General features: G+C 42.6%; 4 protein-coding genes across 7 annotated transcripts in view; all 4 read right to left on the bottom strand.

Annotated features, from left to right (window-relative positions):
* Window positions 1-4,835, bottom strand: part of LOC131333849 (protein MOR1-like) — a 9,820-nt gene extending 4,985 nt beyond the window's left edge. For 2 of the 4 annotated variants that reach the window (XM_058368626.1, XM_058368625.1), the window contains exons 1-9: window positions 4,519-4,808; window positions 4,265-4,367; window positions 4,035-4,164; window positions 3,034-3,113; window positions 2,760-2,937; window positions 2,607-2,671; window positions 1,527-1,588; window positions 826-911; window positions 505-610 (exon numbers count right to left, since the gene is read on the bottom strand). In XM_058368626.1, coding sequence (XP_058224609.1) covers window positions 505-610; window positions 826-911; window positions 1,527-1,588; window positions 2,607-2,671; window positions 2,760-2,937; window positions 3,034-3,113; window positions 4,035-4,164; window positions 4,265-4,367; window positions 4,519-4,684 — 976 coding nt within the window. In that variant the 5' untranslated portion in view covers window positions 4,685-4,808. Of the gene's footprint in view, window positions 1-504; window positions 611-825; window positions 912-1,526; window positions 1,589-2,606; window positions 2,672-2,759; window positions 2,938-3,033; window positions 3,114-4,034; window positions 4,165-4,264; window positions 4,368-4,518 lie in introns of all 4 variants that reach the window. The other 2 variants (XM_058368623.1, XM_058368624.1) reach the window with 2 other exon arrangements.
* Window positions 4,836-19,260: 14,425 nt separating this feature from the next.
* On the bottom strand, window positions 19,261-20,013 carry LOC131332749 (uncharacterized). Its single transcript, XM_058367045.1, has one exon. The coding sequence runs from the start codon at window positions 20,011-20,013 to the stop codon at window positions 19,261-19,263; it is 753 nt and encodes a 250-aa protein (XP_058223028.1).
* Window positions 20,014-50,758: 30,745 nt separating this feature from the next.
* On the bottom strand, window positions 50,759-51,703 carry LOC131332748 (uncharacterized). Its single transcript, XM_058367044.1, has 2 exons — window positions 51,005-51,703; window positions 50,759-50,917 (listed from the first exon to the last, which is right to left on the bottom strand). Exons 1-2 carry the CDS (start codon window positions 51,701-51,703, stop codon window positions 50,759-50,761), a joined length of 858 nt encoding a protein of 285 aa, XP_058223027.1.
* Window positions 51,704-53,753: 2,050 nt separating this feature from the next.
* On the bottom strand, window positions 53,754-55,139 carry LOC131332746 (uncharacterized). Its single transcript, XM_058367042.1, has one exon. It carries the CDS (start codon window positions 55,137-55,139, stop codon window positions 53,754-53,756), a length of 1,386 nt encoding a protein of 461 aa, XP_058223025.1.
* Window positions 55,140-72,089: the final 16,950 nt, after the last annotated feature.

Below are 72,089 nucleotides of genomic sequence, written 5' to 3'. Positions count from 1 at the left end.
CATCAAGGTACTATCAATTGCTAGAATAGAAGAACTTGACTTGTGTCACATGCCAAAGATACAACATAAAACCAGAAATGCTAGAATAGTCTGAATCACAACATAAAAAAGGCACATAACAACACAACCACTTTCAACCACAAGAGAAACTATAAATGATCAGCAACTGGTTTAACTCCATGCATTTATCCCCATTACTCGTGATAATAATCAAACAAGTCAGTATATATTGAAAGAATCACCCTGCACCAGGGATATGATCCTAAGACCATTTCAAATCTATTCGGGTATATACCCTCAGGTCAACAAAACTTCTAGGACAACGACAAGCACATTGAATGACCATGTCCCTCTGTAAATGGAAAGAGACTAAACCAGCAAGTCAAACAATACCAGCATTTTTTTCTTTCACTTAAGACTTAGTAGTTTCACCGAAATTAATTGTAGAATGTCAAGAGAAATCATAAACATTGATTTTCCACAATGATCACAGAGAGAAAATACCTTTAAACCTCTCTGTCCAGACAGCGCTCTTCAATCGGTCAACAATATGAGGTTGTATGAGAGAACCTACTCTGCGTTCAATCTCTTCAAGACTCATATCACCTGGCTGCAAATATTCAGAACCCCAAGTAGTGCAACTTTCAGGTCACGTCATTGAGAATAATGCATAAGCAATAAATATTAGTACAACAAAATGTTGAAGAAGACTAGAAAAAAATTGCCTTCCATGATCTTAAACAATAGCACAAATACAAAGGAAGTACAGGAAATGAAAAATCTGATGTTTCTTAATAACATAGAAACAAGATAGGGAGCACTAACCAGTCCATCCTGAAACCCTGCCGTCTCCAAAGGAGTCAATATATCAACAGCGTCAACAAGTTGATGCTCATCTATTTCCTGGGCTGCTGGCAAACAAATATTTAAGGTCCAATCATTCAATGCCGCAACTCGTTTCATGCAGAACCACATCAAATTAACCCACTAATGCTACATACCCAGGAAAAAATGCAAAAACGTGCCCAAATTTTGATATATTTTGACCAGATTCATTCATGGTATAGCTCACCGCCCATGTCACAATAAAGTTGTGCATCATCCTCTACCTTACAGGGTACTTTTTCAGGGTAAATAGCATCTCACAAATTAAAAACTCCAAGTCTTAAATGCCAAATTCAATCACAAACACGACTATAAGCTATACTCAACCTCATTCATCAACAAATTAAAGAACATAACTCGCTTATGCCTTGTTCGGTTGCATATTTGGAAAAAAAAAAAAATTCAACTCAAAAAACACTCATTACCCCTACTTCCAATCATTACTCTCATTTTTCTCTCCACTCATTACCTCTATCTCCAATCATTACTCTCATTTCTCTCTCTATCTCTCTCCACTCATTACCCCTATCTCTAATTATTACCCTAATTTCTCTCTCTACTCATTACCCTGGAAACCAAACAAAAAAGCTTCCCAAAAGGGAATCGAACAAGGCATTAGTTTTACACAATCAATCACTTACCATCAGCAACAGATTCTTCACGACCAGAACCTACAATTTCAGACACAGGTTCTTGCTCGGATCTGAGGCCAAAAAAATAAAAATTAATCAGATGATTGAATAAACTAGAACTTTAATCAACAAATTAACTTCAACTTTAATAGATAATAGCGTTGTGGATATGTCTTTCAACTGCCTAAGTACAAATACTAATGCACCTAGTGTAGTATTACAAACATAAATAATCTCAGCTGCAAGAAAATCAGCTAGAGATGAGCTCAACTCAGATGCCAACTGAAAATGGGTATGGAATTGGAATCTATAGATAAGAAAAAAGAATAAGATAATCATCAGCACAGGGTACGCATCAGGCAAACTTGCCTAAGGATACAATCCCATGAGGCGTATCAAACTAACAGAGAGAAGCACCAGTTTCTTGATTGCTAGAAACTTGCTAATTCCACACCTTGTTTCCTCTTTCGAGAAAAACATTAAATTAATACTCCCCCTACTTCTTCATAAGGAACAAAATGAATAAAGCTACACGTGCCACATTAAAAAAAAGGTCAAATACTGAACTCCAAGGATTAAAGGAGAAACTCTCAGAGTCAAAAAGTCAGCCACATGAAAAATGGTCAAATCCAGTTCTCCAAAAATTAAAGGACAAATTCTCAAAGCCATTATGTTGCGTAAACGGAGCATATCCTAAGTCAACTCTCAAACAAATAATTGTACACTACCCTAGGCAGCAAAACGAACTAAAAAGCACGATGCGCCCTAATGGATGAAGCTTAACTCATGTTATGTGGAAAGAGGAAGAAACGGATCAATGACAACAGATAAGAAAAGAGGCTACACAGGAAAATAAAAATCATAGAAACAAGGTAACTAAATGGTATTTTCCCAGAAAAAAAAAGGCCTAAAGGCATTTCCCTGATCCCCCAAACCAGCATGAGGTCTTAAACACAAACGACTTTTTATACAATTGCAAAAAAGTTAGCTAGTACCCAAGTAAATTGACAAATCGATCACGTCCAGTAATTCTTTCGAGGTAAATTCTGTGTTTCAATAGAAGAGAACACCAAATCACTAAAGAAGTACCTTGTTTTGCGAGATGGTCTAGCTATCCCAGAGACACTGACAAGCTCAGCCTCCAATTCTTTTTTCTTTAATAAAGGAACAGAAAAAGAAAATTAAACCAGGGTACAAAACTAAGAAGTAAAAGGCACCACAACCAGAAAATAGCTAACATACCATCGCATTTGGCATTTTCTCAAACAATACTGATTTCACAGTTTCTTTTCCAATCCAACGACAAAGCTCAAGCGTTAATCCTCTGGATGAAGCACGAACATTTTGATCTCGGTGGTCAAAGAGTTCAGGCAACAGCTTTAATATTCTTTTAGGGGGCACTATCTTCACCCCAAATTCTCTAAAATATGCCAAAACATACAGGAGTCCCCAAATCAGCAAGAGATGTAAAGAGCAGTCAAAAGAAGATTCCATCGTACCAAACACACGTGCTCACCTTAAAGCTTGCAAAATGATATCAATTGCTGGAACAACTGCTTTAGCAACCTTTTTAATAATAGCTTTCTCCATAGCATCCTGCAAATGGTCATAACTATTTGACAGTACTCAAACAATAATATGAACATTGAAGAAAAAGACAAACAAGAACAATGATCCAGTAAAAGGATGCACTTCAGTGACGGAGGCAAGTGGGAGGGTTCTTTGCAGGGACTCCTTTCTCTGTCACATTCTGTTCCCTAAAAGTGCTCCGCCCACCATATGCATAATTTCACACATACAGAAAATGCTGACAGAAATAACAGCCCCTTATTTCAAATTCTCCTACCAAAACTCCATTCTCCAGAATTTTTCTTCATTGCATTGAATTGTTTTCCCCTAAAAAGTTAAGAAAATTTTGGATCCGTTTGTATTCATAAATTCCTTTCTGGAATGAAGTACATTCTTAGGAACATGCAATCCAAGACGTAAACATTGGAGTATTAGCAATGCAAACAGAAACACTGTTTACTCACATAAACATGGGACTACTTATTGAAAATGTATAGGTAAAATACATGTGGTACCGTACCACTTAACCCTTCATCTTCTTAATGAAAAAGAGATTGGAAGAAAGCAGGAGTTTACAAAATTCTTCCAAGGGCTATCACCTATAAGTACAAAGTCATAACATATACTTTGCAATGTTGCCCTTATATGAGTAGGAATTCTTGTGCAACTATGAATTAAAGGGTAAATAATGTCTTCTAAGTCTATTGACTTCCTAATTTGTCCAACAATTACTTTATGGAAACAAAATGTTAAGCCACATCATCGAACCAGATACGTAACCAATAAATAAAGTTGAGAAAGTATTAACCATTGATCTTCGATTCCACTAATATTCCATGTTTCATAATGTCACTTGCTACTAACTACCTTTAAAACTTGTAACATCAAATGCAAATATGCACTGCTACAAAGCATAGATATTCAGAATGTTGTCCAAAATCCACATACCAAGACAACGTCAACAGATTCCAACTCTATCAGAAGCATGAACACCATCTGAGACTTCTTGACTGTCTTGGGTCTACCAGTTAGGCATTTTGCTGCAATTACATCACACACTTCTTTCGCATATCCTTCCCTACGAAAATTGAAATTGCAAATCTGACCAGAAATCAAATGCGAAAAGGAATACCAAAAAAACAAAAATGAGACAAGAAAACCAAAAAACAACGAAGTACGCAGAATCTGCATTGACAACTTTCAAGTACGCAATCAGCGCGTCGAGAGCCCTCTCCTGCACGTACGGGTTTGAATCCGCAACGGTGTTCTTAAAGAACGGCCCTGACCAACAATTGAGTACCAATTAACCAAACGAAACCCTAACTAACCGAAAACCAGAAAGTCCATGTCTAACGAACGTAAACGAAACCATAACTAACCGAAAAACCAAAAAAGTCCATAACTAAGGAACGAAAACGAAACCCCAACTAACCGAATTCGCGTAGGCGGGGATCCTCGGGATCCGTGATGGAATTGCAAAGGGCGGCGAGGTTGATGTTAGCCTCGTTCCTCACCTTCCAGTTCTTATGCAACAGTCGAACCTCCCACGGCAGTTCCTCAGCCTCCTTCAACAACTTCTCATCCTCCGTCTCCGACATTGTGCTACCGAATCTACTACAGAAGCGCTGTTAGAGAGAGAGACTCAGAGCCGAAAGGAATAGCCTCGGCCGTCGAGAGATGGGGCGAGAGAGACCAAAGTGGGAAAAGCCTCGGCCAAAACTGTAATGACCATTCGGAAAAGAAAGAAAGAAATCTTCTTATATATTCCAATAAAAAGAGAATGAAGAGAATTTGCAGATAGAAAAATGACATACATCCCTCCTATGCAGCTGCCCTTTTACAGCTGTGTGCTGTGGCAGCTTAGCCCCCCTTCTATCCAACAAACTAATTGATTTTTCCGTGTAAAACAAGATAGGAAAATGCACATAAAATATAGTTGGAAAATAAAAATTCAACTCAATTATTACATGAATTATTATAATATTTCTAATTCATAACATTCACTGCCCCTTAAGAATAGACTTGACCTCAAGGTCGGAAAGTAGAGAACTTGGAATGAGCTCATCATAGTCAATCCAAGTAGCATCTTTGGAAAAAGATCTAAACCGTTACGCCAACCATTGAATGATAGCTCGATTGTTACGCTTCACCATTCTCCTTTCTAACACAACTACGGGCTCTATTTGCAAAGTTCCATCATCGCTAACTGGTGGAAGAGTAGGAGTAGCCACCACATTTTCACCCAACTTCTTTTTAAGCAATGACACATGGAATATAGGGTGTATTTGAGCTGAATCTGGTAATGACAGCTTGTAAGCCACTTTGCCCACTCGTGAAAGTACTTGAAAAGGTCCATAGAATCTAATGGCCAACTTCATGTTCCTTTGTAAGGCTAGGGAAGATTGTATGTAAGGTTGCAACTAAGGTAAACCAAGTCACTCACCTCAAACTCCCTTTCTGACCTGAGTTTATCTACATAGTGCTTCATCCTTATGCTGAGCTTGATGGAGGTTTTCCCTTAGCATCCTTAAGATGGTAGCTCCTTCCATGGCCCAATTATCGACAGCTGCCACATAAGAAGTCTTCAAATTCATGAAAGTTGTGGCCTGGTGGATCTTGCCCATACATAGCATAAAAGGGAGTAGTCTTGGTCGAGGAATGGAAAGAGGTATTATTGTAACGCCCCTAATTTTGGAAATGTTAAATAGACAATTTTTATTGAAAATCCAAATAGAGTCTGACTCATTATTACATTATAACTCTCATAAGAGTACTTTCATTACACAAAGGAAGGAAACTAGGGTTCCTAACTACAGCTCCGCCTGCTCCTCCATCCGAGCCAGCTCTTCAGTTCCAAAGACCTTCAAGGTGTAGAGTTCACCCTGATCATCTACAAGGTTTGACACATTATACCGGCGTCGCCACCAATATAATATGTCAGGGTCACCAAAGGTAACATCATGAGCTACAAGAGCTCAATAGAATAATCCATATCCACTAACCCTTAACTTACAAACAATAGATCATATAATTAACGATTTCCACATAGTACATGCATATTTAACAAAACAGTTAACAATGACACATCCACATTCACTATTCAAACTAACGTTGGTGTCTATGATTTTCTGAGTTTCTCCTACGCGACTCATCATAGAAAGTGTCATCATTTTCACTTTTCCTTTACCAAATCAAAATTTCCAAAATCGTTTTTGTTACCCAAATTATGCAACCTAGAGGGGGGGGTGAATAGGATTGCTAGTAATAATCACCGATAAAAATTTATCTCTAATAATATATGCAAACAATAAGTATGCAATCAAAATAGAGAGATAGAGAGATAGAACCCGTTTATAGTGGTTCGGTCCGGATTTGTCCACGGTCCGGCCCTACTCCACTTCTCCTCAAGCAATTACTTGAAGGTTCCACTAATCTTTAAAAGATTACAACTTGTAAGTCTTGCGGGTGCTTACAAAAACCGAACGCCTCTAGCTTTCCCAAGGAGCTAGCACAACCGCAAGAATTTTCTCCGAAAACTTCTCAAAAACAATAACACCCAAATTCCAACCCGAATTTGGTCTTCTAAGCTTTCAAGTGTTTGACTCAAACACTCGCTTAGGAAATACAAGTATGTGAAGAAGGTATGAAAATTATCGCTCACGACTTGTACAAATTTTCTCTTCAAGAAAAATATGAAAGTGGAAGAACAATGAGAATTTTTGGCTTTGATCTTTTGAGAAATTGCTCTTGCAATAATATGGAATGTTGTAGCTTGTATCTCTACTCATTCTTGATGCCTTATATAGCCATCCATATGCTTCCTAGCCGTTGGAACTAGCCGTTGGAAACTAGCCGTTGGAACTAGCCGTTGGAAACTAGCCGTTGGAAACTAGCCGTTGGCAGAGTGGTCATCCGGGTGGTCGTCCGGTGGTTTCCGGTTGTCACGGCCGGTTGGTCAACCTGTGGCTCACAATTTCATCTAAATAAATCCGTTAAAGCATGTATTGAGCTCAATAAAGTCTTTGTAAATATAAATCATGAATCCAAGAGACTTTATGCTATATTTCAAGGTCACGAAAATATTTAGTTCGGGAATCGATTTTTCGATAATTTTGTATTTGCCGAATAAAAATATCATTGAATTAATCATCAAAATAATTAATAGAGATGCATATAAATTTTCACAAATTATAATGCATACATTTTTCAACAATCTCCCCCTTTTTGATGATGACACAAAATGATAGTTTTTATGCAAGTAGGAGTTATGCCAATCTCCCCCTTAATACATGCACCAAAGCAGTTATCTATGATCAACGAGTAATAGCAATAATCAACAGATCATAGCAAGCAATTTTTATTAAATTAGCCCACAACGGTTAAAAATATTAAAAATGGCAAGATAGATCAATTAAAACTTGGCTTTTTCTCCCTCTGTGACATCATCAAAAAAAAACTAAAAAGAGAAAAACAATAGGGCCATGGTTCCAGCACCATGTCGCTCTTGCCCTGTAGCACTCTATCTTCGTTCATATAAAGCTTGGCGTCTTTGATTTTCGTATTCTTGAATAATGGCTGCTACAGCGGCAGCTACAATGCCAATCCAATACCACAGAGTATCCACATTTACATTCCACCCGAACCATGGTGGTATTCTTATTGTAAGTAACGCACACAGCAGAATGAAGATAAAGAGTTGCATCCAAATGGTTTGGATAAACAACCTGAACTCTGCTCGTTCGGCATCTCTTTCGTAAAACTCAAACGGTAACCCTTGCGGTAAGTTTGCCATTGCTCGATTTGGAAGGATAGAGATTTGGAGAGATTTAGGCCGAGAGAGAAGGAGAGATAGATAGATGAGGAGATAGAGAGAGTGTTGTTGAATTTATAGAGTATGAGAGAAGTGTTTGGGGATGTGATAGAGATGCGGCGCCGAATAGGGATAGGATAGGGGCGGCGCCGAATAGAGATAGGATAGGGGCGGCACCGAATAGAGATAGGATAGGGGCGGCGCCGAATAGAGATAGGATAGGGGATGCGGCGCCGAATAGGACAAGAGTAGGGGAAGAAAATTGTGTTCGGGTGTTTATTGTTGTGTCCCCTTAATACATGCTCCCCCTAAAAGAGAGCTTTTTAAAGAATGCGAGGGGTATTACCGAGAATGATTATCCCTGCAAGCTTAGAAACAAGAAATTCATATCGGCGAAGTATATAAGAGACAATTTAAGCACTAAGCCATGAAGTTCATACAAACTAAGTGTAACAGACTTAATAAATCAGAGTTAGCAACGCAAAAGCTTGAATAAGTCTCAACCTCACGGTCGTCCGGTTGGACATCCGCTTGGACATCCGGCTGACAAATGCAGGTTAAGTCCAGAAAACGTTTAAGAGGAGTAGCATTAAAGACCATAAAACTGATTTTCTGCATACCAAACACAGGAAAATGAAACATATGATAAAATGTTTGGAGGGTGATTTCTTTATCAAGATCATTTGTACTCTCCATCAAGTATGATATTTACGAATTCAATCAACTCAACATTGAATCCAAAAAAAAACTTTTGACATCAAGAACACAAAACTTTTTCATAAATGATTAGACATGCCGAGTTCTCGTCGAATGAAACAAAATTGTTCTTCACCAAGGGGTTTTGTGAAAATGTCCGCCAATTGCTTGTCGGTACTAATAAAGTTAAGTTCAATATCCCCTTTTTGAACATGATCTCTTATAAAATGATGTCTAATCTCAATATGTTTTGTTCGAGAATGTTGAATCGGATTCTTGGTTAAGCTAATTGCACTAGTATTATCACATTTAATAGGAATATGATCATATTGCAAATTGAAATCCTCCATTTGTTGTTTGATCCACAATATTTGGGCACAACAACTTCCGGCCGCTACATATTCCGCCTCGGCGGTAGATAGAGCTACGGAATTTTGTTTCTTGCTATGCCAAGACACTAGAGAGTGCCCTAGAAATTGGCAAGTCCCACTTGTACTTTTACGATCAACTTTGAAACCTCCAAAATCCGCATCCGAATAACCAATTAAATCAAATGCAACTCCACGTGGATAAAACAATCCTAAGTCATGAGAACCGGCAACATATTTAAAAATACGTTTAATAGCTTTTAAATGCGATTCTTTAGGACATGATTGAAATCTAGCACACATGCAGACACTAAACATTATATCCGGTCTACTTGCCGTGAGATAAAGTAATGAGCCGATCATACCTCGATACATCTTTTCATTGACGGCCTTACCATTCTCATCTTTGTCTAGCTTAGTTGATATGCTCATTGGTGTGCTCATTGGCTTTGATCCTTCCATGCCAAACTTCTTAATAAGTTCTTTCGCATACTTGGCTTGGTTGATTATGATCCCCTCATTAGTTTGCTTGATTTGAAGTCCGAGGAAGAAGTTAAGCTCCCCCATCATACTCATTTCAAACTCACCTTGCATACACTTAGCAAACTCTTTGCACATATTATCATTAGTGGCACCAAAGACAATATCATCAACATATATTTGAATAATGAGCATATCTTTACCTTTGGCTTTAATGAAAAGAGTAGTATCAATTTTTCCACGAGTAAAGCCATTGTCAAGCAAGAATGAGCTAAGTCTATCATACCATGCACGTGGTGCTTGCTTCAAACCATATAGAGCTTTTGAGAGTTTAAAAACATGATCGGGGTATACATGATCTTCAAAGCCGGGAGGTTGTTTGACATAAACTTCCTCATTCATGAACCCATTCAAAAATGCACTTTTCACATCCATTTGATAAAGCTTGAAATTTTTGAAAGATGCAAAGGCAAGCAATATGCGAATAGCCTCTAATCTAGCTACCGGTGCAAAAGTTTCTTCAAAATCAATACCTTCTTCTTGATTATAACCTTGAGCAACAAGTCTAGCTTTATTCCTAACAATATTTCCGGATTCTTCTAGCTTGTTACGAAAAACCCATTTAGTACCTATAATAGAGTGATCAAGAGGCTTAGGTACTAATGCCCAAACTTTATTCCTTTCAAATTGATTTAACTCATCTTGCATGGCCAAAATCCAATTTTCATCATCTTGAGCTTCCGGAAAGTTTTTAGGCTCAATTTGAGAAACAAAAGCTTGATTTTCACAAAAATTTCTATGAGACGAGCGAGTGGTTACCCCTTTCGAAACTTCTCCAAGAATCAAGTCCTTTGGATGGTTTTGCACGAATCTCCAATCCTTGGAAAGATCTTGGTTGTCTCCCATGGCATCTTGAGGTTGATTAATAACTTCATCTTCTTTGATTTGAGAGCTTTCTACTTGAGTATCACCATCAACTTTTTCTTGAATTGTCAAGTCATGAATCTCATGTGTAATTTCTAAGTCATCATTATCAACAACATCCTTAGTAGCACAAGGATTAGATTCATCAAAGGAAACGTGAATAGATTCTTCAACAAGATTAGTGCGCTTATTATAAATTCTATATGCTTTGCTAGTAAGAGAGTAACCAATAAAGATGCCTTCATCCGATTTTGAATCAAATTTACCCAAGTCATCTTTTCCATTGTTTAATACATAACATTTACAACCGAAGGCATGAAAGTAATTAATGTTGGGTATTCTACCATTCCAAAGCTCATAAGGAGTTTTCTTGAGGATAGGCCTAATTAAAACTCGATTCAAAATATAGCATGAGGTATTAACGGCTTCCGCCCAAAAATATTTTGGCAAAGAGTTTTCACAAAGCATAGTGCGGGCCATTTCTTCCAAAGTACGATTCTTTCTCTCAACTACTCCATTTTGTTGAGGAGTACGAGGTACAGAAAAGTTATGACCAATACCATGTTCATCACAAAACTTTTCATATAAAGAATTGTCAAGTTCTTTTCCATGATCCGTACGAATGTTAGAAATAACAAATCCTTTTTCATTTTGAACTCTTCTACAAAGTTTAGTGAAATTAGGATAAGCCTCATTCTTATGAGCTAGGAACATCACCCATGTATATCTAGAGAAATCATCAACAACAACAAGACAATAATAGTTTCCACAAAGACTTGGAGAGCGAGTTGGTCCAAACAAATCCATATGAAGTAATTGCAAAGGTCTAGTAGTTGAAACCACATTTTTGGACTTAAAAGAAGCCTTGGTTTGTTTTCCTTGTTGGCAAGGACCACAAAGTCTATCTTTTTCAAATTTGATTTTAGGAAGACCTTTTACCAAATTTTTTCTAGAGAGTTTTGAAATAGCATCCATACTTGCATGTCCTAGGCGCCTATGCCAAAGCCAACTATTTTCACTCAAAGCGGAAAAACATTTTATATCACAATTACTTAAATCATTGAGATTAAAAACATATACATTTTCAAGTCTTTGTCCAACGAAGAGTGTCTTGTTGCTTTTGACATTTTCAATGATACATTTGGATTTTTCAAAGATAACACGATTTCCTCTATCACATAATTGACTTATGCTAAGAAGATTGTGTTTTAAACCACTAACAAGTAAAACATCTTCAATAATAGGAGAATTACCTATATCACCGATTCCTATGATTTTGCCTTTGTTGTTGTCTCCAAATGTGACATGTCCACCATCTTTAGGCGAAAGAGAATTGAAAGCCCTCTTGTCACCGGTCATGTGTCTTGAACATCCACTATCAAGGTACCAACTTCCTTCCTTGAGAGAACTTTTGAAGCATACCTACAATAGCACATCAATTCTTGACTTTTGGTACCCAAATCATCTTGGGTCCTTGAAGGTTAGCATTGATACGGTTCTTAGGAACCCAGACCTTTTTTGCATTAGAAGATGAGTATCCTTTCATAGGACAAGTAGGAGAAATATGACCAATTTTACCACAATAATGACATGTCAATTTAGAATGGCTAGAAGGAGGAACATCTTTTCCAAAAAGATTTTTGTGTTGAGTGGGATTATAACCAATTCCGGCCTTGTGAAAAGAAACCATTTGTTTTCCAAGAAGAATGTCTAAACTTTCTTTTCCATTAGTGAGTTTTGAAAGAGAATTAGTTAAATCATCAATTTGTTTTTCTAAAGATTCGTTTTTGGAAGTATCCTTCAAATACTCTTTTTCTTTTGCCAAAGAGGTTCTTAAACTTTCATTTTCTTCCTCCAAAATATCTTTCTCTTCAATTACATCATCCATTTCTAGTGAGAGATCTTTAGCAACCTTTTTAAGAAATTTGTTTTTAGAAACAACCTTTTCAAATTCTACTTTCAACTCTTTATAGGCAATAAACAATTCATCAAAGGAATAGGATGAGTCGAGATCTACCTCGTTTTCTTCGATGGCCATGAAACACAAGTTAGCGACCTCTTGTTGCTCATCGTCCTCATCGGAGCTACTATCGTCACTATTGTCCCATGCGGCCATCATAGCTCTCTTTTTGTCCTTCTTTGAATATTTTTTGGCATATGGACATTCACTTTTGATGTGGCCGGGCTTCTTGCACTCGTAGCAAATGATTGGATCCTTTTTGCTACTTTCTTCTTTGCCTCCATCTTTTCTTGAAAATCCTCTGCCTTTGCGAGATGCTCTATTTTTGAGGAGTTTCTTGAACGTTTTTGTGATGAGCGTCATTTCATCATCCTCACTTTCGTTGCTTGAATCCTCCTTGCTTTTTGATTTGCTTGTTGTACTTTTGAAGGCAAGATCCTTAACTTTCTTCTCTTTTTCACCTTTGAGGTTGTGATGCATTTCCTCCGTCATGAGAGATTCCATGAGCTTGTCCATCGTGTATGTTGAGAAATCTTTGGATTGTAGGATGATGGAGGTGGTAGTGTCCCAATTGGTTGGCATGGAACGGAGCACCTTCCTTGTCATTTCGGATTGACTGTAATTCTTTCCAAGAGCTTTTAAACCGTTAGTAATACTAGCAAATCTAGCAAACATTTGAGATATAGATTCATCCGGTTTCATTTTGAAGAGCTCATAGCTATGCACAAGAATATCAATTTTGGACTCCTTAACTTGACTATCTCCTTCATGTGACATTTCTAACTTATCCCATATTTCTTTAGCCGATTCACATGCGGAAACACAATCATATTCGTTGGGAGTAATAGCACAAAAAAGAAGGTTCATAGCTCTATAGTTCTTTTCTATTGAAGCCTTTTCCAAATGACTCCACTCATTATCTGATTTAGGCATAGTCTCTTCCCCAACTTTCTTAGTAGGAATAATGGGACCATTTTTGATAATTTTCCATAGATCATAATCCGTGGATTGAATAAAGATCATCATTCTATTTTTCCAATGAGAGTAATTTTCTCCGGTGAACAAGGGAGGTCTATTTGACGATTGACCTTCGATACAAGAAACATTACTAGTGGTTGCCATGGATCTTAACTCTTAGATGGTTAAATCTACAAACAAGAGCCGAGGCTCTGATACCAATTGTTACCCAAATTATGCAACCTAGAGGGGGGGTGAATAGGATTGCTAGTAATAATCACCGATAAAAATTTATCTCTAACAATATATGCAAACAATAAGTATGCAATCAAAATAGAGAGATAGAGAGATAGAACCCGTTTATAGTGGTTCGGTCCGGATTTGTCCACGGTCCGGCCCTACTCCACTTCTCCTCAAGCAATTACTTGAAGGTTCCACTAATCTTTAAAAGATTACAACTTGTAAGTCTTGCGGGTGCTTACAAAAACCGAACGCCTCTAGCTTTCCCAAGGAGCTAGCACAACCGCAAGAATTTTCTCCGAAAACTTCTCAAAAATAATAACACCCAAATTCCAACCCGAATTTGGTCTTCTAAGCTTTCAAGTGTTTGACTCAAACACTCGCTTAGGAAATACAAGTATGTGAAGAAGGTATGAAAATTATCGCTCACGACTTGTACAAATTTTCTCTTCAAGAAAAATATGAAAGTGGAAGAACAATGAGAATTTTTGGCTTTGATCTTTTGAGAAATTGCTCTTGCAATAATATGGAATGTTGTAGCTTGTATCTCTACTCATTCTTGATGCCTTATATAGCCATCCATATGCTTCCTAGCCGTTGGAACTAGCCGTTGGAAACTAGCCGTTGGAACTAGCCGTTGGAAACTAGCCGTTGGAAACTAGCCGTTGGCAGAGTGGTCATCCGGGTGGTCGTCCGGTGGTTTCCGGTTGTCACGGCCGGTTGGTCAACCTGTGGCTCACAATTTCATCTAAATAAATCCGTTAAAGCATGTATTGAGCTCAATAAAGTCTTTGTAAATATAAATCATGAATCCAAGAGACTTTATGCTATATTTCAAGGTCACGAAAATATTTAGTTCGGGAATCGATTTTTCGATAATTTTGTATTTGCCGAATAAAAATATCATTGAATTAATCATCAAAATAATTAATAGAGATGCATATAAATTTTCACAAACTATAATGCATACATTTTTCAACAGTTTTTACACACCAAACCTCTGTTCCGCCGTTCCGGTCTTCCGAGTATCCTCACAATGGTTCCGCCGCACCGGGTTCCCATTGGCACACAAAAATATTGAATTTGGCATTGGCTCCTCTTTACGGATAACAAATCCACAATTCAAAACCCTCGGTTCCGCCGCTCCGGGTTCCCGAGTATCCTCACAATGGTTCCGCCGCTTCGGGTTCCTATGTGGGTTTTCGAAAATCATTAAACCAATTATGATGGCTCCTCTCCGCAGATAACCAAACCACAATTCATCCCTTGGTTCCGCCGCTCCGGGTTCCCATTGGTTTTTCGAAAATACTTTACACACGCACTCCTCACAATGGGCTACCAAGTCCGGCCACATTGCAATTTTCAAAACATTTCTCTTTTGCAAATCACATCATTCCATTAACCACACCCTAGGTGTCATGTTTCTAACTTTTCCAATTTCTGTGTCTTATTCTCATGCATAGACTCTGCGGTAAGACTTTTTCATGTAAGCAAATGTAAATCATTCATTATAATCTTGAAACTAAACTAGCAAGATCATCCAACTCTATATTACTTCATCATGCTCAATTTACCACTTAAAGCATAACGCCACATGTACGGACGCCTTTGGAGTAGAGACCACTTATGCTTTATCACACAACCACAAGTAATGCAAGTAATCATGTATACGTTCTCATAACCATTCTAAAGATCAAAATACGAATACTTACAATCAAGCGTTAAGTTACCATCTTTCAAAACTCGTTCTTTCTTTCTTTTTGGGAATTTCAAAACAACATATGTTTTTCCGGAAAATACAGTCGATTTGTTCAACATACTCTCCTTCCTTTTCATCTTTTAAGAAAAAGTATTTTTCAAGTTCTCATGCATTTCTAACATACAACATCATACAATAAACGTAGATTTTAACGGATAAGGAATTCTTTACGTATACTTAGAATAAGTAAGTAGAGGAAGTGGTTAGAAGTATTCTACCGTTCTTCTTGGCGGTAGGGCGGCTACGAAAAGTAAGTCGGCTATCGGACGGAGTGACTTCCTACGGTAAGCTTTCGGTAGCTTCGAAAGAGAAAGGTTTCTCTCGAAACTAGTTCTTGACTAACTATTTAAACTTTTTGGATCGAAAGGGTGATCGAGTGGTGGTTTAGTGGCGGCTTTGGATGAGTTTCTTGAAGAACTCAAGAAGAAACTCAAGAACACCAAAAACAAGAAAGAACAAAGTAAAAACTCAAGTATTCTAGAGAGAGAAGTTGAAAGGTTGGAAGGTGTGAGTTGAATGCATGGGCAATGGTCCTATTTATAGGAAAAATCTTGACTTCCATTGGCAAGACTAACTTCTATTATCCAATAGATAAATTTTTCCCTAGCAATTATTGTCCAATGGGTAAAGGGGCAATTATGATAGGTATGGCCTTGAAGTGACAAATCATGAAGGTTTTTGGTCTTGTCTTGTCCTAGGATGGCTTGCTTGCAAGAAAGAACAAAATAAAGTGTAGAATTGGGTTGCAAGGATGTAAGAAGATCATGTCAAGGTACTCTCCAAATCTCTCCCATATCTCTCCATCTCTCACTAGTACAAGGTACCTATATATATATATATCTTGAGTTGGTAGGAGAAAATCTAAGATGGCTTGTCCTTCATGGTACAATAATATTTCTCTCTCTTTCTCTAGTACTATGTGTGTGTGTGTGTATATACACACACACACACACATTTATGCATATATAAGTATATATAAGTACTATGTAGTCTAGTCTAGGAAAAAAAATAAAATATGGGTGATAGGCTTGCAAGTGTCAACAAAAAAAATATGGTCAAAATTTGCCTAGAATGCTTATATGTCCTTTAGACATGTTTATAATAGACCATGTGGTACATATCTCTATATTTTAAGCACATAAGTATATAGGAAATCTAAGAAAGTGATTTAGGTTTAGGGCTATAATTCTAGGCTTGCATGTATTGACTAGGCTATATTAGCTTCTTTTGTAAGCAAAAAGATGGGATTTGGTTTGACTTATTTCTATTACTCAAGGGATAAAATTTTCCCTAGTAATTATTAACCGATGGGTAAAATGATTACCTTTTTTAGGTCCAAAATGTTCAACATGGTTGAAGGGGTTCATAAGGCTCAAAGATGGTCAAAAAGGTCCATCTAGGGTTAGGGGATCGTAACTAGGTGAATTGGTAGTTCGGTTCCTTCAACTAACCAGTTGAAAATTAACTCAACTTGCCATGTAGGATTTCCAACCAAGAAATATAATTTTAAAGATTTTATTTCACTCACTAGGAAAATATACAAGTGCTTCTACAAGCATACTTGCCTTTAGAAAATAACTAGATTGTCTGGTGCGAAAAGATATAATTTTATAAGTCTCAAATCCAATTATGACGGATTTTTAGAAATTAAAAAGGATTTTCAGAAGCAAAATCAAGTAATTAAAAATAAAATTTAAATATTTAACAAAATTTTAATTTACTGAAAATCAGAGTCGTTACAAACTATCCCCCTTAAAATAATTTCGTCCTCAAAGTTGGTGCGTGACTACGGATTAAACATGGTTGCCATGCTGGTCTTTGAATCATCGTCTATTCCCCTTAAAATAGAAGCAGGTCACCATCAATTACTAGCGTGATGTTTAAGGAACAAAAGAAATGCCCTTGCAGGTCAAAAATGACTCTATTGGGCATTATTGGCATGGTTTAAGCCGATCGGCGATCTAAACAAGATCGTAATACTCTAGCAACCTACAAAACGGTTTGGCATTACACAGCCACTGTTTAAAGGCTCCGGTAGCATTTCAGGCATCTCTCACAATCCTCTACATGTTTGTTAATCGAATTAAGCCTCATCACTTACTTAACAAGACGGGGTTGAAGTTGCTTCAGCCGTCAAACAACTTGCCTCGTTGTAGGCCTTTGATAGAGTTTCCACCATAAGCACCAACGTAAAATGCAAAACTTCTATCAAATCATAATGCAGACTCGTATTTCACAACATTTTCTTAGCACATTCCTGTCAAATTAGCATGCTTCCCCACCTAACGATATTAAACCCATTTCTAAAACTAGGAAAAATGGATCAACTCGAGCAGAATCACTTCATAAGCGTAAAGCATTGAAATAAGCACTCCATCGTCTTTCAGGGGGAGATCAAACATCAGCAAGCAAACCCTATGATACTCTACAAACACGGATATTATTAGCAAAGGCACTGAAAGAACCTATGCAGTCACGGGAAAATAAGCCTTTGGTAGCGTCGACCTTCTGGCAGTAATTTCAGATGTACGGCTGCTTCCAATTCAGTATTGCTTCGACCCTACTTTCGTTCACTTCGATTCCGTCCTTGGATACCATGTGCCCCAAGAACTTAACCACTTCTAGTTAGAACTCGCATATTCTTGCATTGGCATAAAATTGGCTATCTCGGAGTACTTGTAGTACCATTCAAGGGTGTCCTTCGTGCTCCTCCTTACTGGCGGAGTATATTAAGATGTCATCAATAAACACCACTACAAATTTGTCTAAGTAGGGCTGAAAGATCTTGTTCATGAGACACATGAATACTACCAGAGCATTGGTCAGCCCGAACGACATTACTATAAACTTGTAGTGTCTGTATCTGGTGCGAAAGGCTATCTTGGCGATATTCCTCGTCCTGGATCCTTAGCTGATGATAGCCCGATTGGAGATCGGTTTTAGAGAAGCAGGTTACTCCTTTTAATTGATCAAATAGGTCATCAATCCTTGGCAATGGATACCGGTTCTTGATGGTGACTTGATTTAGCTCCCTGTGGTCGATGCATAGTCGAAGCGTCCCTTCTTTCTTCTTTGCGAATAGTGCAGGTGCTCCCCATGGTGACATACTCGACCTGATAAGCTCCTTTGTCCAACAGCTCTTGCAATTGGGTCTTGAGCTCCTTTAGCTCAGCAGGGGCCATTTGGTATTGCGCTAGAGATTGGTGTGGTTCTAGGTTGGAGTTCTATAGAGAGATCTATCTCTCTTTGGGGTGGTAAGCCAGGAAGTTCTTCAGGGAAAACGTCGGCGTACTTGCAAACGATGTGTGGTAATCCCACTTCCATTCTATCGGCTTTTTCCCATTGGAGGCTAGCTAGCCATCCAAATAGTTGATTTTGCCACCTTGATTTTTTTTCGTCGCTGAACTCACCGTCTGTCTATCCCCCTTAAAAGGAAATGAGTCCCTTCTAGGGTATGAGCTGTCACTATCTTCTGATGACAGTCTATGACCACTCGATGTGCTGATCGCTAGTCCATCCCCAGGATTACGTTAAAATCCACCATGTCGATCACTCTAAGATCGCAGTTTAGGCGCAGGTTGGCTACTCCTAGTTCGCACCGTCTATACACTAGACTAACAGCTATACTCTCCCCAAACGGTGATGTTACTTTCATACTCGTACTTAGGGGTTCTGTTTCTAGTGCTATTGCAGTTACGCAGGCAGTAGAGATAAATGAATGCGATGCCCCAGAATCAAACAAAGCTTGTACGCAGATACTATAATAGTAGCGTACCTTGGTTCATAGAGGGATCCTGCTCTTGTTCTTCAGTCTGTAGTGCAAAGATACGCCCTCCAGTACCTTGTTGGATCCCCATGGGCTGCTTTCCTTTGTTCTGCCCATTCTGCTGCTGCGATGGGCCCCCAGGGTTTTGCTTCACAAAATCGGCCTGTCTAGCTTGCTGAGCTTTTTGATTTCCAAAACTCCCATTCCTCACCCTTTAAAGTTGGGGGCAGTCACACTTATAGTGACCCATAGCCTGGCAAGTGAAGCATTGAACGATCGCTATGTCTTTACCACCTCTCTTCTGTTCGCCACTTTCGGGGATAGCAGTCTTCCAGGGTTGGTTGTTTTGATGCGGGTTAAAGGGTTTGATGGGGTAGGGTCCATGGTTGCTGTTGGGGGGTTGAGTTCGGATTGGTCCACTGACGTTATTATTTGCCTTCCTCCACCGGGTTTTGAAGTCAGTCTCCTCACTCTTTAGCTGGAGAGCACACTTCACAGCTTCGGCATTGGTGGTGAAAGCTTGAGCCGCTACAGCCTTTCGAGCAGTCGTCAGTCCCCACTCGAATCTCTTAGCCTTCTTGTCCTCGTTCAGGATGGAGTCTAGGGCGTAACGTGACAGTTCCTCGAACTTGGCCGCGTACTGGATGACGGTCATCGGTCCTTGTTTTAGGTTCAGGAACTCTTGTTCCTTGGTTAGGTAGAGGGGTGTGGGAAAGTACTTGTTGAGAAACAGGGTTTCGAACTCGGCAAAAGTCATAATGGCTACGGCATGCGTTGCCTCCATTAGGTTCCACCAATAGCGGGCTTCTCCCTTCAGCTGATAAGTGGCTAGTGCCACACGGTCTCCATCGCGGGTAATCCTTAAGGTTCTAAGGATCATCTTGACTTCATTCAGCCACGTCTTGGCTACGACGGGATTGGTGTCTCCATGAAAGGTTGGTGGTCGACATTTGCAGAACTCGTTCATCGCTCGGGTTCAGGTCATAGTTCCATCGTTGGGGTTTTGGTTTTGGCGGTTAGCGTTCAGGGCGGTGATGAATGCTTGCATGATTTGGGCTAGGTCGGGGTTCGCGTTAGAGGATTCTCAGTGTTCGTATCCTATCTCAGAGTACTTGTAGTCTACCTAAACAATTTTTCTTTTGCAAATGGTGTATCCTTCCAAAAGTCAAACGCAATTTATCACGTAGTATGCAACAACACTCTTTAAAATAAAACAAGCTTTTCATAGATAAAAGAGAGATACAATCATAAGCATAGAATTCTACTATAATGACTAGTAGAGACCTAAGATAAGGTTCTTCCTAACACAAGTTGAAATGATCCTACATACTCCTACTACATGGTCCTACAGGTTGTCAAGCTTTATTCTACGTTGCTTTTACTCCACTCTAGTGTAGGACAATTCCTAAAATCTCTCCCAACCACTTCACGTAGTTCGAGCTAACAGGTTGGCTTGGTGGTTATCTATAAAGATAGAGTTTTATTAACACTAAGGAAGGCTTTCTAGGTTCCACAATTGATTCTTGATTTATGTCATCATTCAATTGTTTGGGAATTTTCAGCTCGGTGGTACTGCCAATTTTCACACTTTGCTTCAATCCGAGGATTGTTTTGTCAAAATTCCACCCAATTTGGGACAGTAAACTTAAACTCAATTCACATTTGTGCAATGGTCAAACTATCTCATGGTCTACCCATTCTACCCATGGCTGAGGTTTTGAACCTAAAGCTCTGATACCAAGTTGTAACGCCCCTAATTTTGGGACCGTTAAATAGATAATTTTTATTGAAAATCCAAATAGAGTTTGGCTCATTATTACATCATAACTCTCATAAGAGTACTTTCATTACACAAAGGAAGGAAACTAGGGTTCCTAACTACAGCTCTGCCTGCTCCTTCATCCGAGCCAGCTCTTCAGTTTCAAAGACCTCCAAAGTGTAGAGTTCACCTTGATCATCTACAAGGTCTGATACATTATACCGGTGTCGCCACTAATATAATATGTCAGGGTCACCAAAGGTAACACCATGAGCTACAGGAGCTCAATAGAATAATCCATACCCATTAACCCTCAACATACAAACAATAGATCATATAATTAACGATTTCCACATAGTACATGCATATTTAACAAAACAGTTAACAATGACACATCCATATTCACTATTCAAACTAATGTTGGTGTCCATGATTTTCTGAGTTTCTCCTACATGACTCATCGTAGAACGTGTCATCATTTTCAATTTTCCTTTACCAAATCAACATTTTCAACATCGTTTTTACACACCCAATCTCGGTTCTGCCGTTTCGATCTCCCGAGTATCTTCACAATGGTTCCGCCGCACCGGGTTCCGATTGGCACACAAAAACATTGAACTTGGCATTGGCTCCTCTCCACGGATAACCAATCCACAATTCAAAACCCTCGGTTCCGCCGCTCCGGGTTCCCGAGTATCCTCACAATGGTTCCACCGGTCCGGGTTCCCATGTGGGTTTTTGAAAATTATTAAACCAATTGTGATGGCTCCTCTCCTCGGATAACTAAACCACAATTCATCCCTCAGTTCTGCTGCTCCGGGTTCCCGAGTATACAACAATGGTTCCGCCGCTCCGGGTTCCCATTGGTTTTTCGAAAATACTTTACACACGCACTACTCACAATGGGCTACCAAGTCCGGCCACATTGCAGTTTCCAAAACATTTCTCTTTTGCAAATCACATCATTCCATTAACCACACCCTAGGTGTCATGTTTCCAACTTTCTCAATTTCTAAGTCTCGTTCTCATGCATAGATTCTGCGGTAGGACTTTTTCATGTAAGCAAATGTAAATCATTCATTGTAATCTTGAAATTAAACTAACAAGATCATCCAACTCTATATTACTTCATCATGCTCAATTTACCACTTAAAGCATAACGCCACATATACGGACACCTTTGGAGTGGAGACCACTTATGCTTTATCACACAACCATAAGTAATGCAAGTAATCATGTATACGTTCTCATAACCATTCTAAAGATCAAAATACGAATACTTACAATCAAGCGTTAAGTTATCATCTTTCAAAACTCGTTCTTTCTTTCTTTTTGGGAAGTTCAAAATAACATATGTTTTTCCTGAAAATAAAGTCGATTTGTTCAACATACTCCCTTTCCTTTTCATCTTTTAAGAAAAAGTATTTTTCAAGTTCTCATGCATTTCCAACGTACAACATCATACAATAAACGTAGATTTTAACGGATAAGGAATTCTTTACGTTTACTTAGAATAAGTAAGTAGAGATATTCTACATATACGAACTTTATACTTAGAGGAAGTGGTTAGAAGTATTCTACCGTTCTTCTTGGCGGTAGGGCAGCTACGAAAAGTAAGTCGGCTATCGGACGGAGTGACTTCCTACGGTAAGCTTCTGGTAGCTTCAAAAGAGAAAGGTTTCTCTCGAAACTAGTTCTTGACTAACTATTTAAACTTTTTGGATCGAAAGGGTGGTCGAGTGGTGGTTTAGTGGCGGCTTTGGATGAGTTTCTTGAAGAACTCAAGAAGAAACTCAAGAACACCAAGAACAAGATGCTTCGCCATAACCTAACCGTTGAAATAAGTTGATTTAACCCGAGCGTAGGGTTAGGTCGTTGTCAGCATAAATACCGGAAAGTCCGGAATCGTTCCCACAGAGATAATCTTTATAGCTTGCTAGGATTTTGAGATGTAAGGGTTTGCGGCGTTTAGACGGCCAACTTTTGGTTTTGCTTTGAAAGGTGGAAAATACTCTTATGAAAAAGACTAGAAATGAGTTTTAACTAGATTAAACAAGCGGCAAGGCGTAGAAGTTCATAACACTCGTAACTTAAGTCATCAAACCATTCTCAACAAAAACTCGGTTGAATCGCACGGCATAGGCTATCAACCGAAAGATTTAGCTATGAAACCAATTAAGACTAGAAGTGTAGTATGGAAAACAAGTGAGCTCTTTTATTCTTTTGGCAAACACGAACCGAGACATCACTTCGGAACCATGTGAGCGAGCACATGATCAAGTTTTGTTACATAAAGGCGATCCCTTCTCATTTTACAAGCCAAACTTCAAGTCTCGAGTTGAGAAAGGCTAGATTAACCGAAGCCACTAGTTGTTATTCACCCCATAGCCAAGCCTAATCGACTACTCACACAACATGAAAAGACTGGAAAGCATGCTAGAATTGGAAAACATATTTAACCGATAGAATCGAAAATAAACTTGATTTATATGAAGATCCAACAAGTAGCTACAACTTTAATACTTGTAGAATTAACAAACAACTTAAACTTACATGAGTTCTTGGAAGAAATAACTTAAGGAAGCTTGAAAAGCATTAATGGAGTAAAAGGCTTAAAGGTGTAATGGACTAGATACAAAAGAGAGAGAAGGAACCCCCTATTTATACAAAATGGGTTCTATCTCACAAAATATCTAAAAAGTATACTAATAAAGGCAACTATTCCAAAAGTGGAAAGTCCAAAAAGTAACAAAATATCTGGCCGAAGGCTCATAGTATCGATACTAATTATGAAAAGTATCGATACCACACAGCTAAGTTGAAAAGGCCATTTCCACGAAGAGCTCCCGTATCGATACGGGTTAAGGCCGTATTGATACAACACTCTCTGCCTTCCCACGAAGCTAATGTGTATCGATACTTAATAAGGCTGTATCGATACGCGTTGCTTATCTCTAGGTCTTCAGGCCAGCCGCCAAGGCTTGGCACCCGACGGCTCACTAGCTTGCCCGACGCCTTACGCCTTTTCTTTTAGGTCCTGTTAGTAGAAGTTCCATCGGGCGTGGATGCTTGAATTTTCTTGGGAATTAACCTCGTGATCGAAATACGCCTTTTAAGGACGTTTTACCTGAAACACTCAGCAAACTACCTTACAAGCAAAATCGAATAAAAACGACAAATTATAACTAGAGACACTACCAATTAATGAACTTAAGCACCACGATCAAGCAATCTTAGGTGTTTATTGTGGGCAGCATGCCCCTGGAAATTTTTGGATTTCCAAACGCTAGAGCCCGGAATTGAGGGAGCACTTAGCTGGACAACGAGCGCTCGTAAAAATACAGAGTCGCCACTCGGATTTTGAAGGTCTGACACCCAAGGAACCGTATTTCGAAGCACCTGCCGCGCTATTTTGATTTGAAAAAGTTTAAGGAACCAGTCTGTCATAACCATAGCTAGGTTCGGGAGCCAGTTTACGAGAGGGGAAGGGTTTTAAGGCACCCCTCTCGCCCAATCCGGAGATCGGTCTCTACTTAAGCATTTTGTGAAAAGGTTTGCGATTCTTCTTTTATTAATCAATTTTTAGCCAATTAGGGCGGGGAACAATTAATCGGGGATTAAAAACCGTAACACCTTGCAACATGTGATCAAAGATAATGAAAATGGATGGCATGCTTGAAAAATAAACGAGATAAAGCCCAACACTGTTACCGGGCATTAAAACAGTGCGTTGATATGAATGAGGCACATGCAGCAACCAACTTGCATGCATGGCTGCCAGCATGCAAGTTAACTGTCGCGCGACCAACTCATACCATCGCACGATGGTTATGTCCCTCCAACAGGTTCAACTTTATCTCCTTCTGGGCTTTGGAAGGACCATTGCACACCCAGAATTCAAACTAAGCAGTTTATATGTACTAAAAGCAAATGATTATTACAAACAGAATGGATAGAGAATAAATACAAACCCCTAAACATTGGAGGCATTAAACAAAGGTCATGGACCAAGCTGCCCATGCAAGGGCAACCACTGGAAACAGATAGACCATCGCGCGATGGAGTCAATTCATCGCGTGAGTGTCATGACTGGACTTCCAGGAATTGCTTTGCATGCCTGGGCTCTGAGACATATTCAAGAGCAACCCAGGGGCATTCCAAAGTAACTAACTAAACAAATTAAGCTAAGCTATGGATTTTTAACATGCAAAACAATGGAATTAATTCTAATCATGCTTCCACATAACTTTTTATGCTATAACAAAACAGAAAGGAACCAAAACCCTATCCCCGCGAGGACTATCGCGTGACAGCTAGAAGCATCGCGCGATTGAGTGAGTCTGTCGCGCATAGGAGGATTGGTGTACGATTCTTGTAACTCTGCAGACTTTAGAGCCAGAACTGTTATTGATTACCAGCCTTGGCTCTGCCAGCCCCCTTCAAGGATCAAAACAGTAAACAGTAAAGGAATTATACATTTGCTTGAGTGTTTCAGAAATGGATTGAACTAGGTGGTGTGGCTTGGAAAATGAGTGTATGGAAATGACTTTAGTAATGAAGTATGAGGAGTGTTTGAAAATGGTGTTGTCTTTCTTTCTTTTATCTTTTTTTGTAACCCTTTGCAAGATGATTAATGGGGGGTATTTATAGGACAAGAGAAGGTGTGAGGTGGGTGAAGGACTTGGCCTAATGACCAGCCAACAAGGGTGGCCAGCCCTCCTTGGTGGAGAAAGTGGCCAACAAGGTGAGGGGAATGGTTGTGAGGGTGGTGCAACCCATGCACCTGCAAACGCTGTTCAGTTGACGAAAACGGGGTTCCTAGGTCAATAGCCCCCTGATCATCACAAAATCTAGCTGGAAAAAGGCGAAAAGGACAGGAGTTGACCATCGCGCGAGGGACTGGGTTCATCGCACAATGGTTTTACCCACCCACGCGATGGTCAACAGTCAAGCTTTGACTTTGACCAACACCTGGTAAGTGAGGAGTCGCGCGAGGGACCCAATGGGCCGCGCCATGGTCAACCTCTATGGTCAGGGCTTTGACTTAGGGTTTTAGGGTTCAAGATGGATTTTGCTTACTCCAAGTTCAAGCCATTTCACTCTCAATACAGTTTTTGACCTGATTCATCATCGGAGAAACAAGAAACCGAAAAAGAAAGTAAATCAATTGGGAAGCCAGATTGGGGTGTCTACAGTAGTCCCTCTTTGACGGCACGCGGAGCACCATTGACTGGTATGGGTAACGTCAAAGATTTCTAGACACCCATTCAATTTACCCAAAAGCCGATAAAATGGAAAATACAAACAAGTATATATAAAATATCGTGCGCCGATGGATCGGAGAGCTGATCAACCATTTGAATAAAACTCTCTTGGGGAACAAGTAGATCGGATGGATGGATCGTCGTTGATTTTTAAAATGGACGGATAGATCATCGTTGATTGATAATCAGACGGATGGATCGTCATTGATTTTGAAAATGGATGGATAGATCGTCGCTGATTGACGGATGGATCGTCGTTGATTGATAATCGGACGGATGGATCGTCGTTGATTTTGAAAGTGGACGGATAGATCGTCGCTGATTGACGGATGGATCGTCGTTGATTGATAATCGGACGAATGGATCGTCGTTGATTTTGAAAGTGGACGGATAGATCGTCGCTGATTGACGGATGGATCGTCGTTGATTGATAATCGGACGGATGGATCGTGGTTGATTTTAAAAATGGACGGATAGATCGTCGCTGATTGATGGATGGATCGTTGTTGATTGATAATCAGACGGATGGATCAGTAGGTGGACAAATTCAATTAGTGCTTTGAATAGCACTAGATTGTTACGGCCTCTCATGCCTCTTGACCGGAACCCTAATTTGTCGTCGGAACCCTTTGATCTGCAAAACAGACAAAGAGTGAGCGCACCTTTGCCTCTCGTGGCAAAGGCCCTCCGATGCCTTTGTTAGTATCTCGTACTGATAATAAACCCCTAAATATCAATAGGAAGTCACATATGAATGCAATGTCTTGCATACTTTTTACCTCTAGGTTTTCCTTATATTTATAGATTCATGGATGCTTGCTGCCCAAGTATCCATATTGCCCTAGGTTTCTTACCTCGTATAGGAAAATCAGGATATCTTGGATTCTCGTTCCCTTATCAGTTCATTACCTTAATCCTTGTAGGACTCTTTTCCATAATGAGCCGAACATCCCATTCCCGTTGGGTATCTTTTACAGATCCTACATTCTCGGGATCTCACTCTTTAACGGAACACCACTATTTCTGGACTCTTCTAGAGTGTTCCCTCTTCTTTAATATCTGATAGGACTTCTCTCCTTGTTCGGCCATCTCATGACCGAACAGACGGTCTGGACCAGTCACTTCACATGTAACTGGTCCTTTATCAATTATTTGGACCGTTTCCTTCTTTAAGAGCTCTCCTCCTGTTCGGCTTTCTCATTGCCGAACAAGTTACTTGAACAGTGGCTTCACATGTCACTTTCCTTTTATCTGGTCCAATAACTTCTCATGTTTTACTGAACCAAGACTCTTGTAACTTTTCTGGACCAATGACTTCTCATGTCACTGGTCCATGGCGCGATGACTTTCCTTCACAACGTGTTTGGGCCCTTCTTGGACCTGTTCGGGAATACCTCCCTACAGGATCGTCGTTGATTTTGAAAGTGGACGGATAGATCGTCACTGATTGACGAATGCATCGTCGTTGATTGATAATCGGACGGATGGATCGTCATTGATTGAAAATCGGACGGATGGATCGTCGTTGATTTTGAAAGTGGACGATAGATCATCACTGATTGACGGATAGATCGTCGTTGATTGATAATCGGACAGATGGATCGTCGTTGATTTTGAAAATGGACGGATAGATCGTCGCTGATTGACGGATGGATCGTCGTTGATTGATAATTGGACGGATGGATCATCGTTGATTTTGAAAGTGGACGGATAGATCGTCGCTAATTGACGGATGGATCGTCGTTGATTGATAATCGGACGGATGGATCGTCGTTGATTGATAATCGGACGAATAGATCGTCGTTGATTTTGAAAGTGGACGGATAGATCGTCGCTGATTGATGGATCGGACTATGCGTGGGCGGACCACTGCTGGGGATTCAAAAAGTGCTCAATTTGAAAGTCATTAATTCATGACGACAATTAAAATTACCTCGATGCCATACCCAAAAACGATGGGCGTTTGTAGGAGAGATAAACCTGATCGGGCCGGTCCAGAAGCTGCATTGGGCCTGGAGGCCCAACCAAACCATCGCGCGACGGAGCCACTCCATCGCACGACTGTTCCTGCTAGGGCTTGGGCCTGAAAAGAGCCCAGACCCGGCCCACGCCTGTTCCACACCTTTAAACTTCCCGAGGACGTTACAGAAACAGTTCCCAGCGATTTCAAACTTCTCTCAAACCTCCAACTCTACTCAAAACTCTCCCAAACCCTTGATTTTCTCCCAAAATCAAAAGCCCCAAACTTACTCACCCATCCATGGCAGATCACGGCAATGGCAGTAACGAGGGAGAAGTGGTTGATCGCTCGGAAGACCAATGAGGACCAACGGAGGTCGAGATGGGAGACCAACGGCCAGTGGAGGCTGTCTTGGGTACTGGTGCAATGGTAACAGGCGGCAGCGATGGCGTACAAGGTCGCGAGCAGGAGGTAGGTGGCAAAGGAGTCCATCGCGCGACGGAGCCAGAGCGTTGCGCGACTGAGGAAGCTAGGGCCGTGGGGTCCGTTGTTCAGCCATTGGATCCGAGCATGGTGGTGGAAGGCTCGGTGGTGATTGGTGGTGGCTTTAGAGGCACTGGCAGCAATAGTACTGGTGGTGATGTCGTCGGGCCGAGTGGGTCTCCGCCGAGGGATCCGGCGATAGGCAAGGGTGTGGCATCCGAGGAGGTAGAGACCATGGGAATCCCTTTTGCATACAGATAGGAGGATGTACTCTTCCGGTCGGCGGCCACATCATCGGCCCACCGGCCGATCCCGAAACAGGATGTCACCGAGCTCCTGAGTGATGAGCAACTTGCTCAACTTTTAGAGGACAACCCCGCAATAGGGGCTGCTGTTTTGGAGGCCCGGGAGGAATGTGAGAGAGTGATAGCAGCTTCAGAGGCTGCAGCGAGGGCCGAGAGGGAAAGAGCCGAGGAGGAGGAAGAGGTCCTGAGAGGCATGGAGGTCGAGGAGAGGACCGGAGCCAGGGTTTACGGGCCCAGAGTGATGGCAGTGGCAGAGGCAGAGGGACTGACTCGTGTCCCGTTCATAGCAGAGGGGTATGAGCCACCCGTTCCGCATTTGTTTGTGCCATCGGGTTTTGCAGCGTACAGGCCGCGGCAGACTGAGTACGACTCCGAGCTTGTCTTGAGAGACCCCGAGACCCACATTTCAAGCAACTGGACAGAGGTAACTTTCCAAAATCCCCCTTTGTAGTTTCAAACTTGAATTCGCCTATTTGTGCTTGAATGTTAAAACGTATACGGTAATTCTCGAAAGAAAAGACCAAATTGCAATATCACAACGTTGCCATCGAATGCCATGCATGCAATAATAATAACTTGAACCAACCATCCATTGCCGAGCTTTATTGATTACCTAGAACTTGAGAATGAAAATCTTGCATACTGACATATTCCCTTGCTGCATGTTTTTTGTTTGGTGTCTGACACAGGAGATAGTGAGGCAGAGAGACATCCGCGGCTTTGGAGGTGCATGCAGCTCTTTGGCATTGTACCAGGGTTTGCCTGCCAGGGTGAGGTAGTTAGTGGATGAGGCGGGCTTCGGCGAGTTCATTTAGACGCTTACTCTAGCCAGAAATGACCATGCCGTCCTAGTAGTACTTGCAGAGAGGTGAAGGGACACTACCAACGCCTTTCACTTACCCATAGGGGAGATGACAGTGACACCGGCTGACTTTGTAGCGATCACCGGCCTGAGGGTCGGAGGCGAGCCTATCCCGTTTGATTCGGGCATTCAAGACGATCCTGTGGCTCTGGAGTGGTTCTTGGGAGAGGCACCCAAGATTGAGGAAGGGATGGCATGGTACAGGCAGTTCACCAAGTACCTCAAGAAAAAGGTGACAATTGAGCAGGAAGCGGAACAGATGGCTCAGACGTACCTGTTGTATCTCTTTGGCGCAACCTTATACCCAAACAGGTGCAGTAAGGTCCACCTGTCATACCTGCCTGCGCTGAGGGATTTGAGGACAGCCTCACGCTTCAACTGGGGTGGAACAGCATTGGGCGCGGCCTATGGCTTTTCGGGGGATTCGTCGAGGACAGAAATGAGCACAGCTGGGTACTGGAGAGTTTGGGAGGTATGATTTCAATAAAGTAAAGCATAATTTCAAATCACACTTATACCCACTTGATTGCATAACCTGCTCAATAGTATCATTGCATGTACTAACATTTTGATCTGTTGATAACTATGCAGCTCTAGGCTTACGAGGTTTTGAACATGTGTCGTCCAGCGACGAAGAGCCTTGACTTGGGGATCCTCCCGCGTTATCATATCTGGAGTAAGAAGAACATGGGAGAGAAGAAGGGGAGAGGAGATCTGAACGGCTTCAGGATATACTTGGACGAGCTCCGTCCCTCATAGGTATAACATGAAACTTTATCAAGCAGAAATACACACCCCTTTATATTGCTTTAATGCTGTCACCGACCGATATTTGCATTGTCTGCCTGTCTTGTGTGCAGATCGAGTGGGATCCCTGGAGGGTGGCAGGGCCTGAGCCTGAGTACTTGGCTAGGAGTAGGGTTGTGACAACGAGCAGAGTGTTGCTGGAGTCTGCCTTTGGCTGGCAGTGGTACTTGGGAGATCGGGTGACACGCCAGTCATTTGGCCTTGCTGAGTTCCAGGTGCCTGGGCCACTTCCACCACGGGCCTCACACACAGGAGAGTACACACTAGCCGAGCTGGAAACGTTCACGCAGCTTGACACCGACCTGACACACCACCTGCGACCTGACATGGACTACGCAACATACCAGAGGGAGCGTTTGGCAGGGCCACTGAGAGTCCGGAAGTTTAGAGAGGTCCGGAGTCAGGCTTATGGAGCTGCCAAAGAGAGGAGGGCTGCAGGAGAGAGACAAAGCGGTGGCGAATGCCATGTGAGACGAGGCCTAAGTGGACCTGTAAGAGGTGGGCCACCAGAATTGCTGTGGAAAATAGCAGTGGTAGACTCTCAGGACAATCCAGCTGAGCTACACCTAGCCCCTGCTAGAGTTGAGCCTACGCCAATCACCGTTCTAGTAAGACATCATTGTTTCCTTTCATTGCATGCCACTAGAATAGAATCATTGTTGAAATATCTGACAACTCCCTGTTCACTATTGCAGGTACCAACCGAGTGGGCGAACGAAGCTGTTCATCGCATGCTTGCATTGGAGAACGTGGCGAGAAGAGCGGCAAGCGGTTTGCCATTGGACCTGTGCTATCCAGCGCCAACTCCTTCATCGGCAGCTCAAAGATCTCAAGTATACCCTTCAGAAAATGATACATTCCTGCTTTCAATACTTGATATATGCTGCCTTGTTTGACAGATATTATGCTTTGATAGCCATTGATCTGGAATTGATCATACCTGCTTTCACATATACAATATGCACAATGTATACTAATGCATGAATAATTACAGTGCAGGCACAAAGACAAGCGGCTCCTAGGAGGAAGAGCACTAGAGACCCTCCATAGAAGAAATTGGCAGAAAGGGGCTCCACCTCGTCCGGTCGCTACCAGATGACAGACAAGAGGCCCACAGCTGACCGCTACGAATGAGGAGGTAGCCCGAGAAAGCTGTGGCGCGTACTAAGGAGCGATATCAAATCAAAATGCGCCAGAGGCCCTCGCAAGATGAGCCGTCAAGAAAGAAGCGACTAATCCTGCTTGAGGTCTCTGAGGAGGAGGACGAAGAGGAGGAAGAAGAAGAAGGAGAAGAAGAGGAAGAGGAAGAAAAGGGAGAAGAGGGGTCGTCCGACGACGAAGGCTCTGATGACACCGCAGACGATCCCGGATACAAGCAGGATCCCAGGGAGATGGACGATGACGATGGCGACGGTGATTGGCTAGGAGAGGATTGAGGGCTACTGTGAAGACTCATTTACTTCATGCACTTTTGATTGTTGCTTTTGGGCCTGCGTGCCCAAGTAGATAGGTAGATGGTGGGCGAACAGGTCCCAGCTGACATTTGATTGCTGTTTTGAGGCCTGCGTGCTTTTTTGATTTGTGGGTGGATGTGCCCAAGTAGACATGATGATTTTGATTGGCCAAAGTGCCAAACATGCAGTAGTTTTCTTCCCTTGACATGGATAGGTCATAGTTTAGTTTATAAAATTTACATTTTCACCGTTTATTTACCCTCACAACATATTAGAAGAGATAAAACGCGCCACTAATACCAAACTTGCATTGATGACATGCTGAGACTGGTTGCAGACACACATATATGCATAAAACGTGACCAACTCAGAAGAGAAATTGAGGATATGACCTAGGACACGACCAGGATATGAGGATACAGGAAATACAATGAAATTTTGAGCAATAACGAACCAAAACTCCAAATACTTGAATTTTGATGAAGCCGACACTCCCATGAGGTCAAACATGCACAATACGACCCATACAAATCAATGGAACTGAAAAACACATTCCGGAGCAAAATTTAGACCTAAAAGTGCTAAAAAGACACAAAAATGGACACGAAATGCAAAACATGACTTGATTATATCCCGGACTGGAACCGACACCTCCATACAGTCACTTTAGGCTTATATGACCTGTACAGTATGAGAGAGTGGGGTGAAAACCTCTAAAATACATTTTGACCACCCGAAGTCCCAATTTGAACTTGAAATGGGCCACCGAAGGTCCAAAATGTTCGTTAAACGCGATATTCCGAATCCGACACTTGGACACAGTCACATATAGCGATAGTGACTTACTAGAACCATCAAAACTGCAAAACAACCCTTGGAATGAAAAATGACCAAAGTTGGTCAGTAGCTGCCGCAAACTGTCAAATTGCAGACTGAACCATCGCGCGATGGACTGGAAAGGTCGCGCGATGGAAGAATCATCGCGCGATGAAGCGAGACCATCGCGCGATGGACAATCCTTGCTAAGCCACCTTCGTTTGACCAAACTTGAATCCGAGACGTTGAATGCCTTGTCACTATCCTTGGCCGTCCAGAATACACCTGGGCAGTTCACAGGTGTGCCCTTGCATTGAAGGGGGCAATGCCACTTTGCTTGGATATTTGCCTTGATAAAAGGAGATATTTCATGATGCCTTGGCTATAAAAGGATATGTCCCTGGGAATTTGAGGCACACCCCCCCCCCCCCCCCAGAGCAAGCAATTCCAACTCCCTTATAATGGCAAATAACCTTCCAGTCTTGATCAGCCCGTGGCTAACGGCTTTTGTAGCCAGAGATTGGCTATCCTTTCACTTTCACGGGTTGGCCGCTTTTCGTTTTCTTCCAACGTGAGGGTTCGGCCCAAACTTCTGATGGCGGCACTACAATTCTGGGACCCAGAGGTTCATGTTTTTAGGTTCGGTGACAATGAGCTATGCCCAACGGTGGAAGAATTCCAAGCATATCTCCAGGGGTTTGGTTCAAGCATGATTATCGTACCGCCTTATGGGACGAGCATGCCAAAACTGCTGCAATCACGTCTCGACATCTCGAGGGGAGCAGCCGAAAGTTTGCTAACTGGGGGGCAAATAAACATCATGCGTCTGATGGAGTGGTTCGGGCCTGAAGGAAACATAGAAGATACCGCCTTGCAGGCCCGACGTTGATTTGCCCTGACGATCAGTGTACTGGCCGCTTACTTACTAGTATCTCCGAATGGGCGAGTTAATCCTTCGCTGGTGAGCGTTGCCGCTCAAATGGGTACTCGAAGGAATGTGGTGCAGCTGGTTTTAGTAGAGACGCTCATGGGTTTGGATTTGGTTTCTACTGGCCAAAGAAACATATTCAGCGGTAGTCCACTCCTACTGCAGGTAAATTCTCACTTGGCTCACCTTTTTTTTGAGTTTTTGCACCTTTACCTTTTACCTCATCTCTCGGTTTAGGCCATATCGGGGCTCCTTACTTGTTTTCTCACTCAAGTCTTATATGGCTCCTCACTTGTCTTTTAACTCTCTCATACAGCTATGACTATTCGATAAATTGGGATTACTCACAGCACCAAAGGCAAACTGGCCTCACTTGCCCGGTCAGATGCATTAGCGCGAGATGATCTATCCGGAGATGTCCATGAACCAGTGGTACACATTCATGAATGAAATGCACCCGCGTGAGATTATTTGGAGGCATGAGGCCTTGGACATCCCAGACATGGCCCTTAATTCTGCAGGTTTCGAGAGGATGGTGATAACCGGCCTGACCGCTTTCACATTCTACATTACTGGTCGCATTCTCCGTCAGCTAGGGATAAGTCAAGGGTAGCACCGGACTGGAATCGAAACTTTCAATATCCCTGCATTCACTGCACAGAACTTGGCTGGATACGAGCACAATTGGGGCCTGCGGCAACTTGGCGGAGCAGAAACAGACTTCAGCACAGAGCTCATGCATCGATACAAAGCGTGGCTAAGAAGGGAAATTGCAAGAGGACAAAGTGACAACTGACTCCTGACAGACTCCAATGATCTAGAATAAACTGTGAGCCTGTTAAGGCCTCTTAGTATTTTATTATGTTTTTATGCTTAACTTTTTTAAAGACTTTGCTCAGCTGTGTAATAGAAGTAGTAGTTTGAATAAAATCGAAAGATTTAAAACTTTCCCATGTTGATCCAAGTGTTGAACACCACGCTGCTTTGAACATTGAAGATGATTCCAAAATGGTAAACCACGGATCATGTTGATGGAATGTGACTGAATCTCACGAAGAGATTGCCTACGTATCCTCTTTCAAGGAATCAGGTCAGAATGTAGTTCAAGCAAAGGTTCGCTCGAGTATTTTATCTCTCCTTTTACGCTCTAACTTTTGCCTAGTGACGCCACTTCGGGTTTTCGGCCTAGCGAGCTTTTGAATATTTCCCATTTATTTTTGCCTGAATCGCCTTCTAAGGTTTTCGATCCAGCAGGCTTGCCCTAATTTTTGCTTGGAGCCACCCACCCTTGTGGTTTTCGGTCCAACGGGCTTCTCTCGGGGGTAGTAACGTTTGAGTTGATCCAAGTTCACCAAAATGGAAAATTCATTGTCGTCGAGATCTATAAGCTGAGCTGCTCCCCCAGAAAGGATGGTCTTGATGATGTAAGGTCCTAAACGCTTCGAACGGAACTTGCCAAGGGGATCGAACACAAGTGCCCAAATCTCCTTTGTAACCATGTCTCCTTCAACCAAGTCCTTAGATTTCACCTTCTTATTGAAAGCTCGTGCAATCCTTCGCTAATATCCCTGAACATGGTATAAAGCGCGGAGTCTCCTTTCATCGAAAAGCATGAGTTCAACAAACCTCCCGCTGAGCCATTTAGATTCGGTGAGTCCGCACTCTGCCATAATTCTCAATGACGGCACCTTAAGTTCAATAGGGAGTACTGCCTCCATCTCGTAAACTAAAGAATAGGGTGTCGCTCCTGTCGATGTTTGAATTGACGTACGATACCCCCAGAGTGCTAGAGGTAGTTGCTCATCCCGGGCGAACTCAGCAGACTTTTTGATAATCGTCTAAATATTCTTATTTGCCGCTTCAACAGCTCCATTCGTTTGAGGGCGATAAAAAGTCGAATGATGGACTTGGATTCTGAATTCTTCGAACAACTCCAATACCCTGCCTTTGAAATGAGTCCTATTATCTGACACGAACGCTTGAGGCACACCATATCGATAGCTGATGTTTTTCCTGATAAAATGGGCAACCTGAACTGCAGCTAGGGTTTTATAGGATTCAGCCTCCACCCACTTGGTAAAGTAATCTATCGCCACCAAAATGAACCGGTGACCGTTTGAAGCAGACGGTCTGATCATGCCAATGACATCAATGCCCCACACAGAGAAAGGCCAAGGAGAAGTCATGCCAAATAGGTTAGAAGGGGGAACATGCATTAAGTTGGCTTGGATTTGGCACTTATGACAACGCCGTACATAATCTACACACTGAGACTCCATCGTGGACCAGAAGTAACCCAGTCGTAGGATTTTCCTAGCAAGCATGACACCACTCATATGAGGACCACAGACTCCCTCATGAACCTCCTCCATAATCCTTGTGGCCTCATAGCCATTGACACAGAGCTTGTGCATCCCACAATGGGATCTCTTGTATAACTTTCCTCCACAAAGGATATACTGGGCTGCTATCCTTCATAATGCGAGTTGATCCTTCTTAGAAGCTTCAGCTGGATACTCCCCACTTTCAACAAAATGCCATATGTCATGGTACTAGGGTAGGCCATCATCTACATCATTGATGGCGTTGACATGCTGATAGGCAGGACAGTCCCGTTGTTCGATCAAAATAGAGCGGAGTTTGACACCTAAAGGAAGTTCGACCATGGAAGCCAAGGTTGCCAAGGCATCAGCGAATTGATTCTTCAAGCAGGGAATATGAGTAAAAGTAACCTTATTGAAACGAGGAATGAAATCTTCCAAGTCTTGATGATACAGTTTCAACTTTTCCTCGTGAACCTTCTAGTCCCCGTTGGCTTGAGATACAATGAGATTAGAATCACCAATGACCTAGAGGTTTTCCTCACCGAGGGTAAGAGCGGCCTCCATACCAACAATACAGGCCTCATATTCAGCTTGGTTGTTCGTGACATCGAAATTGAGTTTGAACCCAAGCGGAATGTGAGAACCATCAGGTGTAATCAATAGTACTTCGATCCCATATCCCTTCTGGTTGGCTGCTCCATCAAAGTAAAGTGTCCACACGTCTTTGACAACTGTTAGCACTTCCTCATCTGGGAACACAAAATTTGAGTCCTCCGGTCCATCGACAGGATGATCGCTAAGAATTCCGCAACTGCTCGTCCCTTGACAGATTTTCTCGTAACGTACTCAAGATCGAACTCTGCCAACAAGAGCAACCAACGGGCTAACTTATCAGTAAGTGCTGGCTTCTCAAACAGATACTTGAGAGGATCCATTCGAGAAATCAACTTCACTAGATAAGCCAACATGTAGTGTCTCAACTTCTTAGAGGCCCAAACAAGAGCCCAACATGTCTTTTCCAGAGCTGTGTAGCGTTCTTCACACCCTACCATCTTCTTACTTAAGTAATAAATGGCCTTCTCGACACCCTTATCTCCTTCTTGAGCTAGTAAACACCCCACAGACGAAGGATTCACAGATAAATAAAGTATCAATGGCTTTCCGGGAATCGGCGGCATAAGGACCGGAGGATTCTGCAAGTATTTCTGAATGGACGTGAAAGCTGCTTGGCACCTGTCTGTCCATACAAACGGAGTATTTTTCTTTAGAAGACGAAACATCGGCTCGCAAGTCAAAGTTAACTTAGCGATGAATCTGCTGATGAACTGAACCTTCCCCAAAAAGCTCCGTACTCCCTTTTCAGATTCTGGTGGCTTCATTTCAAGTACAGCCTCAATCTTTGACGGATCAACTTCAATCCCACAAGTAATGATCAGAAAACCAAGCATTTTACCTGTCGTGATCCCAAAAGTGCACTTATGCGGATTAAGACGCATTCTATACTTACGGAGTCGTTCGAAGAACTTTCAAAGAACAGGGACATGCCCCTCACGAGTTTTTGACTTGGCAATCATGTCATCCACGTAAACCTCAACTTCTTTGTGCATCATGTCGTGCAGAATGGTCGTAGCAGCGCACTGATAAGTAGGACTGACATTCTTTAAACCAAACGGCATGACCAAATAGCAGTAAGTCCCCCATTCAGTGATGAATGTTGTCTTCTCACGGTCTTCTGGTGTCATGAGAATCGGATTATAACCCAAAAAACCATCCATAAACGAGAGCATGGCATGGCTCGCCGTATTGTCAACAAGTACATCAATATGCGACGGGAAAATCGTCCTTAGGGCTTGCTTTGTTCAAATCCCTGAAATCGACATATACTCGAATTTGTCCATTCTTCTTAGGAATCGGCACAATGTTGGCAACCCAGGTGGGGTATTGGGAAACCATAAGGAATCTAGCGTTGATCTGCTTAGTGACTTCATCCTTGATCTTCTGCACCCAATCCAGCCTCATTCGTCTTAGCTTTTGTTTTACAGGTTTGGCATCTAGCAGTAGAGGAATTTGATGCTCCACTATCTCTGGGTCAATGCCGGGCATGTCCTGATGAGACCATGCGAAAATGTCACTGAATTCCGTGAGCAATTCTTTGAAACCCTGATATTCCTCTGGAGATAAAGTGGAGCCCACCTGAACCATTCGGAGATCGTTTTCATCTTTCAAATTTAAAGAAACTACTTCTTCTTTTAACGGCTGAGCATGCCTTTGATCTTCCCTTTCGATGAAGGCACAAACTTCCTTGGGAATATCCCCATCGAAATCTATCCCCTCATCGTCAGGGTCGACACAATTTATGTATAAATCATCAAAGTAGTCAGAAGTGGATTCTTTCATTCCAAAAGGCCCTTCGGGCAACCAAGTACAACAGAATCAAATTCGAAATAAAAGATATGACGTGGAGGGCCAAGAGGCACAAACTCCGACTCAAAGCTAGACTCAGAAGACTCCGTGTCAGACTCAGACTCAGACACATCATCAATGCAAGTTAAGCGTGGTTTGAAAATGCAATTTTTAAGGCTACCATTGGCTTCTGTAATAAGAGAGATGGGATCCTCAAAGGTATCCGGCTCGAGCATGAGCACTTCGGCTTCTCCAGCTTCCTTGGCCAAACCCACTTGGGAGAACTCGTGGAATAGCTGCTCCAAGCTTCCCTGATTGAAAGATCCCAGCCAGTCAGTCTTGATCTTGGGCTGATTGAGCTTCTTCTTGAATTCCACCCTTGCTGGCTCCTTATCACTATCCGACCAGGTGTCGTTAGGGAAAATCTCAAAACTTGGCAGCAGCTCCACCGTCTTTGAGTCAAAAAAGGGCTCAGCTTGCCCTGTGTAAACAGTGTTTCCCTTCTCGCAAACGAAGTAGCTGTCAGGATCACCATAGAGAGTTCGAGGTTTTCCCGTACATTTCCTTTTTTTTGGCATCATTGGCTGAGGCGATATACCCCAAACCAAAGCAGCCCTCGCAGGAAGGAAAGGTAGGGAACTCCGGGATCACTTACTGGTGAATCCGTAAGCCTAAACCAGGTAGATAGGACATTCTCCTCATAATATCTAAAGCAACAAAGCTTATGATAAAGTCCCCATCCACAATAATGGTCAAGACAGAGCCAGATGTATTGAAAGAGAAACCTCCGAGATCCACGTCTTCTTCACCATACATGATTCCCAAAATCGGGGTGCCATCCATCTTGAGCGGGCGAATGCCTGAGTCCCCGCAAATTGTTAATGTGCCAGTAGGAAGTCCTAGCATGACCTTTTGGTGGAGAGTTAATGGCACAGCCATGATGTCAGATCTATGGAGCCATGGTCTACCAAGCAGAAGATTGAAAGTGGCAGGGATGTCAACAACGTGGAATTCAACATCCATTTCAAAGCCCTCAGCATCGAGCTTGAGCATCAGTATACCCTCAACCACGCGACGAGTGCTGTCGTATGCCTTAACAGCCATATTGGAAGGCGCAAAGTCCTTTTTGGTCAAACCTAGATGGTAAGCCACCCTCAAAGGGCGGACATTGATTGCTGAACCATTGTCGATGAGGACGGTCGGAACCCAGAGCCCTCGGCATTTGACAGTGATGTGCAATGGGCGATTGTGGTTGACTCTTTCAACTGGCAGGTCCTTACCGGTGAAGATCACGGTGTGCTTGAAGGTAGGTGGGAGGATGAGAGATATCATTGCCTCGGGAGTGATATCAGCTGGAATCTCAAGACGGGCAAGAGCATGGCAAAGGTTCTGTCGGTGCTCACGAGAAGAACAAATCAGTGCCCAGATTGACATAGCAGCGGGAATTCGCTCAAGTTGTTTCTAAATCATGTCCGCATCAAAGGAGCCAGCAGGTACCTCGAGTGGTGCAGACATTGGGAAGGTAGAGGGCTCATTCCTTTGGTTAGAAGGGTTGGACAAACTTCCAGCCTGCAGATTAGTTGGCTGAAAAATTCGTCCACTCCTTGTAACGTTGTGAACGCTTCCCAAAGAGGGCACGACCTGAGGGTCTTGATCAATATCCTAGAGATCAGGAGGGATTTCACCTAGCTTGCGCTTCCCTTTGTCGGGCGCTGTTGCCATCGTAGGAATTTCCAAGTCTAAACCCAAATCTTTAGCCAAATCCTTTACTAAAGCGTGTCCCAAAAGGCCAAATCTTTGACTGCCGCAACCTCTGCAACAGGTTCTGCGTTGGCGATGAAGGGAACATCCCAAAGTCCACTATCGGCCAAAGAGCGACTAACCGTCCAAACCTCTGCCCCAACTTGAACATTAACTATATCATCGACATCCTAAAGATTGGCCGGCGGGACAAGGTCTGTCATCATAATACTGCAGTCTTCCGTAGCCGGAGAAGAAACTATAGGACGTGGCGATCCCTCATCAACAATGTAGAAAGTGAGGTCCTGCTCAACATCAGATATTGAATTGCCGAGCCTGTTGAGGGTAGAAGGGTGGAAACATTCCCCCAAGACACGAGGTCTTCTTGAAAGAAATCGTTTTCCACAAAGTGAGTCATGTAATCTGGTAAAGCATAGCCTTGAAGAGGATTAGTGTCGAAATCCAACGGAAACTGCCAAGTGGGATCGGGATCCCAAGAGTATTTCTCTTCGGGAAGCATAGGTTCAGGTTGTTGGAACAGCATATACAAGGAAATACCATCCAAAGGATAGAGCATCACCTGGTTATGTCTGACTTGCCATTCCTCGTCCCAAGCCTGGTCCTGCTGAGGGAGTGGGAGATAATCAGGATGTAACGGGAAGGCCTCTAGCTCGAGCTGGTTCCATTCTTGGATTATAGGAGTGGCATAATCATCACCGTCGGCTATGGACCAACCCATGGCTTGCATACTGAGCTCAGGCTCTTGCTCAAAGTATGACGGTAGTGCAGCCCTGAACTGGCTTTCAAAATCTCGAGAAGAACTAGGATCCCTTATGACCGGGATAGGATCACGACGAGTCGAGGTGGGACCAAGTCGTACAGGCTGAATGAGGTCATCATGGAGATCACCCGTGATTTCGTTGAAGAGATCGAATCCTGCCTGGAGAAGTTGAAGGCTTGGATTAGAACGAGAAAGTTCTCCAATGTACATGAGTTTTGCTTCTGACTCCAAAGGCATGGGTACAACCAGTTTGGGTTGGTTCACTAGGATTATATGGTTAGTGGGGTTAAATATGGTGGAGCAAGGGTCGATTTGAGTGGAGCTGGAGGATATATGGTTGATATATGGAGCAGCATTGTGCTTCGGCATGGAGTTAGAGAGGATGTTTGGTTTTTGAGATGGTGGAGGTGGAGCCTGAAGGGTCCCTTCATCTATAAGATCCTGAATCGCATGACGAAGATGGAAGCAGGAATCTGTAAGATGACCAGCCCCTTGGTGATAGGCGCAGTAGAGATTGGCTTTGAAACTGGGTGATAGATTTTTGGGTAGAGGAGTTGGATCAAGGGGTTTCAAATGTCCTGACTTGATTAACTTCTCCATAATAGAGGACAAATGAGCCTAAAATGCGGACAAACTGCGGGGTTGGTTACGAGGACGGTTGTTCTATGGAGTCTGCACTTGATTGACATCGGCAATGTGGTTGGCGGTGTTGGATGAGGCGTTAGTGCCACTGGTTGCTGCATTGGAGAAAGTCCCACCCCCGAATAGTGCATTGGTGTTGCCAGAGTATGCCCGAGGTTTTGATTTCGGAGGGTTAGAAGACTCTCCTTTTGATAGGATGCCACTTTGCAGCCCATCCTCGATGGCCAGGCTGGAGTCGAAGAAAGTTTCAAAGTTCGCCGATGGTTGAACGAGAACCAAATGCTTAGCATAATCTGGCTGAAGATTGCGGGAAATGATGCGGAGTTGATCCCTCTCGCTCGGACAATCGGTCATTAGGGCAGCCTTAGCCCTCCACCTCTTGACAAAGTCCGTGAAAGACTCTTTGGCTTCCATCTTGGTAGATTCAAGCTCCCAAGTTGTCACTTGCAGCAAAGAATTATAACTATACTGCGAAATAAACGCAGCAGCAATATCCCCCCAAGTCCTTCTCTTGGCAATGTCGAGTGACAAGAACCAATGAAAAGCTGGGCCGGAGAGAATCTGAGGGAACAACTATGACATGGCTTCGGGCTCGACAGACAAGAGCTTCATAGCAGCGTGATAACTATACAGATGAGTCTTAGGGTCACCACTGCCGTCAAACGTGGCTAGGTCTGGCATTTTGAATTTGTCGGGAAGCCTAGCATTGGGATACAAACAGAGGCGGTCGAAGTCAATTTCCCCAGCACTGATCCTTTTAGATTTAGAAACAGATTCCTCCAGCTTGGTGATTTTGGCCATAAGAGCAGCCAAATCAGGATTTTGAGTAGGCCTAGCAACGGTAGGGTCAAGGTTTGCAGCTATTGGACGAGCTTCTTTTGGATTGGGCTGAACTATGAGCCGCCTAGCATGATTCAGGTCTTTAACAAAGACAAGTTCTGCATGAAATATCCTTATCGACCTCGCCTCCCATTTCTGCTATTGGTGGAAGATGGGTGTTGAAGAGGTCATTCAAACAGGTAACATTGGCATCAGTCTGAGCAGCCCTCTCTTGCATGGTGGCGATGCCATTCTGAAGGCTTCTGAACATCGCTTCCACGGTGAGCGGTTGAGGTTGATCTGCCATGACCGGTGTTTCAGAGGAACTTGATGAAGATGAAGGGGTTGGCGATGACGGGGGTTTAATTTCTTGGAGAACTGAGGACGAGCCTGACTGAAGAGTAGCCAACAAAGAACGTAGAGAGTCTTCCGTTGTGACTGACTGGGATTGCAACCTGACTAGCCTTTGAATCGGATTCTGATGCAGACGTTCCCAAGTGGGTTTGCCTTTCTGCTTCGATACTCTCCATGGTGGTGCAATGATTCAGAACTTTGCTTGCAGTAAAGTAAGAAAAGGCTTAATCGGGGTCCTGCAATAACTTTAATCTAAATAAAAGACTAAAGCGAAAGCGCAATTACTGTCGTCAGTGTCATCCTAGACTCTAGATCTAGAAGAGAAGTCTGTCTCAAAAAATGTTCGGACATTGCCAGAATCCTCGGAAATCTTTTTAACGATGTATCCTTTTTTGAATCGACTAACACTAAGAGATGTCAAAATAGTCTAAGCCTTTGACTATTCCGTTCTCGAAATTTCAACTTTGGAGTCAGAACAACTCGGTGTAGATGACGTGATACCGGAACCAGAGCGGCGTAGGCGGCACAGCGCCATAGCCTAAACGGTGTACGTGCTTCGCACGATAACCAAGGCGGTGTAAGCATCACAGCATTTTCTCCGTTGTCCCTTCTTTTCTGTTTGAAACCTCGATTGGGTTTTAGACAAAGGTTTAGAAAGGTTTGATATCCCAAAGCCTCGCTGATCTAAGGACTTTGAAAATGATAACACGCACTGTCAAGATGCATGATTCTTCATCGGGTCCGAAGCAGTGTCCTAACATTTCAAGTCAGACCCGAAGACTCGAGAACCTAGAAGTTGCCTTAAACATGCTCCTACGCAAGCGGTATGTATGTACAGTGCATGTGATAGGGAAAGCAGTAACACGAAGACAATATATGGGGGTTAGATGCAAGTAAATCTTACCTTGCGGGTTCCTGTCCTAGTTTGAAAAGTGCTAGTGCTTTGTATATGCAAAGGCTAGTTTTGGCTTGTAATGGGTTCCTCGGACTAAAGCCAAGATATACCTCTCGCCGCCCGCGTAACCGCAGAGCAATAGTAAAACGGTAGAATGACTCATCATCGTCGAAGTTTGTTGGTCATTTGGCGTCCCCGGGCTTCGGTAAACCGTGCCGGATTGCCAAAACGATCCAACGAGGCTTATCCCACATCGATGCAAGTGAAGAACGCTAAAAATTGAAAACAGAAAAGAAGAATCACAATATCACAAGAATGCTTGTTCAAATTTGGCTTACTTTATTTAGTCCATTTTAAAAGAAAAATACACAAATGATCAATCGGAAAAGTCCCAGATTGGATTGGCCGGACACGAGGTCCTGTTAAATCACCATTCCGACCTTTGGCAGCGCGAAGCTCACCGTTTTGACAAACTTTTAAGGGATTGTTCATAAGTGTATTTAAACTTTTAAGCATGGATTAATATTGGTTTGTTCCCCAGCAGAGTCGCCACTGTGGGCAGCATGCCCTTGGAAATTTTCGGATTTCCAAACGCGAGAGCCCGGAATCGAGGGAGCGCTTAGCTGGACAACAAGCGCTCGCAAAAATACAGAGTCGCCACTCGGGTTTTGAAGGTCCGACACCCAAGGAATCGTATTTCGAAGCACCTGCCGCGCTATTTTGATTTGAAAAAGTTTAAGAAACCAGTCCATCATAACCATATCTGGGTCCGGGAGCCAGTTTACGAAAGGGGAAGGATTTTAAGACACCCCTCTCGCCCAATCCGGAGATCGGTCTCTACTTAAGCATTTTGTGAAAAGGTTTGCGATTCTTCTTTTATTAATCAATTTTTAGCCAATTAGGGCGGGGAACAATTAATCGGGGATTAAAAACTGTAACACTTTGCAACATGTGATCAAGATAATGAAAATGGATGGCATGCTTGAAAACTAAACGAGATAAAGCCCAACACTGTTACCGGGCATCAAAACAGTGCGTTGATATGAATGAGGCACAGGCAGGAACCAACTAGCATGCATGGCTCTGCCAGCATGCAAGTTAACTGTCGTGCGACCAACTCATAACATCGCGTGATGGTTATGTCCCTCCAACAAGTTCAACTTTATCTCCTTTTGGGCTCTGGAAGGACCAGTGCACACTCAGGATTCAAACCAAGCAGTTTATATGTACTGAAAGCAAATGATTATTACAAATAGAATGGATAGAGAATAAATACAAACCCCTAAACAGTGGAGGCATTAAACAAAGGTCATGGACCAAGCTGCCCATGCAAGGGCAACCACTGGAAACAGACAAACCATCACGCGATGGAGTCAATTCATCGCGCGAGTGTCATGACTGGACTTCCAAGAATTGCTTTGCGTGCCTGGGCTCTGAGACATGTTCAAAAGCAACCCAGGGGCATTCCAAAGTAACTAACTAAACAAATTAAGCTAAGCTATGGATTTTTAACATGCAAAACAGTGGAATTAATTCTAATCATGCTTCCACATAACTTTTTATGCTATAACAAAACAGAAAGGAACCAAAACCCTATCCCCGCGAGGACTGTCGCGCGACAGCTAGAAGCATTGCGTGATTGAGTGAGTCCGTCGCGTGTAGGAGGATTGGTGTACAATTCTTGTAACTTTGCTGACTTTAGAGCCAGTACTGGTATTGATTATTAGCCTTGGCTTTGCCAGCCCCCCTCAGGGATCAAAACAGTAAACAGTAAAGGAATTATACCTTTGCTTGAGTGTTTCGGAAATGGATTGAACTAGGTGGTGTGGCTTGGAAAATGAGTGTATGGAAATGACTTTAGTAATGAAGTATGAGGAGTGTTTGAAAATGGTGTTGTCTTTCTTTCTTTTATCTTTTTTTGTAACCCTTTGCAAGATGATCAATGCGGGGTATTTATAGGACAAGAGAAGGTGTGAGGTGGGTGAAGGACTTGGCCTAATGACCAGCCAACAAGGCTGGCCAGCCCTCCTTGGTGGAGAAAGTGGCCAATAAGGTAAGGGGAGTGGTTGTGAGGGTGGTGCAACCCATGCACCTGCAAACGCTGTTCAGTTGACGAAAATGGGGTTCCCAGGTCAGTAGCCCCCTGATCATCACAAAATTTAGCTGGAAAAAGGTGAAAACGACAAGAGTTGACCATCGCGCGATGGTTTTACCCACCCATGAGATGGTCAACAGTCAAGCTTTGACTTTGACCAACACCTGGCAAGTGAGGAGTCGCGCGATGGTCAACCCCTGTGGTCAGGGCTTTGACTTAGGGTTTTAGGGTTCAAGATGGATTTTGCTTACTCCAAGTTCAAGCCATTTCACTCTCAATATAGTTTTTGACCTGATTCATTATCGGGGAAACAAGAAACCGAAAAAGAAAGTAAATCAATTGGGAAGCCAGATTGGGGTGTCTACACTTATCACACCCCCAAACTTGAACGTTGCTAGTCCCTAGCAACAAAATCGAAACAAAAAGATAAAAATCTAACAATCCTTCCGACAAGCTACTTAGCACCAACTCATAGCGTAGCTGATTAGCAAGAGTTAAAAACAACTTAATTATTCCAAAACAACTCGCAGCCTAAGATTAAGCAATCAACTAAACATTGAGTGAATTATAAAAAAGTATCCAAAATGAGAGTCAAAAGACAAGATGGATACGAAGCTATAATCACTTGCACGCAAAGTAACCATATCCCACAAAGAAGGAGCTTGAATTAGGCATGGAGAACAAAAATACCAAGCGTTTTGAGTGGAGAGCACCATTAAACAGAACTTAAAACTACACAATTTAAAACTTGATTTCCGGAAGAAACATGCCACAAACCAAGTATGCTAACTATCATGCGATAAATCAAAATGGAATCAAGGCATACTAAAGATCTACTAAGGGCTTCATAGCATATAATGACTTTGGTTTAATCAAAGAACGGTTAGCAAAATGGGGTGGCGGCCATATACTAGCTAGGTTCAACTACCCTTGGCCGCCACCAACTTCAACTACCAAGTCATAGGTCACATACCGGCCTCTACAAAAACTTGCTAAACTATTAAGTCAGAATTCAACTAAACTAAACTAAAAACAATGAAATAAAAGGATAATAGGTGGGCTATCAGCCACCATGCACCCCGACCAAATATAGGGATTTCAAACTACTCCGCCAACCCTACTCATCATCTGCAAACTCTGGCTCTCCCCCGATAAAGTCATCACTGTCCTCATCTGGCTCCAATGGCGGTGGCTTATACGATTCACTAGCTTGCCCCACCCCTCGACTCATAACCCAGTCCAACTTGTGATCTTTCCTCTGTTGCCTCATCGCATTGTCTTTGGTTTCCTTCTTGATTTTCTTCATGCAACCCATAATGGCCACCCCTTGGAAAAATAGTAACTTGTTCCAAGAAGCTGACCGAGCACCCTTTGGTGGCAAAGTAGTCAAGTACGCCCCGCGTGGAGTAGTAGCAGCGATTGGTCAAGACTGAGAAATGCTCCTAGTAAGAATGGAGCTGTTGATATCACCCAGATTGAGTTTCTCACGTTCCACAAACTTCGATTTTGGGACTTTTTGAGCAAAACAAATAGCAGTCACCAAGCATGGAAAAGGCATCCTTGAATTGGTTGGGGCTCTTGCCTTGAAATCGACCATTTCTTGAAAAATGTACTTCGCCCAATCACACACCTCATTCGGATTCATGAGAGCATGTATCAACCCCCCCTCGTGGATATCCGGCTTGTTCTCAGTTCCCCTAGGTTTGAAATTATGGTGCACTAGTTGATTAACAAGACGATAGACATCTTTGAATCTCCTAGGCACATGAGGGAGACTCGCCTTTCTATGGTTTTTGTACAAATCCTGGACGATGGTTTCCTCCGCTACATACTCCACATCCGGATAATTTACATCATTAGCAGATGGTTGGTGGTAGTTCAGAACATGCGCAATAAACCCCGGAGTAACTTATATAGAAACCTTCCCAATTTTTGAGGAAATCTTAGCGTCATCTTTCCCTTCGTCCTCCTTAGACGGAATTTTCATGTTCTTACAAAACTCAATTACTAGCTCTTTATTATAACCGGGATTGGGTGCAAGGTAATAAGACAAACCTTGTTCACGAATGCGATGAACAAACGGATTCTCTGTACCGAGATTGTTGATGTCCACATGTCGCTCATTCTTGAACCCCCTAGAGACCCTCTTCCCACTTCTTTTGACTGGCCGCTCGCACCTCAGCGGTCGTCCTCCATTTAGCACGCCCCTTTTCCGGATTCGCAATTATTTCTTCCTCCTCTTCCATTTCCCGAACTATTTCATCCGCTTGCTCGGAAGAGGAGGTCGCAGCCTTTCCCTTACCCTTTGCAGCCACTGTTTTCGTTCTCACCATTGCAATAGAAACCTACCAAACAAAGCAACACGCCAAACCTTGAAACAAATCTCCACAGAAAAATAGCCCGGAATGTAGCCAAAAATGCACAAGTTTCAACAAAATCAGGCAGCCATCAAAATCCCAAAGACTCCGAGTTGTACAACACAAATTCAACCTCTAAAATTTAGTTCAATAATGGTACCAAGGCAATGCAACTCCAATCCTCAATACAATCAAAATTTCAAAAATCCAAATTAGGATTTCGGGGGGATTTGGGATTTTGAGGGTTTAGGTACTAGGAAAATGGTTAAAAACTGTAATGCACAAAAAGATATGGTGGATAATGAAGGGTTTAAGCCAATATAGAGAAGAGATGGAAAATTTTGTGTATATAGAAAGAGGGAGTGGATTTACCTTGTAGAAATAGGATTGGGCTCGAAAACCTTGAAATCCTTTGAAATTCCTTGAAAGCTTGAAGGTTTTCTAGAGGATTATGGAGTTTTGGGAAGATTTGGTGGAGAGAATGGTGGTTTAGGGGTTAGGGTTTTCGAAAGAGGGAGGGGGTTATGGAAGACAAGAGAGAGAAAATGGGTTGAGAGGATGAAGATGATCGGGCTGGTTAAAGTAGATTTTCACGATTAGCCCACGCGTATCGATACGGTCCTTATTCCGTATCGATACAACATTCTCTGTCTCCCCAGGGAACCAATGCGTATCGATACAGATTAAGGCTGTAACGATACGGGGAGCTTATTTCCAGAGTTCAGCCACGCCACCTGATTGTCAATGCCGATACCCGAAACCATTTCAAAAGCACCCGGAGCTTGTAAAACCTGGAGCTAGCTCATTGCAAGACACAAAATCAACTTCCAACTATCCACCCTAACATCCGGTTTCCTATGGATACGAGTGAGACGCAGACTTGGCTTTATTATTAAAGGACAATGGGACTCTCTTGTGGTTTAATCAAACAAAGATTGCCTTGTATCATTTCCTAAATATGCCATAGATTCCGAAATGATTTAAAGTAGATAACCAACACAATTAGGTATGACATGAGATGAATACCTAAACTAAGAACATAATGTTCAAAATAACGGGATATGGGTCAAACTTGCTCACAACACACTCAACGCCTCACTTCTCACTCTTTCATCATGCATACGAGTTGGAATGTACAAGTTCACCTAAAATATTTACAATGAGCTCTTGCCAATTAACTAACTGATGAGCATATGCTAAGCAGTTTAAATCCACTAACTTTGTAATAACGGAAGGATTGCAAAACTAAAAAAAAAATGAAAAATTTAATCAAAAACATATAATCATATATATATATATATATATATATATATATATATATATATATATACACACACACACACTATATATATCCCTCCCCCCAACTTGAAATAAGCTATGTCCTCATAGCAAAGAGAGCAACAATATTGAGATGGAGAGAACAAAAGAGTGTACCTCTGGGGGAATGTCAACCCCCGTATACCTCGACCAAGTTGGAGGCTTTTGTGTCACCGTCTCCTTTCATCATACGAACGGCATTCAAGGTCGACTCCTTCGGCTCTTCCAACGGAACCACAGCTAGTCACATAGGGTCATGGTCAAAGCTTTATTGGACTAACAACCGCGACACGTAATCGCACCCACGCCTAGGGCTCCTGAATGCCTCATTCACTCCAACTTTAGATCCAATCCACCAAGGCTGGTGTGGTAACACATGCACCCTGCAAAAGACTTAAGCTCGAACTACCTACTAAGAGACAAATGACATTAGAACCGCCCGACTCATGTTATCCAGGCGCCAACAAGCATATATACAAAAAAAAGCATCTAAGACACCACCCAATTTTCACGCAATCTTACGAGTCATACTTTTCTTCCCGTGTCTTACCGGCGAGGTAAAACACGGGTGGCTATACTAGACCGTTGAAACTTGTTACATCATGCCCGAAGTAAAATTTATCGCTTGACCTCGCCAAGCAATGAAGCCCAGCTTTCCCTTTGATCGAAATAAAGTGAGAGAAGATAGAGGCTAGAGCCAAAGCACGGGAATACCAAATCTCACCCAAAGACCTAAACTGCCCCCGATAGGGACATATCTGGAAAGCATGGATCATTAACGGTAAATTACTACAAAGAAGGACTAATTAAAGGCCGATACAATGATGCATTGGTGAAGACTTCTAATGAGAGAAACCCAAAACATAAGTAAATATGCACAAAACAGAAAAACAATATTTACAAATGTAAAAATATACAAAGATTTAATATCAGAACTCAGAGTGTCCAAGTCACAGCTGGACTCTGCCAAACAATGAAGTCCAGCGTCCCCTAAGATCGTAACCAGGCATGCACAAGATAGAGCCAAGTGCGGTAGTGAAGCATGGGAATACCAAGGCCAAACCTAAGATCTATACCGCCCCCGTTGGGGCTAATCTGGTAGACGTGAGTGGTGCACTGTGAATTTCTCCTATTAGAAAAGCTAATGAAAGCCCTATGTCACTGATATTAAAATTGCCCTTACTAACCGGAGCTGGGCACACGATCTTTTTTTTAGTAGCGGCGTACGGAGCTACATATACCCAAGTCAATGGTGGGTACCCCCTACCCAGGGGCCGGGTCTGACAAACAATTAAGTTCAGTGGTTACGCTTTTGCTCCCCGTGCAAACATAGGTAAGAAAGAAAGATCAAACAACAAGGTCAACCGGATACACCGGTGCGACTAACTCCTTAATTTCCTCTACCGAAATTTTTTCCAAAAATGGCTTAAGCCTTTGCCCATTTACCTTAAAAACATTACCATTCACGGGGTTCGTCACTTCAATTGCCCCATGAGGGAAAATCGTCTGCACAATGTAAGGGCCAATCCAACGGGAACGCAACTTGCCCGGAAAAAGATGAAGTTTTGAGTTATAAAGTACTTTTTGACCAACTTCAAATTTTTTCCTTTGAATGTGCTTGTCATGTAAATCCTTAACCTTAGACTTGTAAATATTTGTATTATCATATGCATCTCTACGGATCTCTTTAAGCTCATTCAATTGAAGTTTACGGTGAACTCCGGCATCGGGCAAACGATAGTTTAACTGCTTAATAGCCCAATACGCCTTATGTTCTAACTCCACCGGAAGGTGGCATGCCTTACCATATACAAGCCGATAGGGCAAAGCACCCAAAACGGTCTTGTATGCAGTACGATATGCCCAAAGAGCATCGGTCAACCTTAAAGACCAATCCTTCTGATTGGGATTTATCGTTTTCTCAAGAATGCTTTTTACCTCACAGTTGGCAAGCTCGGCTTGACCGTTGGTTTGAGGATGATATGCGAGGGAGACTTTGTGCGTAATGCCGTATTTCTTTATCAAAGCTTCGAAAGACCTGTTGTAGAAATGAGACCCTTGGTCGCTAATAATGGCACAAGGGACCCCAAACCGCGACAAGATATACTCCTTAAGAAACTCGAGCACCAACTTATGATCATTTGTACGAGTTGCAATGGCCTCAACCCATCGTGACACATAATCCACCGCCAAGAGGATATACAAGTTGCCAAAAGACATCGGAAACGGTCCCATGAAGTCTATGCCCCAGCAGTCAAATACTTCAACAACTAGGAATTTCGCTTGAGGCATTTCATCCCGCTGGGTCACTATACCCAACTATTGGTAGCGGTCACGTGATTTGCAGAAGGCGTCATCATCTTGATTCAGAGTCGGCCAATAAAAACCGCATTGTTGTATCTTGGCGATGGTTTTCCTTGCAGAGAAGTGTCCGCTACATGCTTCGGAATGGCAAAATTGTAGAATCCCACGTTGGTCAAAATCAGGAACACACCGGCGGATGATCTGGTCGGGACAGTACTTGAACAAGTACGGATCATCATAGGAAAAGTGCTTCACTTCCTATAGGAACCGCCGCCGCTCATGAGAGGGCCAGTGTGTTGGAATTAGCCCCGTAACCAAATAGTTAACAATGTCAGCAAACCACGGGGCTTTGGATACACCAAAGAGTTGCTCATCGGGGAAAGTATCTCCAATAGGGATATGTGAAGTATGATCCTCAAACTCCAAGCGCGACAAATGGTCGGCCACCACATTTTCAACCCCTTTTTTTTTTATCCTTGATGGTGATGTCAAATTCTTGCAGAAGAAGGATCCATCGGATCAAGCGGGCCTTTGCATCCTGCTTGGTGAAAAGGTATTTGAGTGCTGAGTGGTCGGTGTAAATGGTGATCGGAGCACTAACTAGGTAAGACCGAAATTTGTCCAAGGCAAACACTATGGCAAGAAGCTCCTTCTCCGTAGTGGAATAGTTCATCTGAGCATCATTGAGGGTCTTGCTAGCATAGTAAATCACCCACGGATGCTTGTCTTTCTTTTGGCCAAGAACGGCCCCGATGGCATAATCGCTTGCGTCGCACATCAACTCAAATGGAAGATTCCAATCGGGCGTTTGAACAATGGGAGGCATGGTGAGACTAGCTTTGAGTTTAAGAAACACTAACTCACATGCGGCGGTCCATTCAAAAGGAACGTCTTTGGATAAGAGGTGACAAAGCGGCCTTGAGATTGCGCTAAAGTCCTTGATGAAACGCCGATAGAAACTGGCATGGCCAAGGAAAGATTGGATGTCTTTGATGCACTTCGGGGTAGAGAGGTTTGAAATGAGGTCAATCTTGGCCTTGTCTACCTCGATACCCTTGGCCGATACAATATGCCCGAGCACAATCCCTTGAGTGACCATAAAATGGCACTTCTCCCAATTTAGAACCAAATTCTTCTCCTCGCATCTAGTTAAAACCTTCTCCAAGTTGGCAAGACATGACTCGAACGAGTCGCCAAACACGGAGAAGTCATCCATGAAGACTTCTACAATCTTTTCAACCATGTCACTGAATATTCCCATCATACATCTTGAAAAGGTGTTGGGAGCATTACACAAGCCGAATGGCATGCATCTATAAGCAAAGGTCCCGAATGGGCATGTGAACATTGTTTTCTCTTGGTCGGACAAGGCCACTTTTATTTGGTTATAACCCGAATAACCATCAAGGAAACAATAAAAGGCATGACCGGCTACTCTCTCCAAAATCTTATCAATGAAGGGGAGAGGAAAGTGATCCTTGCGTGTGCTCGCATTCAACTTGCGATAGTCTATGCATACTCGCCACCCTGTAGTCACACGGGTCGGAACAAGCTCGCCTTTGTCATTGCGCACTACGATCACTCCCGCTTTTTTAGTGACAACTTGAATGGAGCTCACCCATTTAGAATTGGCGATGGGATAAATAATCCCAACGTCAAGCAATTTCAGAATTTCAGCTCGAACAACATCCTTCATGATTGGATTAAGCCGGCGTGGAGGTTGTCGCGATGGTTTGACATTCTCCTCCAAGTAAATATGATGAGAGCATAGAGAAGGAGAGATGCCTTGAATATCCGCGATAATCCATCCTAATGCCTTTGTATGCCTTTGCAAAATTTTCAACAATTTCTCTTCTTGGAGTTTCTCAAGGGAAGACAATATAACCACTGGAAATGTATTGTTCTCGCTAAGGAACGCATATTTCAATGTGTCGGGTAATGCTTTTAACTCAAGAATAGGCGGCTTGACGCTAGAAGGCACTGTTTTCTGCTCAAGAGGAGGCAACTCTTCAAACTTCGGAAGCCACGGTGCAATTCCTCAAATTCCCTCATCGCCATCTTCTCCATTAAGCAAGGAAAAGAGGGACTCCATCTCGTCGGATTCAAGAAAAGCGGCCTCTTCGGAGGTAAGAGCTAGCTCCATAGAATCTTTATACAGGAATTCATCCACATGCTCTTGCACCAATGTATCCACAAGATTGACATTTTGACATTCGTCATCGTCACCCAATTGAACCCCAACGTTGAACATATTGACCTCCATCTTCATGTTACCGAAGGACATGTTCAAGAGTCCATTCCGGCAATTGATAACCGCATCCAAGGTTGCTAGAAATGGCCGACCAAGGATAATGGGAGTAGACAATGGTGATGAAGACGATGGACAAGTATCCAAGACAACAAAATCCACTGGGTATACAAATTGATCAACTTGGACCAATACATCTTCCACCATGCCACGAGGAATTTGGACGCTCCTATCTGCCAATTGAAGAGTAACTCGCGTAGGCTTCATCTCTCCCAAACTGAGCTCTTGATACATCGAGTATGATAACAAATTCACACTTGCCCCCAAATCCAAAAGAGCTTGCTCCACTCGCTTACGTCCAATCGTAATCGCAATTGTAGGACATCCAGGGTCTTTGTATTTAGGAGCAAGGTTTGTTTGGATAATTTGGCTAACTTGCTCGGTAAGAAGCACCTTTTTATGCACATTAAGCTTACGCTTCTGGGTGCATAAATCCTTCAAGAACTTGGCATAAGAAGGAATTTGCTTGATGGCATCCATCAAAGGGATGTTAACATTGACCTTTTTAAACACGTCAAGTATATCGGCATCCTTGGATGGGTGAGCCGGCATTTTCAGTCGAGAAGGATAGGGTGCCGGAATGGGGGAGACTTGTGGGCTTGGAGTGGCCTCAGCTTCCTTTGAACCTTGCACGGGAGATTCCCCGTCTTCCTCCGGAGTCGGCTTAGGAGATTCCCCAAGCGTTGTAGAACTTGTTAATGTCGGAGATGGCACTAGAGTAGGTGTAGCCGACGGGTTGACAATAAGATTGTCAATCGCCTTGCCACTCCTAAGAGTGATGATTGCTTGAGCTTGCTCGGGCGGCGGTACAGAAGAACTACCAATGAGAAGTTGGCCTTGTGGCTGAGTAGGAAACTTTCCCCATTCTTGTTGGAGAAGCCCTATTGAGGTGGTAATCTTCCCCATTTGGTTTGTCAACTCCCCCATCATTTGTGTATTGTTCTCGTTGTAATTCGATTGAGCTTGCATGAAGGACTGAAGAGTGTCCTCCAAAGATCGCCTTGGCGGAGGTTGAAATTGATTAGGTGCCTGGAATGGTCCAGAAGATACAAAACCTAGTGGTCCTTGTGAAAAATGAGGCTGCCCTTGGCCTTGAGCAGGCCACCATGGTTGCATTTGAGGGCTGGGAGGGGCTTGAGAGGGTCCTCTTTCAATCTAATTGTTCCAACGGAATCCCGGATGTTGTCTTTGACCTTGGGTGAAGTTTTGGGGAAACGATTCAAATCGTTGGTTTACCGCACTAACATCTTCAATCGGAAGGTGGCTGTAATGCTGCTTGAGAACAGGAATAAACAAACAGTTGTCGGTTGAATGACCCGTCGTTTCACAAATAACGCACATCTCCTCCACCGTTCGCACTTCTTTAACCTCCTTCACCCCTTTCAATTCAAACTTTTCCAACTTTTGTGCTAGTTGCTCCATCCGTGATTCGATAGCATTGTGCTCATTTACGGAGAACTTTCCAGAGCCACCGGGACCTTGGCTAGCCATAGCTCTATCACCAGCATCCTCATAATTCCAAGTCAAAGACTTCTTGGCCAACTCATCTAAGTAGTCCCAACCATCATCGGGTGACTTATTCATGAATCCCCCGGAGGACATGGTGTCGAGCAGTTGCTTGCTTTGTTGTGTGTAGCCCATATGGAAGTAGTGAATCAGTTGATACAAGGCAAAGTTGTGGTGGGGAACCACAGAAAGCAAATCCTTGTAATGCTCTCAATACTGGTGGAAAGCTTCTCATTCACGTTGCTTGAAACTTTGGATTTGATCCATCAAGAGCTTTGTTCGGCTTGCTGGGAAGAACTTCTTATGAAAAATATCTTGCACTTCCCCCCATGTGTTCAAAGATTGAGGCTTTAAAGAGTGAAACCATGTCTTAGCCTTATCCTTCAAAGTGAAAGGGAAAAGCCTCAATCTTGCTTGGTTGAGAAGCACCTCCCCGCTAACGAACGATTGGAGAACTTCCTCAAATTCCCAGATATGTTGGTACAGATCCTCGCGCTCCATACCGTGGAAGAATGGAATGCAACGATGATAGTCTGATTTGAACTCGAAAGTGTTGGCAACAGTGGTGGGCCGTGGAAAAACTATCGGTGACAATTGAGTGACCCGTTCGGGATTCAAATAGTCTTGAAGAGTCCTAACCGGAGCAGTTTCCTCATCCGCCATTGATGTTCTTGATGGAGAATACGGCCGAGAATATCTACTTGGTGGAGAGTAAGCTCGGAGATTTCTATTTCTTACGCGAGGTGGAGAGCTAGAGCAATGCAGTCGGTTAGAGTGGGGACTACGATTAACCACAAGCATGAACCTCCACTTTTACCGATGAAGAACTATGGAACTGCTCTGCAATAAGAAAAGCAGACTGGAGGGGCTATGCCGCCACCTCTCTCTCAAGACAATTCTGAGGGGCTATGCCGCCGCCTCGATATATATATGTATGCAAGAAAAGAAAAGGCAATAGATACTAAAACTAGCTTCGTTACACCTCAAGTCGATAGTATGATTGGTTAGAGATATCCGCTAGAAATAGTAGAAGTTGCATAAAGAAAAATTAAATGGAATACTTACAATGGTTTGTCGAACCTCCCAATAAGCTATATAAGAAAAATCCCCTGCAACGGCGCCAAAATATGCTTCACCACAACCTAACCGTTGAAATAGGTTGATTTACCCCAAACGTAGGGCTAGGTCGTTGTCAGCATAAATACCGGAAAGTCCGGAATCATTCCCACAGAGATAATCTTTATAGCTTGCTAGGATTTTTAGATGTAAAGGTTTGCGGCATTTAGACGGCCAACTTTTGGTTTTGCTTTGAAAGGTGGAAAATACTCTTATGAAAAAGACTAGAAATGAGTTTTAACTAGATTAAACAAGCGGCAAGGCATAGAAGTTCATAACACTCATAACTTAAGTCATCAAACCATTCTCAACGAAAACTTGGTTGAATCGCACGGCATAGGCTATCAACCGGAAGATTTAGCTATGAAACCAATTAAGACTAGAAGTGCAGTATGGAAAACAAGTGAGCTCTTTTATTCTTTTGGCAAACACGAACCGAGACATCGCTCCGGAACCATGTGAGTGAGCACATGATCACCGGTGATTAACATCGGTAAGTTTTGTTACATAAAAGCGAGCACTTCTCATTTTACAAGCCAAACTTCAAGTCTCGAGTTGAGAAAGGCTAGATTAACCGAAGCCATTAGGTGTTATTCACCCCATACCTAAGCCTAATCGACTACTCACACAACATGAAAAGACTGGAAAGCATGCTAGAATTGGAAAACATATTTAACCGATAGAATCGAAAATAAACTTGATTTATATGAAGATCCAACAAGTAGCTACAACTTTAATACTTGTAGAATTAACAAACAACTTAAACTTACATGAGTTCTTGGAAGAAATAACATAAGGAAGCTTTAAAAGCATTAATGGAGTAAAAGGCTTAAAGGTGTAATGGACTAGATACAAAAGAGAGAGAAGGAACCCCCTATTTATACAAAATGGGTTCTATCTCACAAAATATCTAAAAAGTATACTAATAAAGACAACTATTCCAAAAGTGGAAAGTCCAAAAAGTAACAAAATATCTGGCCGAAGGCTCATAGTATCGATACTAATTATGGAAAGTATCGATACCACACAGCTAAGTTGAAAAGGCCATTTCCACGAAGAGCTCCCGTATCGATACCGGTTAAGGTCGTATCGATACAACACTCTCTGCCTTCCCACGAAGCTAATGCGTATCGATACTTAATAAGGCTGTATCGATACGCGTTGCTTATCTCCAAGTCTTCAGGCCAACCTCCAAGGCTTGGCACCCAACGGCTCACTAGCTTGTCCGATGCCTTACGCCTTCATTTTTAGGTCCTGTTAGCAGAAGTTCCACCGGGCGTGGATACTAGAATTTTCTTGGAAATTAACCTCATGATCGAAATACGCCTTTTAAGGACGTTTTACCTTAAACACTCAGCAAACTACCTTACAAGCAAAATCGAATAAAAACGACAAATTATAACTAGAGACACTACCAATTAATGAACTTAAGCACCACGATCAAGCAATCTTAGGTGCTTATCACAAGAAAGAACAAAGTAAGAACTCAAGGATTCTAGAGAGAGAAGTTGAAAGGTTGGAAGGTGTGAGTTGAATGCATGGGCAATGGTCCTATTTATAGGAAAAATCTTGGCTTCCATTGGCAAGACTAACTTCTATTATCCAATGGATAAATTTTTCCCTAGCAATTATTGTCCAATGGGTAAAGGGGAAATTATGATAGGTATGGCCTTGAAGTGACAAATCATGAAGGTTTTTGGTCTTGTCTTGTCTTAGGATGGTTTGCTTGCAAGAAAGAACAAAATAAAGTGTAGAAATGGGTTGTAAGGATGTAAGAAGATCATGTCAAGGTACTCTCCAAATCTCTCTCATATCTGTCCATCTCTCACTAGTACAAGGTATATATATATATATATCTTGAGTTGGTAGGAGAAAATCTAAGATGGCTTGTCCTTCACGGTACAACAATATCTTTCTCTCTCTCTCTCTCTTTCTCTAGTACTATATGTATGTGTGTGTATATATATATATATACACACACACACACATTTATGCATATATAAGTATATTTAAGTACTATGTAGTCTAGTCTAGGAAAAAAATAAAATAAAATAAAATATGGGTGATAGGCTTGCAAGTGTCAACAAAAAAAATATGGTCAAAAATTGCCTAGAAAGCTTATATGTCCTTTAGACATGTTTATAATTGACTATGTGATACATATCTCTATATTTTAAGCACATAAGTATATAGGAAATCTAAGAAAGTGACTTAGGTTTAGGGCTATGATTCTAGGCTTGCATGTATTGAATAGGCTATATTAGCTTCTTTTGTAAGCAAAAAGATGGGATTTGGTTTGACTTATTTCTATTACCCAAGGGATAAAATTTTCCCTAGTAATTATTAACCAATGGGTAAAATGATTACCTTTTTTAGGTCCAAAAGGTTCAATATGGTTGGAGGGTTCATAAGGCTCAAAGATGGTCAAAAAGGTCCATTTAGGGTTAGGGGATCGTAACTAGGTGAATTGGTAGTTCGGTTCCTCCAACTAACCGGTTGAAAATTAACTCAACTTGCCATGTAGGATTTCCAGCTAAGAAATATAATTTTAAAGATTTTATTTCACTCACTAGGAAAATATACAAGTGCTTCTACAAGCATACTTGTCTTTAGAAAATGACTAGATTGTCTGGTGCGAAAAGATATAATTTTATAAGTCTCAAATCCAATTATGACGGATTTTTAGAAGTTAAAAAGGATTTTCAGAAGCAAAATCAAGTAATTAAAAATAAAATTCAAATATTTAACGAAATTTTTATTTATTGAAAATCAGGGTCGTTACAATTATACCACCATTCTACAGGTGATAACCACTTTGCCCAATGTTTAGGACCATCACCACTGATAGACACCCAATAACGTAGTTCTTAGTGCTTAAAATCCGTTAGTTTAAATGCCATTTTTAGGAAATATTGCACATAAGGTAGTTTCTTTAGTTTTGCAGGAAAATGTAGGGAGGTATTCCTGAACAGGTACAAAATGAGCCCGAGCACGGTCAAAGAAAAGGTCAACGCGCTATGGACCAGTGATATGAGAAGTCAATGGTCCAGAGAGGTTGTACGATTCTCGGTGCAATAACATGAGACGTTATTGGACCAAATACAAGGAAAATGACATGAGATGCCACTGTTCAAGAAACTTGTTCGGCAAGAGAGAGCCGAACAAGAGGAGAGCTCCTTAGAAAGGATATGGTCCAAATTGTTTCCTTAGGACCAGTTACATGTGAAGTAATTGGTCCAGGCCGTCTGTTCGGCCATGAGATGGCCGAACAAAGAGAGAAGTCCTATTAGATGGAACATTCTAGAAGTGTCCAGAATCACTGGTATTCCGTTACGGGATGAGATCCCAAGAATATAGGATCTAAGAAAGATACCCAACGAGTATGGGATGTTCGGCTTGTTATGGAAAGAGTCCTACAAGGATTAAAGGAAATAAACTGATAAGGGAACGAGAATCCAAGAGATCCTAGTTTTCCTATACGAGGTAGGAAACCTAGGGCAATATGGATACTTGGGCAGCAAGCATCCATAAATCTATAAATATGAGGTAAACTTAGAGGAAAGAGGTACGCAATACACTGCATTCTTATTGCTTTCCTACTGAATAGGGGTTTGATTGCTAGTCCGTGATACTAACAAAGGCATCGGAGGGCCTTTGCCACGAGAGGCAAAGGTGCACTCACTCCTTGTCTGTTTTGCAGGACAGGGGTTTCATTGACAAATTAGGGTTACGTTCAAGAGGCACGTGAAGCCGTAGCATTCCAGTGCTGTTCAAAGCACTACTTGAATTTGTCCACCTACAATTGGCGCCGTCTGTGGGAATCGAACGAGTTCCCTTTGAAATACGACCATGGTGGAAATAGATCCAGCAACGCCACACGACCCAAAGGATGTGTTAATTGGAGGAAGGGATAAGTCTCCACCCGGGGCTCCGAGAAAGCCCGAAGGAGGACACAAGAGGACCACGAGTAAGGGCCACCCCCTTACTATCCACGGCAACTCCAAAAATAGAGATGGAGAGACGGCATCGAAGTCCACGAGAAGGACTAAATCCCATCGAGGGGATGAATAGATTGCACACTCCAGAAGTGTATACCGTGGCGAAGACATTCTTGATAAGAAGAGACAAGAAATTGAGGAGTATGCTCGTTTGATCAAAAAACGAGAACATGAAATCAGAGAACTAGAGAGAATCAAAGAACATCCGGAGGACTCTGGACTATCTCGAAGAAATTCTAGAGGCAGTGAATACGCTTTGGTACAGTACTAAAAGGCTCCTTCACGAGGAAGGAGGAGCAGAAGCGGAAGTCTGACCCCAAGGCGACATAAAGCTTCTCCACGAAAAGGAAGGAGCAAGATCCGAACACCCGAGCGAAGGAGGGTATCTCCGAGAAAAAGGAGAAGCAGAGGTCAAAGCTCTACCCCCGAGGAGGAAGGGAGTAGGAAACATCATAGGGACAGGTACGAGAGACCTGATTCCGATTGGGAAAGAATTAGATCCAAGAAAGGACCAGAGGATGAAGCCATGACTGCACGGGAAGCAACACGGAAAGCACTTCAGAATATAGCATCCTCCCCTTTTGCCAAAAAATTACAGGAGGCAAGATTGCCGACCAGGGTAAAACACAAAACATTCATCCTCTACGAGACAGATGCTGATCCCGTGGCCCATATACAGCATTACCAGCAAGCGATGTTTATGCATGAAGGAGATGATGCAATCATGTGCAAAATGTTCCCGTCGAGTTTAGGGAAGGTTGCTTTGTCCTGGTTCCACAGATTGGGCTCACGCTCCATCCGAACATGGGTGCAATTGGCTGAGGAATTCACTGCACGGTTTTTGACGAGCAGGAAAGCTCCCAAAACCTTTGAGAGTCTTTCTTTTATGAAACAAGGAGAGGACGAGCAGATCAGGACTTATGCAAAGAAGTATTGGGAAACCTTCAACGAGATTGAAGGATGTAGTGAAGAATACGCAATAGCCACGTTCAAAACAGGCTTACCTGTTCGGGGGGAACTGCGTAAGTCTCTAAACATGAGTCCCGTGCAGACATTGGCAAAATTGATGGAGAGAATTGAGTAGCACGCCAGGAACGAGGATGACATCCTTCGAGAGGATGGTAAGTTGGCCGCCGAGCAAGTTAAGGGACCTATAAAGAAAGCTGACAAGCCAGAGCCCAAAACTTATCGTGAAAGAAAAGATTATGGGCAGGCGAAGAAAGAGCAGTACAAAGATAAACAAGCCCCGGATCCCAAGTCATTCTTTTCCATAAACACGGTTCGGAAAGAGCCCATTTACAGGATTCTTTATTGAATAAAGAATCAACCTTATTTCAAATGGCCCTCAACTCTTGGTGGGAATAAAGATGCAAAACGTGCTACGAATCAGCACTGCAGTTACCATAAGGATTGGGGTCACATGACTGAGGACTGTGAGATGTTTAAACGGCATCTTGATGATTTGGTCTCACGAGGTTACCTCAAAGAATTTATCCAAGAAGATTCCAAGGATAAAGACAAGGCAATGGAATTGGATTACGAACAGAATCCAAAAGGGGTAATCCATATGATACATGGATTAGCCGAACCTTATACGAGAAATGAGGTGAGATTGCTTCAGAGACAAGTGAAACATGACCAACATGTAATGCAGTTGGGGAAGAAAAGAGGGCGCAACGAAGGGGCAAGCAACGAGGGCATAGTTTTTACGGATGAAGATCTGGGAGGAGTCCAGGTACCTCACAATGATGCTTTGGTCATAACCCTACGAGTTGGGGAATATGATATGGAGAGAATCCTGGTGGATTCAGGGAGTTGCACCGAAGTGCTATACTATGATGCATTCAAGAAACTAGGGCTCACACAAGAAGATTTGGTACAATCAGTAACTCCATTGGTCGGATTTGGAGCAGGAGCAGTTTGGCCGTTAGGCAAGGTAACTCTGCCTGTTCGGGCTGGGACAGTGGTGCTACGAACCGACTTTTTAGTGGTGGATGTACCGTCTTCCTATAACGTGATTATAGGGAGAACATGGTTGCACAAGATGAGGGCAGTCTCTTCAACTTTCCATCAGATGGTAAAGTTCCCAGGGTCTAATGGGATTGAGCACATCAAAGGTAACCAAAAGATAGCTCAACAATGTTTGGTATCCATCATAAAAAGAGTCCATAATGCCCACCATGTTAATACTGTGGAAATTCCGGATCTCCCGACCATTGAGGATATTGGAAAAGACCCAACCGAGAGGGTAGTTGAGGATTTGAAGAAAACACTGATCAACGAGACTGATCCAGATAGGTATTTTCTAATTGGGGAATCACTGCCAGAAGAGGAAGAGAATGAACTGATTAGTTTTTTGAAAACTTATGTCGATGTATTTGCTTGGACACCAGAGGAGATGCCTGGGGTGAATGCAGATGTTATCTGCCATCATTTGAATGTAGATCCACAGCATAAACCGGTCATTCAAAAGAAACGAAGGGCAGCCGTACAGCACGTTGACGCTGTAATTGAAGAAGTGGATCATTTGTTGGAAGCCAAGGCAATAAGGGAAGTTTATTATCCAGAATGGCTATCCAATACTGTTGTCGTCAAGAAAAAGAACGGAAAATGGCGCGTATGTGTTGACTTCACAGATTTAAACAAGGCGTGCCCTAAGGACAGTTTTCCTCTTCCAAGGATTGACCAGTTGGTTGATGCAACAGCGGGATATGGACGGATGAGTTTTCTCGATGCATATCGAGGATACCATCAAATTGCAATGTTTGGGCCAGATCAGGAGAAGACGTCTTTTATTACACCACGAGGGTTGTACTGTTATAATGTCATGCCTTTTGGATTGAAGAATGCAGGGGCAACGTATCAGAGACTGGCAACCATCATGTTCAGAAAATTGCTCGGCAAAACTATGGAGGTTTACATAGATGACATGGTGGTAAAAAGTAAATCTGGGCAAGGCCATATTGCAGATTTGAGAGAAGCTTTTGAGATTTTGAGGAAATACAAGTTGAAACTCAACGCCTCGAAGTGTGCGTTTGGAGTCGGCTCTGGAAAGTTTTTGGGCCATCTTGTAACTCTAAGGGGAATAGAGGCGAATCCCGACCAGATAAAGGCCTTACAAAATTTGGAAAGTCCTCGGACAACGAAAGAAGTCCAACGATTAACTGGGATGGCAGCAGCTCTTAATCGATTTATTAGCCGATCAAGTGACAAGTGCAGACCTTTCTTTCAACTGTTGAAGAAAAGAGAGGGGTTCGAATGGGGAGCAGAATGTGAACAAGCCTTCCAGGATCTAAAGGGATATTTGGCCTCTCCTCCCCTTCTTTCGACTCCAGAAACAGGTGAGCCTCTAGTTTTATACTTAGCTGTTTCTGAGCATGCTGTGAGTGCAGTACTTTTAAGAAATAAGGGATCCGAGCAAATCCCAGTTTATTATGTGAGCAAAACATTATTAGATGCCGAAACAAGGTATTTGCCCCTCGAGAAATTGGTCCTAGCGTTAAGGACAGCAACTAGAAAATTGCCACATTATTTCCAGAGCCATAAAGTTGTGGTTTACACTGAGTTCCCATTAAAATCACTGCTCCGAAAGGCAGATTTCTCGGGAAGGATCTCGACTTGGTCCGTTGAGTTGAGCCAATATGATATCGACTATCAGCCGCGCACAGCAATCAAAGGCCAGGTGTTGGCAGATTTTGTGGCAGAATTCTCACCGGCGGTTGCACCTTTGCCTCCTACGAGAAAGGAGTATGAAGCAAAGCCTCCTGTAACGAAGAAACAGGCATTAGCCGAACAAGATCCCTTAGAATGGAAGCTATTTGTTGATGGGTCAGCTTGCAACACCGGTTCAGGAATTGGAGTTGTGCTTTTACCCCCTGAAGGGTCAATGTTGGAATTATCTGTTCGGCTAGGGTTCAATGCATCAAATAACGTGGCAGAGTATGAGGCACTCTTAGCTGGTTTGAGAAGTGCGAAAACCCTAAAAGTTGAACGTGTTAGGGTGTATTCTGATTCACAGCTCGTAGTCCATCAACTGTCCGGGCAATATGAAACCCGGAGCGAAAAGATGGCGGCATATGTATAGGTGACCAGAGATCTGCTCGATACCTTCGAAAGGGTGAATATTGAGCAGATAAGTTATGGAAAGAATGCTCATGCAGATTCATTGGCATGGTTAGCCGCAGCTGTGCCATCTGAGTTTAAAAGAAAAATAGCCGTGGAGTATCTGACTGAGCCGAGCATTGGGAGAAGTGTGGAGATGGTCTTGGACGTGAACCAAGGACCAAGTTGGATGGACCCAATAGTGGAGTTTTTACGAGATGAAATACTCCCTTTGGACAAAAAAGAGGCACATAAAATCAGGACCAAATCTGCTCGGTTCTGGTTATCCCCAGAGGGAAAACTATATAGGAAGTCTTTTACAGGACCCTACTTGCTTTGTGTGCATCCTGAGTTGGTGCAAAAGTTCATCCACGAAATTCACGAGGGGACATGTGGAAGCCATGCTGGTGGTCGGTCCATAGCCCACCGAGCAATCACCCAAGGGTATTGGTGGCCGTACATGCAAGAAGATGCTAAGGTGTACGTAAAAATTTGTGAGAAGTGTCAGAAATTTTCACCAATGATTCGAACACCAGCCGAGGACCTGGTGCCACTGACAAGTCCCTGGCCGTTTGCTCAATGGGGAATGGACATAGTGGGTCCACTACACAAGGCAACTGGGAATCGAAAATTCCTACTAGTTGCAACAGATTACTTCACTAAGTGGATTGAGGCTGAGCCATTGGCCAAGATCACTGAACCTATGATAGAAAGGTTCGTGTGGAAAAGCATCATAACTCGCTTTGGGGTACCTTATTCGTTGATTACAGACAATGGGTCGCAATTTCAGAAGAAATTCAAAACTTTCTGTGCCCAGTATGGGATAAGAAATTATTATTCGACTCCAGCCTACCCTCAAAGCAACGGACAAGCAGAGGCTTCAAACAAAACAATCCTTGATGGGATTAAGAAACGTTTGGATAAAGCAAAGGGGAAATGGCCCGATGAATTGCCATTGGTTCTATGGGCATACCGAACAACGCCTAGGAGGTCTACGAGAGAGACCCCCTATTCATTAGCATATGGAACAGAGGCTGTTATTCCATTAGAAATAGGTCTGCCAACCAACAGGACCACTTTGGTTGAAAGTGGAGGAAATGACAGAGCCTTGGAGATTGAGTTAGACTTTGCCGAGGAACGACGAGAACGGGCCTTGGTGCACTTGGCCTCATACCAAGAGCAACTCATCAAAAGTTATAACAAGAATGTACACCCACGAGAGTTTGGTGTTGGAGACCTTGTGCTACGAAAAGTGCTCGGCAATACTAAAGTGGCTAATGAGGGAAAGCTAGGGGCAAATTGGGAAGGCCCATATCGAGTTACAGAAATCGCGGGCATTGGGGCTTATCGATTGGCAGACTTGGATGGGAACCCAGTGCCAAGACCTTGGAATGTCCATAATCTGAGAAAGTTTTTTATATGAATAATTTTTCTTTATGCACATCGTGATTGTGTGGGAGTTACGAATAAAACTCTCTTGTGTTCTAGTTTTGTTATTTTTACAAGGGGTACGAGTAACGCCCTCTTGAGTTTTACAGTTTATGAATGAAGTTACCTTTTTTAAAGTATACCTGCTGTTTTCTTGGTATTTGTTTTAAATACGAAATACGAAATTAATTTCCCTCATTCGTATTGGGGAGCCGGGTATAGGATATCCATTTAAGTACGTGACACTTAAACACAAGTTCGAAACACTTGTGTAAATTACAAATACACAAGTTCGAAACACTTGTGAGAACGCAAGTACGAAACACTTGTGTGAAGTTTTAAGTACGTGAAACTTAAAGTATGAAAACACTTGTATGGAATTTAAAGCCACGAAATATTCAAGTACGAGAAACTTAAAACCTTGCGATGCATACGAATACATGTATAAAAGCATACGAGTATATGCACAAACAGTCCACAGCATACGAAAACATGCACAAACTTGGAAGCATACGAATATATGCATAAAAGTACGTGAAACTTTAAACGATTTAAGTACGAAAAACTTACATAAGTACGAAATACTTAAACATTTCAAAACACCCATGATAGAAACATGTGGAACAGGTATCTTGACAGGAATAATTCAAAAACAGATGTAAAGAAAGACAGAGCTCATTCATCTTCAGTGAGATCTTGCACAGTTGTAGGAGCAATTACAGGAGCTACTGGTGCAATCATATCATCTGTGGTATTTTCATCTCCAAGTTGACCATCACTGACTTCCTTTTGGCCAGGGTTGGTCATATCAATTTGAGGCTCTACTTCAGAAACAGGTTGCTCAGCAGACACGTTCACCACCTGCTCATCATTCATCTCCTCTGCAATATCTTCCTCTTGACTAGCAGCACTGGGTAGTTCAATGTTGGTCCAGAGAGGAGATGATTCAGGAATCTCAGCTTTGGCAAGGCAAGCTGTCCAAGAGGCCACCCAGACTTGGTCTTGTATCCCAGGCATTTGGCCTGTGTAGCTTTCAGTGGCAACCTTGATTCCTTCATTATACCCCTTCTCTAAAGCAGCTTTGGCTTCCGTCTGGCTCGCTTCCAATTCTTTCAGAGTTTGATGTAAGCTATCCTCAGCTCCCTTCAGTTGTCCTTTAAGTCCATCAGCTACTCCCAAAGCTTGGTTTCTTTCTCTCTTAAGCCTGATGATGGTGCGTTGAAGCTTGTTGTTCTCACCGACCAGTTTGGCACGTTGGGGCTCAGATTGGCTGAGTTTTTGAGCCATGGCCACCATTTTTTGCATCACCTGGAACGATCAAGCAACAGCTGTGATTAACATACATATCAAACGCTATATACGCTATGGTAACAAAATGAAACTTTACCTTGGCGTTATGGGACATGAAAGAGCTAAGGAGGTTATCTGGCGACATTGCGACTTCTTTGCACATATCCCCAGGCAAAAGAAAAGCCTGGGACAATGCAAGTGCAGTCCCTTCAGTCTCAACAGTGTCCCGAGCAGTGATAGCTCGGTTCCCATGAGAGAAAGAGGGAGCCCATGCTGGAGCAGGTGATGAGGAGGATGTTGGGGGTCTTTCTTGAGTTTCCTCCACTCGTTGACGTTTTTCACGGTGAAGGGCTTCAATCTCTTCAAGAGAAAATCCTGGGGGAGCATCTGTTTGAGTCTGGGGGCGACGACCACGACCTTGAACACCTTGGCCCCGAACAGTACCACGACTCCGACCAGGAATGGTGAGGAGGCTGCCTAAATCAATTGGCCGGTTCATTTCTGGAGGTGAGAGGGTATGATCGCTGGAAGACGAATTGGATGTGGGACTGGAAGTTTCCTCAGCAAGAGGGATTGGTTCGTCAGAGATCGGAGGTGTCCGAGAACGCCTTTCTTCTTGTTCGGGAACTGGTCTTGAAGGACCAGCTACTACAGGGTTATCAGCTGCTCGGGTTCGCCGATCAATAAACCCACCGTATGAAGCTTTGTAGCTGAGAAGTACTTGAGCTGCTCTTGCTCGGCCTGCAAGGTATGTCCCTTCGCCGTTGAATGCAAGTGCTCGTCTGATATCAGCTACGTGAACTTGTGGGGTTATGATGTTATAACCACGGTTGATATTTAATGCTGAAACAAAGCACAAGTAATTAGAAGCACGAAAAAGCTCTTCCTATGAAAAAGGACAAAACATATGAAATTAGGGGAAAGCACTAACGTGGGCTCCCGAATACGTGAGGGGCATGAAAACCAATCACTTGGTCGTCCTCATCTCTGGGTTCGAAGTTGCCCGTAACGATCAGAAAGTCGTCATCATCCCCTCGAGTAGAGTCAGGGAGTTCAAGGACTAGCTTTTTTCTAGAATCCCTACTTTTTAGATAATAAGTGAGGGCGTCCCCAGTTCTGGAAATACTGTATAGATGGTGAATATCGTACAGGCCTAGAGAAGTCCCTAATATTTGGTTTAGGGTATTTATGCCCATAACTACTCGGAAGAAATTAGCAGAAACCTGCATTGGCGAAAGCCTGTAATACGCTAAGACTTGGCGGAGCAGAGGGGCTAAGGGAAACCTAACTCCGCCTTCAACGACGGCTACTACTGGAATGTGAAGGGTGTCAAAATCGAAGCTTTCACGAATGGCATCCTCAGGAGCCAAAACAGTAGCTACGTTGTCAGGAATCCCATATCGAGATCTGAAACTAGCCATGGTTTGAGGAGTATTACAATGTCTACGAAATCTCCCCATTACCAGAAAAGCTTTTGGGGTTCTTTGAAGTATAAAGAAAGGGGACGACGAAACCCTAACGAAAGATTGTGAACAATCCACCAAGAGAAATAGAGCAGTAAGGAGAGGAATAATGACTTACGAAAAATAGTCGATTGAATCCCTAAGAGCAGAGAGGAGGAGGTCTTGAAATGATGAACAGAGCTTCAATGGCGGGTAAACCTTGAAATCGCCTCTTTCTGCTAAGGGAATCTAAGAGAGAGATTGAGATTTTTGAAAATGGGACGAAAACCCAAAAATACCCTAAAAGGTTGGTGATGTACGTGAAACGTCACCCCAGACGCCGTTTGAGCGTTCCGTTTTCCAATAAACACGTCTGTTCGTATTTAATGTAAAAGCAATACGATGATCGACACGTGTAAAGGTTAGGGCTAAAAGCCTGTGACGGCCACAAGAAAAGATGATTTTTTCTTAGCAACGTGATGAAACATTGCAGGAACAAAATGAATTTGCTCGGTAAAAGAGCTTTACTCGTCATCTGAGTAAAATATAAACGAGCAAAGCTGGGGAGCAATTGTAGGGAGGTATTCCCGAACAGGTACAAAATGAGCCCGAGCACGGTCAAAGAAAAGGTCAACGCGCTATGGACCAGTGATATGAGAAGTCAATGGTCCAGAGAGGTTGTACGATTCTCGGTGCAATAACACGAGACGTTATTGGACCAAATACAAGGAAAATGACATGAGATGCCACTGTTCAAGAAACTTGTTCGGCAAGAGAGAGCCGAACAAGAGGAGAGCTCCTTAGAAAGGATATGGTCCAAATTGTTTCCTTAGGACCAGTTACATGTGAAGTAATTGGTCCAGGCCGTCTGTTCGGCCATGAGATGGCCGAACAAAGAGAGAAGTCCTATTAGAGGGAACATTCTAGAAGTGTCCAGAATCACTGGTATTCCGTTACGGGATGAGATCCCAAGAATATAGGATCTAAGAAAGATACCCAACGAGTATGGGATGTTCGGCTTGTTATGGAAAGAGTCCTACAAGGATTAAAGGAAATAAACTGATAAGGGAACGAGAATCCAAGAGATCCTAGTTTTCCTATACGAGGTAGGAAACCTAGGGCAATATGGATACTTGGGCAGCAAGCATCCATAAATCTATAAATATGAGGTAAACCTAGAGGAAAGAGGTACGCAATACACTGCATTCTTATTGCTTTCCTACTGAATAGGGGTTTGATTGCTAGTCCGTGATACTAACAAAGGCATCGGAGGGCCTTTGCCACGAGAGGCAAAGGTGCACTCACTCCTTGTCTGTTTTGCAGGACAGGGGTTTCATTGACAAATTAGGGTTACGTTCAAGAGGCACGTGAAGCCGTAGCATTCCAGTGCTGTTCAAAGCACTACTTGAATTTGTCCACCTACAGAAAACCATTGAATAAAGCATATTTTTGAAGCTATGAATAAGTGTCAAGGTGTCCAACCCCGAGGCAACGTAGAATGAAGCCAATGAAACAAAGAAACGAAGAGCCGTTGGGTGGGCGGGGCTGTTGGATGCCAAGATGGGGACCAAAGTTGAAGACTTAACAATAACGAAGGCGGTATCGATACACCAATATGGTTGTATCGATACGCAATTGCAAGTAGATTCTAGTGGGCTCTGGGGCTGCTTGGTATCGAACAACCCTTTGGTTGTATCGATACCGAGACGCTACGGCGGCAAAGGAACTGTTTCAAGCTATTCGGTATCAATACAACCCTTTTAGCTGTATCGATACCGAGGCTTTTCCTGGCACTTTTCTGTTTGTTTTTGAGATATTTTGGAGAGAGAAGGCCTTGTGTATAAATAGCCCTTTCTCTCTCCTTAAGTACTATGCTAGATATTATCTTAGATTTACTTTCTTGTTGCTTAAGATTACTCCATTGTTGCTCTCAAGCTTTTCTTAGATAATTTCTATAGAACTCCCTTAGATAATTGTAGTTTGATAATTTCTTGTTCATTAAACTTGTAGCTACGCTCTCAATTTTTACTAATTTCAAGTTTATTTCAAATTCTGTTGGTTAAATATATTTGCTATTATTAGCCTTGCTCTTAACTCTCTAGTTATGGGTGAGTAGTTCTTTAGGCTTGGTCATGGGGTGATTAACACTGCATGGCTTGGGTTGATCATGCTTTTCTCATCATAAATCTTCATGTGGGGTTTGAAAATCGAGTTTAGATCACTTTTTATCAAAGCTTGGTGTTGTTAACCTCTTTGATCATATGTAGGCAAGAGCTTGCTATTTGCCACACATGATGCTTGGAGCTATGTCACACTTTGCATTTGCTAAAAGAACCTTAGATCTTGCTCTGTGTTCAAACTCTTTTTCTAGTCTAAAATGGATTTTAATCTAAATCCTTCGGTTGGGAACTGATGCCATGTATCTCAACCGGGCAAACAATGAGAAAAGTTGATTGATTTGAGTTGTGGGTGTTAGGATCTCCTAGACCTTGCCGCTCGTTTAATTAGTTCATTAGACGTTTATTTTTCCACCACTTAAAGTAAAACCAAGTTGGCCATCTAAACGCCAAAAACCTTATATCTACAAATCCATGTAAGCCATTTGAATATTCTCTTGGGTACGATACCCGGACTTCCGGATTATTATACTTCTATCGATGTATTAGCCCTATGCTTAGGACATTCTTATATCGGAAACTAAGCAACCACACATACACCTCAAATAGTTTTCCAAACACATATTCACTATCTCAGTTTGACCATCTGACTGTGGGTGATATGTTGTGCTTAGACACAGTTGGCTGCCCTGTAACTTGAAGAATTCTTGGCAAAATGAACTAGTAAACAATACATCTCTATTAGACACTATGGTGGCAGGTAACCCATGTAATTTGTAAACATTATCCATAAAAAGCTGCTCAACATCCTTGGCAGTGTAGGGATGTAAAAGGGACATAAAATGAGCATACTTGGTTAATCTATCTACCACAACAAAGATGGTAGTTTTGCCCTCGGATTTAGGTAGCCCTTCTATAAAATCCATAGAGATGTCTGTCCAATTTTTTTCTCGTATAGGCAAGGGTTGTAACAGCTTTGGCACATGAACCTCTGGCACACATCACAGTCAGAGATTAATTTATGCACATCCTTCTGTTACCCATGAGGCATTCCTAAGAACTCCTAGT

This window comes from Rhododendron vialii, chromosome 7a (assembly GCF_030253575.1).
Source record: "Rhododendron vialii isolate Sample 1 chromosome 7a, ASM3025357v1".
In the NCBI taxonomy this organism is placed as follows: domain Eukaryota; kingdom Viridiplantae; phylum Streptophyta; class Magnoliopsida; order Ericales; family Ericaceae; genus Rhododendron; species Rhododendron vialii.
Note: the sequence above shows the minus strand (reverse complement) of the source record. Positions and strands in the feature narration are given on the sequence as shown.

Coding starts and splice junctions, on each gene's coding strand:
- LOC131332748 (XM_058367044.1), bottom strand. CDS start 51,703: ATGCCTCAAGCGAAATTCCTAGTTGTTGAAGTATTTGACTGCTGGGGC. Junction 50,918..51,004: donor TTCAAAGGAAAAAATTTGAA/GTTGGTCAAAAA, acceptor TACATTGTGCAG/ACGATTTTCCCTCATGGGGC.
- LOC131332746 (XM_058367042.1), bottom strand. CDS start 55,139: ATGCAACCATGGTGGCCTGCTCAAGGCCAAGGGCAGCCTCATTTTTCA.
- LOC131332749 (XM_058367045.1), bottom strand. CDS start 20,013: ATGAACGAGTTCTGCAAATGTCGACCACCAACCTTTCATGGAGACACC.